The sequence below is a fragment of the Medicago truncatula genome, chromosome 8 (genome assembly GCF_003473485.1).
Source record: "Medicago truncatula cultivar Jemalong A17 chromosome 8, MtrunA17r5.0-ANR, whole genome shotgun sequence".
Lineage (NCBI taxonomy): Eukaryota > Viridiplantae > Streptophyta > Magnoliopsida > Fabales > Fabaceae > Medicago > Medicago truncatula.
Window position 1 is genome coordinate 14,868,221 of NC_053049.1, and position 72,089 is coordinate 14,940,309.

General features: G+C 34.6%; 5 protein-coding genes across 6 annotated transcripts; 3 read left to right on the forward strand and 2 right to left on the reverse strand.

The window, feature by feature from the left end:
* Positions 1–1,621: 1,621 nt before the first annotated feature.
* Positions 1,622–6,202, forward strand: LOC120577469 (uncharacterized). The gene is made up of 3 exons (XM_039829013.1): positions 1,622–3,118; positions 3,494–5,655; positions 6,196–6,202. Exons 1-3 carry the CDS (start codon positions 1,622–1,624, stop codon positions 6,200–6,202), a joined length of 3,666 nt encoding a protein of 1,221 aa, XP_039684947.1.
* Positions 6,203–12,062: 5,860 nt separating this feature from the next.
* Positions 12,063–14,184, forward strand: LOC11445184 (protein LATERAL ROOT PRIMORDIUM 1). Of its 2 annotated transcripts, none has more exons than XM_024772461.2 (3): positions 12,063–12,923; positions 13,493–13,755; positions 14,091–14,184. In XM_024772461.2, the coding sequence occupies exons 1-3, from the start codon at positions 12,239–12,241 to the stop codon at positions 14,166–14,168; spliced, it is 1,026 nt and encodes a 341-aa protein (XP_024628229.1). In that variant the 5' UTR covers positions 12,063–12,238; the 3' UTR covers positions 14,169–14,184. The 2 variants fall into 2 exon arrangements, with proteins under 2 accessions (XP_024628229.1, XP_024628230.1); XM_024772462.2 differs by having other exon boundaries at positions 12,066–12,923; positions 13,493–13,803.
* A 2,710-nt stretch (positions 14,185–16,894) lies between these two features.
* On the reverse strand, positions 16,895–21,676 carry LOC11444132 (phosphatidylinositol 4-phosphate 5-kinase 6). Its single transcript, XM_003627796.4, has 8 exons — positions 20,238–21,676; positions 19,463–19,630; positions 18,856–19,021; positions 18,425–18,541; positions 18,151–18,344; positions 17,700–17,842; positions 17,549–17,618; positions 16,895–17,429 (listed from the first exon to the last, which is right to left on the reverse strand). The coding sequence occupies exons 1-8, from the start codon at positions 21,350–21,352 to the stop codon at positions 17,144–17,146; spliced, it is 2,259 nt and encodes a 752-aa protein (XP_003627844.2). The 5' UTR covers positions 21,353–21,676; the 3' UTR covers positions 16,895–17,143.
* A 13,197-nt stretch (positions 21,677–34,873) lies between these two features.
* Positions 34,874–36,966, reverse strand: LOC11443984 (NADPH:quinone oxidoreductase). The gene is made up of 3 exons (XM_003627795.4): positions 36,802–36,966; positions 36,512–36,703; positions 34,874–35,443 (listed from the first exon to the last, which is right to left on the reverse strand). The coding sequence occupies exons 1-3, from the start codon at positions 36,881–36,883 to the stop codon at positions 35,139–35,141; spliced, it is 579 nt and encodes a 192-aa protein (XP_003627843.1). The 5' UTR covers positions 36,884–36,966; the 3' UTR covers positions 34,874–35,138.
* Positions 36,967–42,478: 5,512 nt separating this feature from the next.
* Positions 42,479–44,331, forward strand: LOC11446978 (organic cation/carnitine transporter 3). The gene has a single exon (XM_039828388.1). It carries the CDS (start codon positions 42,606–42,608, stop codon positions 44,184–44,186), a length of 1,581 nt encoding a protein of 526 aa, XP_039684322.1. The 5' UTR covers positions 42,479–42,605; the 3' UTR covers positions 44,187–44,331.
* Positions 44,332–72,089: the final 27,758 nt, after the last annotated feature.

A 72,089-nucleotide genomic window follows, 5' to 3' on the forward strand; every position in this document is an offset into this window, starting at 1 on the left:
AACTCATGAAGGTTAGAGAGCAAAAAAAATGTGGGTTCGAATTATAGTTACAATTTAAAAGTTTTGTCTTTTAAATTAAGTTATGAAAGATCTTGTGTGAAAATATTTCTTAACAGATTTTTTTAAAATATTTATCGAATCATTTAACTATGTTGAAAACTTAGTGTTAGAGTTAAGTCAGAAAGAACATTGTGCATCTAAATAAAATAGATCAAAAGGGAAATAAAATTGCACAATATGTTTATACTAGTTCACAATCCACCTGACTACTACCTCTAGTACCCTCTAAAGAGAGAGTTTGTCTCGATACTTTTCAAGGATTTAACTAGTGCAAATCAGGGATACAAGATCTTTTTTTTTTTTAAGATTTCAGACCTATTTTTATGTAAAAACGATCTTAAATCTCCAAAATACAGGTCTTGTATCCCTGATTTGCACTAGTACTCCATTATAATAACCCAACTACAATTACCAGAGTATGTCCTGCTTGACTTCTATACACTGGATTTTCTACAAGGTATCTAATTCTTATGTTTTTTGCATTAAACAACTTGGCTTCAACTACTTCGTTGAGTTTTTTGTTTTTTTGTTGTAAAGTTGTCAACTTAATCTGAATCGACCCTACCTTCTTAAAGATATTGCCTCAACTGATTAATTAAAGTGTTAAGTGTTTAACGCTTCTCTTATCGACTTTTTAAACTAAGATGGTTTATCACTTTTGGGTCGGTTATATCAAGATTGAGTTTGTATCTTAGTGATACAAAATCAAAAAGACATTAGTTTACTCTCATTTGAGAGGAAATTATAATGGTTCATTTATCAAAGTAAGTTGTGATAAAGACAACTTGAATGATGTACAATATGATCTAAATGCTCTTTAAAAAAGGATATTACAATTGTCTTCAAGATCTATGATCAAAGCTTTTTCATATTGATTTATTATGAACAATCTTTTGCAATCTCATTTTGAAGATGACAATTACCTTAGTAATCTTTACAATCTATTTTTTCTTGAATTTGTTTGTCCTCCAAATATTTTTCACCACTTCTTTTGATCTCTGCTTTTAATTCAACTCGTGTGTATTGTTCAAATTTTTGTTTATTATTCCTCAAGTTTTTTAATATTTCCAAGTCTTAGGGCTAAGCCGCCGTGCTTCCACCGTATCCCTTGTTTTGTTCGGCGATTTGGACTCCAAGATCAATTTGTCTTATCATTCAACCTACTCATTATTCATGTGGCGTTGCTTCATATGTTAATATGGGTTAGATCTCTCCATCGATTGTTTTCCCCTTCACATATAGTATTCTTTGTGCATCTTCTCCATCTTGCCATAGTAATTCCAATTGAATTAGGAATTTAGTACTTTTATATCAAAACGTAGGATACATCCTTTGAATTCAAGAATTTGATCTTTTTGGTAGAACGTGTATTTTTATGATTGCCTTCTCTCCTAGGGTTAGTAGCATCGCCGTTGTTCATCCCTCGTGAGTGTGTTGTTGTGGTTCGGTAGGTCATGCCTTACCTGAACATTTGCTCTGCTTTATGCCATTCCTGTGATAATGTTCCTTATATGAGTCCTTCATCATCAATTTGTTTCTTCTATAAGGCCTGCCAAAGAATATGAGTCTAGTGGCGTGGAATTGTCGGGGTGTAGGTAGCCCGAGTGCAATTCCCGACCTTAAGTACCTAGTTCGGCATTTCAATCTGAACCTTTTATTTTTAAGTGAGACTCTAGCTCACCGAAATAAAATTGATGAACTTCGTTTTCTGCTTGGTTACGATTGTTGTTTTCCTGTAGACCGCACCGGTAGAGGCGGGGGTCTTGCATTATTTTGGCGTAATTCTTTACATTGTCAACTTGTTGATTTTTCGAGTAATCATATTACTGTTGAGATAAATGATATTGTTCTTGGTACTTGGAGACTTACCGGCTATTATGGCTATCCTAATGGAGGTCGTAGAACTGCCGCTTGGAATTTTCTTCGACAACTTTCTCATCAATTTACAGGTCCTTGGTGTATCTTTGGCGATTTTAATGATATCCTTGATGCAAGTGAGAAAAGGGGGCGCACCACTAGACCTCCGTGGCTTATAAACGGGTTTCGTCAAGCTGTTATTGATTCAGGTTTGTCCGATGTTCCAATTGAAGGTTATCCATTTACTTGGTTCAAAAGTCTAGGCACTCCGCGTGCCGTGGAAGAAAGATTAGATCGTGCGCTTGCTAACAATTTGTGGTTTAATATCTTTCTGAATGCTACTGTTGAAACTTTGGTAGCACCTGCTTCTGATCATTATCCCATATATGTAAATGTTGCTCCTACTCCTCGGCCTCATGTCTCTAAACGTCATTTTCGTTACGAAAATGCATGTCATCTTGAACCGGGTTTTAAGGATCTTGTTACTAACTCTTGGCAGGAATATTCTACCCATACTATTATTCCGAAGCTTTCCTCTTGCGCGGAAGACATGTCTGTTTGGAAAAAATCACATTGTCATAAGTTAAAAACTGATATTGAAGATTGTCGTAAACAATTGCAGGAAACTCGGTTAGGATCTGTTGGCGAGGACCAAGTTCGCATGTTCGAGCTAAGGAAAAGAATGCAACGGCTGCTGTCCCAAGATGATGCTTATTGGCGTCAACGCGCAAAAACCCATTGGTATAAGGATGGCGACCGTAATACCAAGTTTTTTCACGCTTCGGCTACGGCTCGAAAGAAGGTAAATCGTATAACTTCTCTTGATGATGATGCGGGTAATAAAATTACTAATGAGCAGGATATGCAAGAAGTGGCAAGACAATATTTTGTAAATATTTTTCAACAACATAATAGTGATTCTTCTTCCGTTATTGATGTTATTAATCCGTCTGTTTCTGATAATGACAATGAAATGCTCACGACCCCTTTCTCTAAGGCAGAGTTTAAGGATGCTATTTTCTCTATGCATCCAGATAAGTGTTCAGGCCCAGATGGCTTCAATCCGGGTTTTTACCAGCACTTTTGGAATTTATGTAGTGATGATATTTTTAAAGAATGCTGTGGTTGGTTAGATACGGGACAATTTCCCCCTGATTTGAATATTACTAACATTGCCCTTATCCCAAAAGGTTCTAAGCAGGTTAGCATGAAGGACTAGCGCCCTATAGCACTTTGTAATGTGTTGTACAAAATCATTTCGAAAGTGTTAGCAAATCGGTTGAAGAAAGTGCTGCCTAAATGCATTTCCGACAATCAATCCGCCTTCGTCCCAGAACGCTCGATTTTAGATAATGCTATGGTAGCAATTGAGGTTTTACATTTTATGAAAGCCAAGACGCGAGGGGAAGACAGGTATGTTTCTCTAAAACTTGATATTAGCAAAGCCTATGATCGTATGGACTGGAATTATTTGAGGGCTGTTTTGAATAAGATGGGTTTTCATAACCGTTGGATTCATTGGATGTGTATGTGATTCGAATCAGTGGATTATTCTGTGCTTGTAAATGGTACATAGGTCGATCCTATTATTCCAGGGCGGGGTCTTCGTCAAGGGGATCCTTTCTCTCCGTACTTGTTTATTATTTGTGCAGAAGGTTTATCTTCGCTTATCAGAGATGCCGAGACAAGAGGTGTCCTCACTGGTACAAAGGTTTGTCGTCAAGCACCGTCAGTTTTTCATCTTTTATTCGCTGATGATTGTTTTCTCTTTTTCAAAGCTAACGAGGATCAAACACATGTTATGAAGCATATTCTATCCACTTATGAATTAGCTTCTGGTCAAGCGATTAGTTTACCAAAGTCTGAAATATATTGCAGTCGTAATGTTCCTGATGACCTCAAAGCTAACATTACAGATATTCTAGGCGTCCAACTTGTGTTGGGCACAGGTAAATATTTGGGCTTACCTTCTATGATAGGTCGAGATCGAAATGCTACTTTTGCTTACATCAAGGATCGTGTTTGGCAGAAAATCAATTCCTGGAGTGGTAAGTGTCTCTCTAAAGCAGGTCGAGAGGTCATGATAAAATCTGTTTTGCAGGCTATTCCTTCTTATGTGATGAGTATCTTTCAGCTTCCCACTACCTTACTAGACTCCATTGAAAAGATGATGAACTCCTTCTGGTGGGGCAACGGTAAAACAACACAAAGAGGGATTCATTGGATGAATTGGGAGAAGCTTTCAGCACCAAAGATTCACGGAGGTATGGGTTTCAAGGACCTATCTGCTTTTAATTTGGCTATGTTAGGTAAACAGGGATGGAAATTTATTACAGAACCAGATTCTCTGGTGTCTCGAATTTTTAAAGCTCATTACTTCCCCTCTGGCTCCTATCTCACGGCCACTGTTGGGCACAACCCCAGCTATGTTTGGCGCAGCATCCTGCGTGCTAGATTTATTGTGCGTGGGGGCGCTAGATGGAGTGTAGGCTCAGGCGCGACTATTCCTATTCTTAATGAACCATGGCTGCCAAATGGGGAGTTTATTAGTAGTGATATTCCAGGTGCTCACTTTGTTCATAATTTTACTGTTAACAGCTTGATGAATTTATATGATAAAACCTGGAATGAACAGGTGGTTAGACAAGTTTTTAGTGATGATATAGCCCACAAAATACTACATACGCCATTGATTTCTCAGGTTGACGAGGATAGAATTATATGGAAAGCGGAAAGGCACGGACGTTACTCTGTTCGTAGTGCTTACAAGTTATGTGTATCAGAACTGATTGATTTATCTTATAACTGGCGACCAGGGTATTGGTTTGGTATTTGGAATCTAAAAGTCCCACCGAAAGTCAAGAATTTAATTTGGCGAATGTGTCGGGGTTGTTTACCGACTCGTGTCCGTTTGTTGGATAAAGGTGTTAATTGCCCAACTAATTGCGCTAGTTGTGCCTCCAATCATGAAGATCTTATGCATGTTTTCTTTGCTTGTCCTTTTGCTATACAGGTTTGGAATAGAACAGGTCTTTGGGGTTCGGTGCAACACGCCCTTTCTACCACTGCCTCAGCTTCAGAAGCTATATTTTCTCTGTTAGAGACTTTGTCGGTTGAATTAAAACAACGTATGTCATCTGTATTATGGAGTATATGGAAGCACCGTAATCTCAGAGTGTGGGATGATGTAACAGAAACAAGTGCCGCGGTTGTCGAGCGTGCTAGAAACATGCTTGCAGACTGGCAACTGGCTAATGCTCCGGATGTTCTTGTATCTAGATCGAATCATCAACCAACAACGACCTCCACCTCTCAACAACACCGAATCACGTGGCAGCCTCCTGTGGCCGGAAGATACAAATGTAACATCGATGCGGCCTTCTCTTCTCACATCAACCGTACAGGTATTGGTATTTGTGTTCGCGATGCAGAAGGTACGTTTGTTCTGGCTAAGACTATGACATACCCTTGTACTGTTCCGGTGGAAGTGGGTGAAGCTTTAGGGTTGCACTCTGCTTTGCAATGGTTGAGTGATATGCAGTTTGACAATGTGGATTTCGAAACAGACTCTAAGTTGACAGCTGAAGCCTTCCTTTCTACTAGAAACGACTTGTTCGAATTTGGATGCATTATTTCCTCCTGTCGTTCTTTGTTCAGTACTTTCTTTTCTAACTCTAGGGTGGAGTTTGTTAGGCGACAAGCCAACGTGGTTGCTCATGCTCTTGCAAGGGAGGCCACGTCTTTAGCTAGTCCCGCCGTTTATTTTAATATACCCAATTGTATTGAAACTCTTATTATAAATGAAATGCTATAAGCATGTTTTCCTTCAAAAAAAAAAAAAAAGAATTCTCTCTTGCAAAATTTTATAAATTGTTAACAAGATGAATTAAATATATTTATGTTTTCGACACTTAAAATTTTATATTCAACTAATATTTTATTAAAAAATTATAATTTGTTTCTGATAGATTCTTATAATATTCTAAATATTTCTGGAAGAAAAAAAACTCATTCAAAAATACGAAGATAGACATGACCTGACTTAAAAAAATCGGTGATGGAAAGTACTTGGAGGACCAAAATTCAAAGAATTTTTTTAGAGGAAATAAAAGAGAATTTCGAAAAATTTATAGGGATCAAAAACTTATTTAAGCTTAATTTTATATTTCAAACTATGCTGGTTTCTGACCTCTAATTCATTCTCACCCATTTACCCTTCTCCATTTTAGTGTTTCCTTTTTCACTTTGGCTCTTTCTCTGGTTCTCAATTTTTTTTAGTTCTTGATTTTATTTTTATTTTTTTTAAATTTTGGAATGAAAAAAAATGGAAAATAGCAACTTTACCTTTTTCTCCTTGGTAAGATAAACAACACAGAGCTTCACGTTTGTAGAACTACTAAGGTAAGATAGGGTATGCTGATGTACTGATGAGATTCTTAGATTAAGGAGAGCATTTAGATGATACTTTATGAATTCTTCTTCTAATTTTTTTTTCAATTACCTTTGAGAGAGTAAGACCACACACTACTATAGGGTCGTCATACTACGATTGACGACCCTATGACCATATATCATCTTAACCCACATGTGAACCCGGTGCAACTCAACAGCTGGAGGGGCGTAATCACCCTACGAACTCATCACCTAAATGGGTACCATTTAATCAATCCCTGAATAACTGGATGTCACTTTAATCCAACATATAAATATAGGGATTGAAAGAATTCTAACCGCCGCTAACATTATGCAATCAAAATTAGGTTAATACTTCACTACCGCATTGGCCAATCAGACTTAACTTGCAAAAACTCCCCACATTTACCGTTTTATTTATTTTTTTGTTTTTTGTTTTATATAAGTAATGCTAGTTGTCTAGTTGGAACGACAATCCCTGCATAGTCAACACTCACTTATCACTTTATTACTTGGTAATGAAATATTACATTGTGCGAAGTTTTCTATCACTTACCAATCAATTTTAAGAAAATACAATGATCATTGGTTATGTAACATAAGAAATCAATCTCAATAAAGTTATTGATTATGAAATCAACTAAATATATTTAGTTGCCAACATAAATACTCACTTGTTGATATTAGACATGGCAACAAAATCCGTGCCCATGGGTGCCCGCCCAAACCAACCCTAATTTGACGGGTTTTTTCCGATTTGACTGAGTTTGGGTTTTCCTCAATTATAAAATATGGGTATGGGACGGGTAAAGGTGATATATGTATCCACCCCGAACCCACCCAAACCTACCCGAATGTAGAAAAGTCATATTTTTGTTTTTGTTGATGATATAAGAACTTTCAATGATGGTTAAAGGGAGAAAGTCTTGGTTGGGCACAAACCTAACACCTCAATTTTGGGCACACACACAAAAGCAAGAAAAAGTTAATAGAAAATAAAATTATAATATATCAATTGATTTGACTAAATACTTTTTATTTAATTTTGTTAGTTTTATGTGAGTATGTGCCCAACATTGAGGTGTTGAGTATATGCCCAAACAAGACTTTCTCGGTTAAAGGAGCAACCAAATTATTCGACAAGGAAATGTTAAAATGAGCGTAAATTGTTGGATAATACATTACAACATTACCATTGAAACTTAAAAAAAAACACATTTTTTACGAAAAAAAATACTATTTTTTTAATTATTAAAAAAGTAAAAAAATACTTTTTTAGTTAAAAAAATAAAAAAATATTTTTTTTATTTTTTAATTAAAAAAATAGTTTTAGTTAAAAAATAAAAAATAATTTTTTTTAAATTTTTTAATTAAAAAAATATAAAAAATTACACATGTGGCGCCACGTCAACATTGACTTGGTCAAAATTGGCCTAAGGGGCCAAAAGTGCAAAGGGGGCAAAACATAAGGGACCAAAATCGAATTATTTTAGTTAGGAGGCTAAAATCGCAACAACTGTAATTATAGGGGGCCAAAACTGATATTAAGCCTAAAGTTAAATAGGTTTTTGGTCTTTATAAATATTATATCAAATTATGTCGTTGGTCATCATAAAAATGTTGCATATTTACGTTTCTATAAAACATTTAAGCATTAAGTTTTAGAATATGTTAAACTTAAATTTATTTAATTATCTTTTAACTTTAAATTTTTCAATGAATTTTTCCATGCATGATAGAACCTTATTAAAAATTCTTTTCCAAAAATTTAATATGAATTGAATTAAATATAAATTTTTTAATTTAAAAATTTCAAGATAAAAATAACGAATATCGGAATTTAGAAATAACATTTTTAGCTCATATTTCACAAAAAGAATTTTCCATAATGTTTTAAACATTTATGAAAAAATCATTCAAAAATTTAAAGATAATTAAACAAATTTAAATTTAGTAAAGATTAAAACTTAATGCTTAAATTTTTTGTAGGATCCAACATTCTACATTTTTTATGAGGATTGAAATTATTTTTTATATACTTGTAAGGATCCATAACTTATTTAATCAATTACACTAAATATAATTTTTTTGAAGAAACTAAACCAACTAATTCAATTAAATTGACATTAGAGATAATTGAATAAAAAATCTTGAGTAAGAATACCTTAAAATATTAATTAATATTAATAATATTTTCTCCTCTAAATATGAATATATTTTCTTTGTTAAATTTGAGCTTTGAGTGGTTTGAGATACGCCTGATCCAGTTGTGTGAAGTGTGTGAAACATGAAAGTAGGGGCCATTGGCCAACTTTCATTCATCTTCAGCCGTAGTTTTGTCATAGGGTTATAGGTCTTAGGGGCTAAAGGCTATCCCTATTCATTTCCAATAAGGCAAATCTAAGAGGCTATAATAGGGTTAGGTTAGGTTAGAATGTCATCATTACCTACGTATAGAGTCTAGTAAACTCTACGGTATAGGATCTAATCTAGATTAGAGTATGGTCCCCCATTTGCTCTACTTCAGTATGCAGAAATTATTTGATGATGTGCTTGCCAAACTCGATAAAAGAACTACCCAATCTTTGATTTTTTAGATATCTTAGATGTGTTTTTTAAATGTAAAAAATAATAATTTTAATTCAACACACTTCTATTTGAATGTATCAAGTGTAATTTTGTTTGCAATTTACTTTTAATCGAAATCAATATTATATAATTAATTTTTTTAAATTTAATTATTGACAAAACATAATTAAAATGAGTTGCAGATAAAAGTGAGTTGTATAAGATACTATAAATGATACTTCCTCCATCGATATATATACATACGCTATTTAGAATACAAATGTGTATAATTTAAGATGTTATTCAATTTATTTTGATGAATATTTTTTTAAACATCAATTTTTTTTTTTTTATAATTTTTACTAATAGATAATTAAATATCTCAAACATCAAAATTGTTTATTTACATATGTAAAACAATAGTTAACTAAATCCACGCTTTCGCGCAATCAAGAATGTTAGTGGTTGGTAGATCGAAACTGTATGATTTAAATTTGAAGTTCAAAATTATAGTGTTTTAAAAAAAAATATTTAAAGCATTTGATCTTAATTTAACGATCGTGGATGTTTTTAACTACATATACAAAGAGCAAATTATATGGACAATAAAAAATTGACAACCTTTTCGACACCATATCTTTTCATAAAGAAATTCTAGGTTGGTATGCATTCCAAAACAATTAGAAAATATTAAAAAGTATAACTTATACTCTTAACCGTATTGAAATATGGTAGTCGACAATCTTTGATGTTCATTTATCATTCCTCGTATTCGAAATAGGTTGTGGGTTAATAATTTGTCATTTGTATACACAATACTAATGCACTACTTTTCCGTATGTACACATTTGTATATTTAATAGTCAGGATCGTTCCTACGAATTTGGAGATTCGGTTCTGCAAGTGAAAATAGGCCCGTAATAAAATAAAAATGTATTTTTTTTTTTTAAAGAACAATGTTCAATTTAAATTTTTTAAAAGACAAATATAAGGTGTCGTATATACGGTACACCCAAATGTGAAAAATCACTACCGTATACATGAGTAACCTCAAACCACCATCTCAAAAAAACACCCACGTAACACTAAAAGCAAGATAACCCAATTTAAATAGGCCTATTTTTTTTAGACCCATACTTTGAAGAGATCAAACTCCATTGAACTCCTTACACACCCCAAGATCCGACCGTGATAATAGCCCGTATGTATACATTTGTATACTAAATTGCAGTAGCTTATACATTTGTATACATTTTCCTTATTCAGTTTCAGACTAAAACAAACATACGACGATGGTGAATCTTCTTCCACAGTTCAAAGACAAAACCAAAACGTGCAAGAAACTGTCAAACATTAATTCCACTATCAGACTCCACTTATTTTGTTAAGAAGTAGTATTTATAAGTAGAATAACTTTTTGAGAAAATTTCAGGGATTTTAAATACATTAATAAAATTAAATAAGGTTTTTTTTTTTCTTTCTAAAACTGTTTTTCTTGACAAAAGTTACTCCGCATTAGAATAATCATGGATCCTCTCCGATCATTGAAGGGTCTGTAGAACGTTAGCCACTTAATTGATTGTATTAAATCGAGTCAAAATCATAAGAAATAGTTGAATGATAGAGATTTACATTGCTTCCACTAAAAATCCACAAGAGAGAATCCCAATCCGTGTTAGATTATCCTCCTTGATGAATTCAGCATAACATTATTTAAAACAACCTATTCAATATTTACTCCAAAACACATGTTGAGACCTAAGATATTTTTTTTTACAAGTCCATAATAGTTTTATACTAAGATTATTATTATTATTTTTTTAAAACAAATGCTGACATGTGTTATAAAGATACACATTAAAGAACCACGTATCATCACCTTGTTATCAAATTCTTAAAAATATGATCATTCCCTTTTTCAATTTAAAATTTCTACTTTTGAATTCTTATCACGTGTGTTAATTTTTTTTTTTTTTTTAAATCAAATATACAAAATCATTAATTAAATTCACCTTTTTCATTGAAGGAAGTGACCAAAATACCCATATTTTAAAACAATCGGTAGTATTGATAAGAGGTATATTTGGAAAAAAATAATAAATGTATCTAAAAATTTGTAGATGATCTTATATTTAAGGACAAACATTTTTTTATAAATAGTTTTTTAATTAGGAACGAATGAAGTATACAACTGTTTCAAAATTACTTTTCATATTTGAAAACAAAATAATAGCATTAGAAATGAACGTATTTAAAAAAAAAATGCATTTAAAAATTTGTATATTCAAAAACAAACAATTTTTTTATAAATAACCTTATAATTAAAAAACAGATAAAGTATATTATGCCTGGTATATTATTCCTTAACATAATAGTTTACTATCTCCGTTCCTTTTTTAATTGTCACTTTTTGAAATTTTACACAAACCAAGACAATTAATAAATGTTACTATTTTTGATACAATTGTTTTTACTTTTACTATAATGACCTTATTAATTTAATATTTCATTTTATATGCTTCTCTCTCCGCAATAAATATCTAAGGGTAATATTAGTAAAACAACATTTAATATTACATTGAAGTATTGAACTTTGAAAATGACAGTTAAATAAGAACAAAATTTTTCTCTAAAAGTGACAATTAAAAAGGAGAAAGTATAAAGTAATTAACTGTGTCACTTAATATTACATGAAAGAGTAATATTCATACAAATATTTGTGTCTACAATTACCACAACTTTAATTTTTTTAGGGAAAATAACACAACTTTATTAAAATCACAAAAGCAAATCCCAATAATAAATATTCCCTCCGTCCCTTACTATTTGATTCATTTGAAATTTTTTTAATTTTGACCTAACTAATTTTGACCGTATTTTTCAACTAATATACAAAGATAAATAACATCATATAAGATGTCGTTAGATTCGTCTCGATGAGTATTTTCAAAATATCAAATTTTTATAATTTTTTCTAATATATTATTCAAGATATTTAAGCTCAAAGTTATGCATTGACATGCATAATAAGATCAATTGTGTCAAGTATTAAAGGACGGAAAGGGACGGAGGGAGTAGCTCTTCTTTGAAAAACCAAAGAAAGAATATGTAAGTGGAGATTGAGTGTCAGAATTCAAACCTGTAGCAGTCAGTGGTGCCTTCCTTCCTGTTCCAAAATCTCCCTATTCTCAATGCTACTCCCCTAAACAAAACAATCCATAACCAAATCAAAATCACATTTTTCATCATATAAAAATTCTTAATCTCATCCTCTCTTTTCATTACATTCTCCCAATAAATAACTAAAACCAAAACCAAAATCTCAAACCTTGTTGCAAAAATGAACATGTTAGGCCTAAGAGACTTAGTTCTCATAGCTCAAACTCCTTCATCACTTCACAACCAACAAAACCAAACCATTTCATCAGATCACAATCCAAATCTTCCCTTACCTTCATCATCAGCCTTAAGTGTTGGTCTTGGAATTTTCCCACTCCTTACCACAACTCACCCTCATCATCAAAACCCTAACAATAACAATAACAATGATAATATTCATCAAGACTCAAATTTTTGGAACCTCAAGATGTGTCAACCACAACAAGTAATGATGATGAATTCATCAAGAAAAAGAGTTGAAGAAGAAGATGATGATGTAAGAAACAAAAACTTGATGATGGGGTGTGAGGAAAATGGTGAGTTTAGGGTTTGTCAAGATTGTGGAAATAGAGCTAAGAAAGATTGTAGCTATAAAAGATGTAGGACTTGTTGTAAAGGTCGTGGATTTGATTGTAGTACTCACGTGAAGAGCACGTGGATACCGGCTTCGATGCGGCGTGACCGGAGTATGGTGGTGGCTGAAGGTGGTGACAGTGATGGTGGTGCTTCTTCTGGTACTAAGAGGCAGAAAATTTTGATGACTTCATCACAGAATAATGTTGCCGCTAACTCTCATAGTTCTAGTTCTAATGCTGCCACTAGAACAAGAAGTTTAAGCTTAGATATAACTAGCTCTTGTCACCAAGGTACTTTCACTTTTTGTTCCATGATTAAATAAACATATTAATTGAATGCTATGAATCACAGACAATTCTTGGATTAGGTGTGTTCCGGTGTCGGACATGCGTCGGTGTCTGACACCGACACCAAATCTATGATTACGCTGAATTATGTAATTTTCTCAAATTATTATTTTTGTTGGCGTGTCGGTCTCCATATCGTGTTCGGTGTCCGTGTCTGATTCCATGCTTCATAAATTGAATGTTTACAATTTTTTTTTTTTTTTTTTATGGTTGAGACTAAATTTATTGATATTCTTTAACTTAATGGACTAATTTGTTATTTCAAAAATTTAAGGGATTAAATTTATGATTTTTACAGTACAATTTAAGAACTAAAATACCTATTTACCCACTTTTTTAATGACTTATTGTTACTTTATAAACTAGACTGTAGTATTTAAATGCAAATTGTCTATACCCAAAGTTTGGTTAATAGAAAAATGCCCCAGTGGCACGATAGTCAGAGAGGTAGACACAATTGGTTGAACTCTGATTAAACATCGTGTGTTCTCATGTTTGTTTCTGAATTGCAGATCCTGGTTTCAAGCAGACTTTGCCGCGCTATGTTCGCGCGCCTGCTGTTTTCAAGTGCCATAGAGTTTCTGCTATTGGCAATGGTGAAGATGAACTTGCTTACTTGGCCACTGTGAATATTAGTGGCCATGTATTTAAAGGGTTTCTCTATGATCAAGGAGTTGATGACAAAAATGAAACAATGCCTTGTGTTTCAGAATTGCAACTTGGAAGTAATGGAAGTGGAAAGAGTAATAGAGAATGTTCTTCTTCTGCTATTGAGGTTCCAACTAGTGCTTACCCTGCTTCTGCTTGTTGAGATTGTTTTATGGTAACATTCTGATGTATTGTCATAATGATAAGTTGGTTTTAGAAAATAAAATTGTATTTTTATAGAATTTTTTGTGTTGATTATTGGCTCTACTTGGATTTTGCTTATTTGGTTTGGAGACTGCTACCTTTGTATTAGAAATTAAGTTTCAGAACCAAATTGATACCTTTGTATTAGAATATTTTAAAAATGTACCTGACTCGTTCCAATTTTACTCATGTTAGCCCTTCAAAGAATATTTGTTCTAAAGACAATTAATAAAGTTTTTTTTCTTCTTCTGATGACAGGTAGTTCTTTCTCTGGCTATGCATGGAAATCCGATAGTACTTGTGTTATTATGTAAATTCTCTACTATAATAAATTGAAGTTCAATTTCTTCAATGTTGCATCAGATTAAGAACTTTTTTTTGAAAGATGCATCAGATTAAGAACTTAGATATCGATGTTACGGGATTTTATATTTAATGTTAAATTGTGAAGTTTGATTTCGTCTCATTATATATTTTTTGGCTTTAGACGGAATTGGATTCAAACATAATGAATACTTATATAAATTAGTTATCAAATGTTTGGAAACATTTTTTAAACATTCTAAAATAAGTCAAATATTTCGATTTCAACGTGAATACACACATTTTTTGTAAATATCCCATAAATTATTGTTAGCAAAACAAGCTTGAGTTTGTACTTGCACAATTACTTGCAAAGATTTGTAATTTTAGATGTGAGAATGAACATATAATTTTCGACAAGCAATCTAAGGCATTAGTTCATGAAGATTTTAAAGTCGAGATTGAAGAAATCTTTTGAATGCAAAAAACTAACGACATCCTATGCCCAAATTTAATGCACCTCTATGTGTGAAAATTAGCATTTCTTTTTCCCATTCTACACAATTCTAAAAATCCGTTAGTTTTTATGTTTTCTTTTGGAACGGGAAGTGTTCTTCTCGAAAGTTAAAGACGTCTCACATATTATCCTTACATGAGAAATGTTAACGAGTGCCCCTGATGCACTCTTTAAGCAACTTTAATAGTAAATTTTATAAAAATATGCACAATACCGTTCATCCAACTTCATCTTACTTCACCTCTAATTGTTTGACGACCTCTTATATTGGACAAAAGATACAAAGCTTCAAAACTCTTTTCAGAACTTGAAGCCTCCAAATAATGTTCAATGTATCATCATGTCAACTTAACAACGTAAATGCACTTGCAGCTGTAAATGTATCAACTCTATAACTAGGCCACAAATTCAAATCATCTCCCAACTCATGATGAGGTGGCATAATATAGAGTGAATATTCTTTTTGATATCCCTTGGTAAACAATCCAAAAACTGCCAATCTCAATCACCGGTAATATATATTAACTACTACTGTCAAATGCACCAGATTCGCAGGAATTTCTTCGACAAAATTTTCAATTTTTAACAAATCAAATGCATCCTTAGAGAAATTCAACCCGACTTTGACTAACGTCTTTCAAAGATCGGAACCCTGAGCTATTTTAAAATATATTTTTGGGTTACCTAGGTATCAAGTTTCCATCGTTGTTTAATACTCTGTCTGTCTCAAATTATATAACGTTGGACATTTCATGCCTATTAAGAAATATAATTAATTTTATATGGAAAAGAGATAAAATGAGTTATTTTACAAAATTGTCTTTAAAAAATGGTATGAGAAATATAAATTTATGAAATGAAAGAAGATATAGTAATTGAAGGGTATAATAAAAGAAGTAAGATTAATGTTTCTTTGGTATTGTAAAACGATCTAGAATTTTAGATGAATTTTTTTCCCAAAATAACTTATAATTTGAAACGGAGGGAGTAATGATTAATTTTCGTCAGAAAATCTCACACATAAGATAGATTCTTCACCCCGAACTCAATTTTCTTGATTTACAAAAGAGATCGAACCTTAAACACTTTGCTTGAGATGCTCTCAAGACTTTTACCACTCTGACATATTAATTTATTATTGATAAAAATCACAAGAAAATAGGACATTACATCTAAAACTCAAAATCTTAAGACCAAAAAGTTAAAATAATGAAAACATGATTGACATTTTCAAAATTCTGAAAAATGTTGTATCTATTTTTGTAAAAGAAAATTATAAGGGACATATTGGTTCTAAACCTTTCTTAAAACAAATGTAGAGATCATACTTTCAAGATCTTATCTCAAAATCATGGGTGTGTCCCTACTATCTCATTTAAAATTCATTAATGGCTCATGGTCCTTTTATCGACCACCTCTCAAATTATTAGTTTCAATTATTAGTGGGATAACAAGTCTAGAAAATCATTGGTGGTCTATCTTTGGTGATTTTTGTTCCTACAATGCAAGGTTCATGCTTAAGCATAGCGAAACATGTTGTGCTTGATGAATACGCCTAGCGACGGTTTCAGAAATTTCAATGGATAAGAGCGGAATCTTCAAATCTTGCATATATTATGTATTGTTCTTACCAATTAAGATAAACTCACAAAGATAGAGCAGAATCATTTCCTAAAAATAAATATTTACATAGAAAATTTATTCTCTTTTTCTAAGAGGTATATAACAAATTTATCAACAGATAAGTGATAAAACAATTATATAATTATAACTAAACAAAAAATTGGAGACTACAAAAACTTACTATTTTATACAAATATAAAATAGTTTTGAGGTCAAATATATCAGTAATTGTGCTCTCAAATGAGGTGTTAGTTAGCCAACAATTTTGTTTTGAGGTCAAATGGTGGAAACAAAATTTTCAATAGAAGTTTGTCAAACATGATTTTAGATCAAATTGACTAAAACTGTTTGAAGTAAGTTATTTATGATTTAATATTTTACTTAAAGCAAGTTTAGCTAAAACTTTAGTATAATTTTTTCCCCCTATTTTAACACAATTTTTTACCACTTCATGTCAAACCTTGACTTAAAAGATTAAGTTTTTGATTCAAAGTGAGAAATTGAGACTATCTTTACGGTGAATTCAAACATGCATTTAAAATCTTATACCATGAGAATGTGGTAAGGACGAGTAATACTTTTTGAAAATAATAAAAAAATACCAATAATCTCAACCTCATGTACAAAAATGTATAATTTCCAATGTTTTTTTTTTTTTACCCTTTTGATGATTTCATGTACAATTGGAAAAGGCTTTAGTAACTCTCAAAATCTACACTACAACATACATTAGCTGTGACTAAAATTAAATGAAAAACTGACAAACTATAGGGAGGGAAAATGAACAAACTTCAGAAATGTGTAACATATCAATCACAAAATACCCTCCAACTAATGTGCATTGGTCAGATTTCAAAAACTAAAGCCCTCAAGAAGTGTCTTCAACAAAAACTCTGTAGATGAAATCGCGAAACCGTTTCGAGTATAGTCTTGGATCAACGGCAGAGATTGTAGTTGCATCGTATTGAAATGCTTTGTAAGCATGCTCAAGCTTTTTACTAATATCATAGTCTTGTAATATATCTATTATACCAAAAAAGATTATGATTTCGTATATCTCGCCTGTTGGTTCTCCAACCAACTGTGGTGTGTCGCAACTTTTTCGTGTAGTCATTTCAGCTCGCGCTGGCATGTTTATACCTAATTGAATCCACCTGAAATATTGAAACAAAATGCAAATACTTTCAGAAAATGCAACCATTTAGTTACAACTTAGCTATCAAAACTATATAGTTATTGAAAATTTTGCTATTATGTGTGTGAAAGACTATACCGGCTAGGATCTACTACGATACGGTCCACATCGACTCCAGAAAGACGAGGAGCCCCATCGTCGAAGTTACCTGCAATATATGTAATGGATTCAGAAAATATTCAAGTAAAAAATAAAAACCTAAGAAAACCCATCTAAGATAAGACATAACCTGTTGGAGTTTGAGCGCCAGAACTGCGAGAAGGTGTACCAGCTTCACTACATGATGATACTCCTCGAAAATGAAGACCAACCAACATACTGTAATCCATAATTCTTTCTTGTTCAAGAAATTCACAGTCCTTATCCACTTGCCTGTATGAAAAAATGTTACAAAATGTAACCATGTTTTATTCACATAGCACAAGCAAAAATTTAAATTGTGCTCAATTTAACAAAAACTAGCATAGTTCAATATCCTACTTGGTACATGAAAATGGATTTGATGCAGTTGAAAATTCCTGCAGTCATTGCATCTCGACCGTTGGATATAGATCAGACAGTTCATATTACGAGTTTGTAAATGAACTATCTGATCTTCATCCAATGACTAAGATAGTGACTGCACACAATTTGGATTTCTGTACACATGTTGAGTGAGACAAGAAGTGATTAATAAGTACCTGCAGAATTCTTGAAACCAAGACTTTCGCAACCGAAATATATAATTTAGGTCGAGGTCTTTAAGTGTTGTTGTAGGCTCTATTTCTTCCTCAGATTTATCCGTTGTACGACCAAACGTTGAACCTTTCAAGTCAAAGCGCCTATGAATTGCGTATTGTGAACAAAATAGATTTCCCATGATGACAAACCGAACCTGAAATTTATCGAGTGTAGTCAATTATTATTATAAGTGCTTCTGTCAAAGTAGAAGTTTATACAAAAACACAACATTACCTTCTTCTGTGAAGCTCCTGGTAGTTTAACACAATGTAGGCCAAAGAACTTGGTGACTAGAGTGTTCTCGAATGCACGAACGTGTTTGTAGTAACCAGGAAGCATTCTCAAGAAAACCTGCAATCATTTTAAACAGTTCCAACTGAAATATAATTCAGTAGTACATAAATAAAATGATATCTATAATGAAGCTACAGCTGAAAACTATCATGTCAAAGAAGCCTTGTAAACTTGAAAAATAGTTGAAACTAATTCAAAAACATATAATGTGACAAGTATACAATACATGCCTAAAATATATAGTGTTGTTCTTTAGTAATGTATAGTATTATTCCATCAAGTTTCAAAAACTCGGAACAAGAGGAGCATTACAAAACCTTAAGGCTTAATGGCTTATCTTATATCTGGCCAACTAAGAGGGAACTACTCACTTTTACTTCTGATTTCTTCATGGTCTTTATCATGTATCGGTCATCGTTCGTCAAATAAAAAAAGCTTCCACTTTTTCCAGGGGAGGAGAGCTCTCGAAGGGCGTCATTCCCACATAATGATATCATGTAATCAGCTGGATCTACTTTGAACAATTTTCTTAGAGCCCTACAAATAGAAACCAAATGAACCATTAGGATTGGTGAATTCGGAGAAGCAGATAAGTTCTATTGTCAGAATCGTTGTATATAAAGAGATGATCTTATTAATGTTATCGCAACCATATTCTAGAGAAAACAGAAAAACCATTCCTAAAAGCAGTGTTGTCAATTGCAGATCATAGAACAAACTTTGCGGTCTATATTCTCTATTTGATAACATTTTTTACTAAATAGTGCATCACGGAACAAAAGTGTTTTGTTCCAATTCTGCTACACTGTAGCACTATAGCCGCTATTTAGCAACACTGCCTAAAAGCATATATTATCAACCTCTTTGTGACTTAAAAGAGAGGTTACAACTTCATAAGAGTATACTCAACAAGTGCAGGTTCTGATACAAAACACAACACACCTAATTGACAATAACAATTTTGCATCGAAAGATTACCTGAACACTACTGGACAGTAGTCTTTCCATCTAAACTCGCAAGACGGGTGAGGTGGTGTGTGCTTGGATCCTTCTGGTGGAAATTTAGTCCATACTTTTTCTTTTGGATCAAATGCAGAAGACTTCAAATCAAGAGATGTACTTGGAGCAGGTCTTCCAACAGCATGTCTGTGCTATGGCACAACAAATTAATAAAGGTGCAATTAAAATTAGAATCAAGGAAAGGAAAATTATTTTTTCTTGAGTGCCTTATTCATCATTGCACCAATAGCATGGTAAAATAAGCCAAGTCAAAATCATTTTTCGGCACCGCAAAACCAAGCAAGCTATCAATATATCACTTAGAATGATAGGGAAAAACAAAAAAAGAAAGCTAAATCTATGTTCGAACCTCCGAGAATCTCGTTTGAGTAAGCCAGACGTAATTTGACCATGAATTGTCATGTCTGGCTTTGAACTTCAAAATTGTCTCAAAATCAATTCTACTTAAAAGCTAATATTTCTATTAGAATAGAATCAATTCTCAAACATATTAACTGACATGTAGATTGTAGACACACAAGAAATTCTGATCCAAACATGAAGCGATAAAAATCACTTTTTCATGAATGCATCCAAACATAAACGACTTTACGTTCGACCAATTTTATAAAATTAATTCAGTCAAAATCAATTTTCGGCACCGCAAAACCAAACACACAGTTAAGCTAGAAAGCTTCCTAAACATGAAAAAATGAGAATTAATCACATCAAAAGTAAAAACTATGATAAGTACCTGATACCTAGCTGCAAATTAAGCATGAGGTCATAATTCTTATGCCCTTTGGAAATAGTCTCTCCTTGTCTCTTAGGAGCTTTTAATCTCAAATTTGGCACTCTTGGAACAGAATGATCAATCATAGGACTCCTTGATCCATCATAACTGCTATAAGAACCATCTTCAGAACTATAATTACTAACCCTTTCATCCCCTGACATCCACCTAGCCCTACCATTAACATCGGTACTTTTCTTCGACAATAACTGTTTATCTTCCTCTAAACCAAACATGTTCAAATTCTTTTGTGAAGGAAAAATTGAAACTTTCTCAAGATCACAAACATAAGAATCAATCAAATCAACAGAAAAAAGGTCCATAGGATCCCAATCCACACGAGCATCATCATCGGAATCACCAGAAGAAGGATAATAAGTACCACTTTGTTCCTTTGAATCTTTACTCCAAATACCAACATAAAAACTACCATCACTCCACCTAAATGTACCATTCCCTTTAGGAAAACCTTCTTCCCAACAACCATCATATCTATTCCCATTTTGCCACATCAAAGTACCATTTCCATCAAACAAACCATTCCTCCATTGACCAATATAATGATTCCCATTCTTCCATTGATACCTCCCATGTCCATTTTGCAACCCTTTTTTCCATTCTCCATCATAAAAATCACCATTACAATAACTTTGTGTCCCTTTACCATTTTTCATATCCATAACCCAAAAACCTTTATAAGTATCACCATTAGAACCTATATAAGTCCCTTTACCATCCATAAAACAATTCTTGAAATCACCTTCATAGGTAGCACCGCTAGGCCAACTAAACCTACCTTTACCTGTGATATTACCCTTTAACCATTCACCTACATACATACAACCATCTGTCCATAGATATTTACCTTGACCATTAGGAAAATTATTCAACCATTGACCTGTATAAAAATCACCATTGTTGAGAATCTTCTCAACCTGGTAAACATCATTATCATCATCAACATGGGAAACAGACATTGGTGTTGTGAATATTCTGTTTACCCTTTTCTTTGGTCCAGCTGATTTTCTAACTGCTGCTTCCCAAACCTTAACAATGCTGTTAAACTCTTTGTTCATTGATTCTTTTCTCTATAATCTTTCAACTTTCCACATACCATTCACCCTTTTTGTTCCATTAATGCATCATTTTCATCAAGGGTTAAAAAGTTGCAGAAAAAAACATTTTCTGCAGGAAAAAAACAAGGTGAAAAACAAGATGAAAAAAACCAAACCCAAAAGCCAAGTTTGAAACTTTTCCTCAGATTTTGGTTCCTTAATTGGTTTTGAAAAATGGGTTGTGTTTAGATTTTGATGATACAAACTTGTTGTGTTGTGCTGTTAGATTGACAAGGAAACAGAAAAGGTTGGTTGGAACCAGTAACTGGCTTTTGTTGTTTTTTCTTTTTTCTTTTAATTTTTCTCTGTCTTTTTTAAAAAAAAAAAAAAATTAATTTTCTCTTTATTTTTATTCTTTGTGCTTTTTGTTTGTTTTCTTTGTTTAGTTAGTTTAGACCAAAGAGATTCAACTCATCATTCTATTGATTCCGAATTTGGCTCCTAAAAGTAATAGGAAACATGACTTTGGTAGATTGAAATTGTGGTGAAGAGGTTGTCAATGCCATTTTTAGCAAATTATTACATGTATATTCTAATTTTAGTTTTATCTTTCGAAAAAATAAATAATTTTGATCATTATATATAAGAAAAATAAATAATTTTGATCCTATCAAATGTTTTTTTTTATTTTTTATCATTACCTTAATCTTGAGATTATTTATGAAAAAATGATTTTCTTCGTATATTAAATATTATCTCCCTATATCTAAGCACCCATTTGATTTTATTTTTGTTCCCCTTTTCAAATTACTAGATGCATTTATTATTTTTTTCCTAAACATACCCTTAATTAATACTACTAACTTATCTTGAAATTTGAATAGTCAAAATTTAATACACATGCAAACAAATACTCCCTTCATCCCTCAATAGATGATCTAGTTGATTTTAACACACGTATCAATGCATATGTTTTATCTTTGATATCTTCAATTCTCTACTAAAAAAATTTATAAAAATTTAATATTTTAAAAATATTCATCAAGACGAATCCAACAACATCTTACATGATATTTTTTATCTTTGTAATTAGTAGAAAAGTATGGTCAAAGTATATCAAGTCAATAATGTATATTGTCAACTAGGTCATCTATTAAGGGACGGAGGGAGTAACAATTTGGTAATATTAACACACAAAACATACACATTAATTACACTAACAATTTTTCTTAAGAAATGTGAAAAATGTAAAGGAAACTTACATATAAGGACGGAGGGAGTAACTCATAAACCCACGTAAGATGATCTAGTAAGGTAGGATTGAGAGAGATCTTTAAAGTGTTCTCTTGAAATTTTATGTTTAAATCAATCTAATATCATTTTTTTAGATTGATTCATACGGAGTTTTATTCCGACTTTAAATTAATTCTTTATTAATAGAAGGTGAAATTGATCTACAAATTGTTGGGTTTAGATTAAATACCGAATTTTAAAAAATAAATGACTCTCTATCTTTTTGTCTCAAGCTACTAACAAAATCATTTTATATTACTAGATAGTATCAACGGGCTATGACATTTTCATAGAGGCAAAACACGAGCATCCATAATGGTAATTCCTTAATAAGGACTTCTTAATAGACCACATGTGACACATCATTTATTTATAATTTTTTAATAAAAGTAGTTATTAAGAACTCAATGACTTCAATGACAATACACTAATAAGGACTCCACTGAAAAGTACTTAAATATGTTCCACTATCTTTACATCATTAAACAAAAATAATTTACATATTACTCCTTTTTACAAGTGGGACCAAGTAGTGCATATTTTATTATTCTTTTATGCAAGTGGGACAAAGTAGTACATATTTTATTATTTTTTTAAACGTGAAACCCGATAGTTACTCAGGAGAGAGAAAGTCCTTATATAGTTGCTCGTTCCTTAACATAAACTCATTTTTTCTTCATCCAATAAAGAGTTCTTAACGGAGAGTGGTCCTTATTAAGTAATGATCCTATTGAAGATGCTCTTATTAAAAGGTGTTTCTATATGTGTCATGCAAGTCATAACTCATAACCCAATGACACAATATTTCTGCGACCTAAAATTTTCTAAGATTGAATGAAATTTGTCGAGGAAACTGTCCAATCTATGATGAATCAGAAAGTTACTGTCAAAAAAATTAAGGTTAGCTAGATTAGAAGAATGAGTACTAGTGATTTTGGTTCTTCAATTTGTAAGAACCAGTTATAATAATCTTTTAATATATCAAAATTTTAAAATGATATTTAATTGTACACTATGTTATTTAAAATGTTCTCTTACGTTAAAATGTTTTATTAGTATTGTTATATTAGTCCCTCAATATGCTTATTCATTATCGTATTAGACTTTATAAATACTTACTTATTGATCCTTATATGAAAAGAGTTAACATCAGTATTGAAGGATTATTTTGACGCCAGAGACTATTATGACTAACGAAGTGAACAATCAAGAACTATTTTGAAATTTCGACACATTAAGGGACTATTATGACTACTTGTTACACATTCAGAGATCAAAATGTCTATCACCTCATTATAGAACAATTACATATTTTTTTTATTTATGTTTTTATTTTAGGAATTTGAACTCCATCATTTTAACTCATTAATCCTCGAGTCCCCTGTGAAACCTCTATGATGAATTAGAAAGTTATTGTCAAAAAATAAGGTTGGCTAGGTTAATAGAATAATTAGATGTATTTTTGATTTATATTGTTTTTTAGAAATTTGAATTCGGTCTTTTTAACTCATTAACTTTCGAGTCTTGTGAGACCTAAACAAGCAACTAACTTTTTTTAAGAGTTTTAACGCTACTATTCTTAAAGATTGAATTTGAATTCATGACCTTTGTTAACGTAAAAGATACATGTGTCATCTCATCTAAGCGCTATTGAATAACTTATTAACCTTTAATATTTAGTTCAAATCAGTTGAGCCGTCAAACTCCCATAAAATTCAAAATATGTGCGCAATTTTTTTATGCCTATAAAATTATTTTAATCCCTATTAAATTTTAATTGATATTTGAGTGTATCTATGATAAATTGAATGTTAGCTAACATGAACCTAATGTTAAAATGGAGTATATATGATGAAACGTCGTCATATATTCTATTGATTCCTTACTGTGACTCGTTTATGAGAATTTTTTCCTTCAATATGAGATTTTTTTTCAAAACTTTACATTTATTAATGATTTTTACAAAAATACCCCTTCTCTCTCTTTTTTTTGGTACAAAAGAGAGATACCCCTTCTCTTTTTATCATTGAAAAATGTCTAATAACTCTAGATAACAATTAAATGTTTTCATGTACATTAATACTAACTTTTTTCTGCATGTAGTTAATGGAGGTAGCTCAAATGCATGATTTTGATTTTGATTTTTTTTTTTAAATTGATCAAGTGCATGATTGCATGTAGAGAGGAGGGGCCGGATTAAATATTATACGGGAATTTGTTTGAGCTTGTCGAATAATTATTGTTCTTTTTTATCATAGAAAAAAAAATAAGTTTATAAAAAAATTGGGCACCTCTCAAAAAACAAAATGTAATTGGAGCAAGCAATCATTAATTGATACACCATTGTGTTATTTTTGCAAACTTTTGATTAATAAAAAGGTTCCAATAACATTTTTGTTAAGCAGAGAGACATGTGAGCCACTATGTTGCTGGTATACTGCCTGTGTCAAAAAGAAAATGCACTGGTATAATAGTGCCAAGCACATCATCATAAGAGTACCAAATTATTATTCATTGAAAAAAAAAAAAGTATCAAATTATTGAATTTGGGTGTTTTGGGGGCGGTCGTGTACATAATGATTCAAAATAGAGGTAAATATATACTTTTTTTTAGGGCAGGGGTAAATATATTTTAAGAATAACTCGTTTTGTTGATACCATATTTTAAGTAAGGAGTTTAGTTTACGACGGTTATCACCAAAATCAAATTCTTTGAGTTTGACAAATGACTTGTAAACATGTTATTAAATTAATCATGTTGAAGATCACCTATAATCGATACGAGTGGACATTGGGAAATATTTCATTTCAAACGATGAATGAGTTTGAAGGCTCTAGAAGTTGAATTTTGCATTATTCTTGACCATTGATCATATATGAAAGAAATTTATTTGGTAATTATGACCAAGGTTTTCGTTTGTTAATTTTCAAATGGCTTTTGAAATGTTTCTGTGTATCATTAGGGTGTTTCTCACATGTTTAATTACTAGTATTAATCTCAAAAATATATGAATGGAGAATGTCCTAAGACATGATCATTTTCATTGTACTATATTTATTTTATTATTATTTGATTCTTTCATATCCATTGATCATAAAGAGTAAAGACTCAATCATCGGCTAGGTGTGGGACACTATATTTGTTGGTAAATTCACTGTTATAGTATAACTTATGTTTACATGCATATTACAAATTTAAGCAAGAATTCCATATCCTAATATGTGCATGCACCTTGTCTTTTTCATAATCAAGTCTTGAACATGTTCCAATAAGGCAAATTAAATCCCACAATGAACTTTGATATGCAAGTTAGCCAGCTCAACTTTGAGTTTCATGACGAGGTCAAACCCATTATATTCGTGGCCCCACAAAAGCTTCACTTTGCTGCAACAAAGGTGACTTGTCACTTGCTTTCATCCAGGTCATATTGATTACTACGTTATGAAAAAGTGAGCAAGATACATATATATCATGGAGCAACTCTATGATGCATAAGTGAGGTAAATTTTACATCATGCATAAGTTAATTTTTATAAGAGTAGTGCTATTCATAGCAAAGCATTGCTTCGTAAAATCCAACGAAGGTCGCATGTTAAATTTTCAAAGGAAGATGAGGTTTAATGTTCCACTATTCTAGGAAAACATGGAGAGTGTGGGTGGTGGTTAAAGTTTGACCAACTAATAGAAACAATTTGCTAGGCATTCGCGAGGATTTCTCTCACGAGAATAAGCATTTCCGTTTCTCTCACCATTAGATTAAATGAGATACGATTATTCAAAAAAAATTAAATGAGATATGATGTGACTTATTAATCTAATTATGCATTAGCAATGCCTTTATGGATGAATGTAGTTCTTATAGGATGGAAACCCCTGCCATTTGGTTGGGTTAAATTGAAACATATGGCTCGTATAAGGAGGGTGAGATAGATGGCTGTCAGGGCTAGTCTAAGGGTAAGGCGACCCAAGCCCTCGCATATATATATATATATATATATATAAACGAATAAAGACCACACAACAAATGAATTATACAACTTGGTCATGAAGCAAATATGGGTTCAACACTTCCCCATACAACTTTACAATGCGCAAATTTTTTCGTTGCACTTACAACACTTCTTCCACTTATATAATGCAATAATTTATTTTTCTTTTTAATTGTAATGTTTTTTTTATAAACCTATGAATTTATATTACATTAATCTATATCTTGTGAGACGAAAATTCTGAATACGAGTATGAATACGAGATACAAATTTTCGATGTAACACTATTTACCTTTCTTCTTTCTTCATGGCCGGCATTTCAAGTTTATATATTTCTCGACACAAATTTCCATTTTGTCTCGGAAACACAGTGATGATCGTGAGAGGATGGTCGTGTGGTAACTTACTACGTGTCAACATGGAAATCATAAACTTATAAATCAATGCAATATTAAATTGAATGACCCCATTATTAAAAATGTACTCTATCAATGTCCCCTTCTGTTTTGTTAGGTCTCTCTAAACAAATGTTGCCCCAAAGATAGTGTGGTTTATGTAATTTGGAGAGACACAAAGTACATAATGTCAACGAAAATGCAGGCAACTTGTTGTTGAATGGGATCGCAAAGAGCCCACCAATGCTCTAAATTTATGTTGCTCTTTTATTTTGATTTCAACAATGTTAGGGTCTTGTCTCCCATTCAGGTATCTTATGTCAGTCACAAAAGCTTTGTTTCATAGGAAATGGTCCCCCCACTTAAGTTCTTGTCATTATCTACCATGGTGGCAATAGCCAATTTATTAGTAGCAACATAATTTGGATAAGTAGTGTTAGCGGGGAGAACATGCTAGGTCGTCTGAGAGAAGCCTACGATTTAACATATCTAAAATTTAACTTAGTTTAACTCGTTTAATAGGAATGATAGGTTCAAACTTTTTGTAAAGCCTATTCAATTAAATAAGCTAAACTCAGACTTATAAAGCCCATTAAGTCTATCAGGTCGGTTTATTAAACCTTTTAAATATAATTTCTATTCTATTATTAATATTGTTGAATATTTTTTATAAACTCACGCCTTCATATGCTTTGGTTATATACTAGCAGATATATTGGTGTGATTAGACCTTCATAAAATTTTGTTATTTAGTAGCAGACTTATTCATATGTTTTAGGCCTTCATAAGATTTGGTCTATTTAATAGTTGGCTTATAGGAGTGGTTAAGCTTTTGTATAAAATAGGCTTTTAATTAAATAGGCTTTCAGACTTCATCGAACCTTTAAAAATGCTAGGCCAAGCCTTAAAAATGAAGGTAATAGGTCAGGCTCAAGCCTATGCTTTTTGAAGTATGTCAGACTTAAGTCTTACAAAGCCCGACCCGACTGATAGTCGGATTAGGCAAGTGTGCCAAATCGTTTACCAAGTAATAAAGTGATACGTAGAGTATCGTATCCACATAGATTGTCGTTTCGTCCAAACAACTCACGTTACTTATTTTAAACTGACGATATAAAATAAAATAGTTAAGGGTTAGAGATTGCAATTTTTAGCTGTTTGCAACAAAGCAAGTTACCTGGTTTGGTTGCAGAAAAGTAAGCAGCGGTTTGAATCCTCCCTATTTATTTTGTTGGATTTAAATAAATTCATGTCGCGTTTAGTTATCTTAAATAGACTATACAAGTGATGAGGCTATTGGGACATTTTAACCTAGTCGGTTGTCAAGCTGCACCTGCTGGTCGCACGGTGAACCTTACGTGAGGGGTCTATACTATCTCGGTTGATCTAGGTCTATCCCTCTGATGGATAACTGCACCTGCTGATCGCACATTGATCCTTAAGTGCGGGGTCTTGCTAATTCAAAGGCAATGAAGACCAATGTTCCCGAAGGTCTTCCCATCTATAAATCTTAGGACACTCATAGCACATTATCCTTCTCCCCTTGGTAATTTTACAAATGGGCAGCCCTATCAGCGTCTATCTTATCAAGAGGTCGAGGATAATGGTCTCACTAGGTTCACTCCCTTGGTGCTTGTTTCCCTAATTAATAACTATTTACATCCTAAGTTCAGCAGATTTTACTCAATATTAATAATGTCATCACCATTGGATATAGATTCATCTTCATATCATCTCTCTTGTAAAGCTATCATGGGTATGAGTGGATAATTTCTTTTTTTATATTGGGATTAAGTGAAGTTAACCCTTTATATGAATGATTGTATATAATTTTATTTTTATTATATCGATGTTTTATGCTCGTGCTTAATCCTTTTTCGACCTGAAGTTTTGTGAAATTGATCTATTGATTTATTAAGTGCTTAAAAAAGACTTTTAAATAATGGATTTAGAATAAATACATCTATGGATGTTTGTTTTTAGAAATATGGCTAGGTTTACCATCATCGTGAATTCGAAAAATAGATTTTTGCTATTATAATGATCAAAAGGTGTACTAAACATAACGGAAAAAAACTTTAATATTTGAATGATATACATGAATTGATTTAAAAATAAAGATCAAAAGTTGTGATGTAAAACTTTTATGGAAGGGATTAAAAATCGAAGAAAATTTTAAAAAGAATAAAACAAAAAGTTAAAATATATATAAAGAAAAAAACATATTTAATCTAGTTAAAAAACATATAAACAAATAAAAAAATTCTAAACAATGGACAATTGAAAAGGAACCAAGTTGGTTAGCAACATTAAGTTCATGGATGAGTTCCAAAGTTTTATTCCACAAAACGCATTTTAGCGTACTCCATAAGGGTGTTTTTAGTTTACACCACTAAATAAATTGCCTCAACTTACACCACTATAATAATCCTTCGTAGCAGTTTTTATCATGAGATCCGATCCGTTAAAATAAATTTAAAATAAGGTTAATATGTCTTTACCCCATGTAATTTGGGCGAGTTCCGATTTACCCTCGTAAAAAAAAATTTAGATTCCAACCCTGTAATTTGAAGATTCTTTCGTTTTAGACCCTGAGGCCATCTGAATGTGCAAACACGATGAAGTGGCATGTTGAGTCAGCATTTTTGGATGATGTGGCGCGCTAACTGTATAATTAATTTTGTTTTTAATTTTTTTATTTTCATTTATATTAATTTATAAAAAAATGAAAATTAATTTGAAAATAGAAAAAAATTAAGATTATTTTTTTTTCAAAATTGAAAAAATAAGTTTTTAAAAAAAAAATTAAAAAATTCGAAAAATCAGAAACAAATTCAGATTTTAAAAATTAAAATAAAATCAATTTTTTTCAAATTATATAATTTTCAAAATTTTAATCTGAATTATAAAAAAATTATATTCAGATTTTAAAAAATAAAAAAAATCCAGAATTTTTATTTTTTGTAGAATTTTTTTAAAAAAACTTTTTTATTTCGAAAAAAATCTGAACTTTTTTTTAATTTCAATTTTTTTTCTTTCTAAATTTAAAAAAAAATAAATTAAATTCCAGCATTTTGTCCAGTCATATGGCTTCAGGGTCTAAAACGAAAGAATATTAAATTATAGAGTTGGAATGTAAACTTTTATTTTTACAGAGGTGTAAACCGAAACTCGCCCAAATTACAGACGGTAAAGATATATTAACCCTTTAAAATATATCAATGACTTATATTAAAGTGGTGTAAGTTGAAGTAGTGTATTTTGTGGTCCAAATTAAACTTTACCACTACATAAAGCTTTAAACCACAACATGAAGAACCACACGTAGTTTCATTTTTTTTTGGCAAACCAAGCAGATGTTAGTTTCATAATCTGTCCAAAAATCTAATGTAGTAAGAAAATGCTGTGGAGCAACCACATAATCTTTTTTTTGACACAGAACAAAGGACATTCATTCATTCAAATTGATAGAGTACATCGATGCAATACAGATTCATTAAAAACAAAAATGATGAATCTGTGAGCAAACTCACAACATCCATGTTAATAGCATAAAACGGCAAAGTACACAAGCCTATAAATATGACTATATTAAAATCTCCGGAATAGTCATGCCTCCGGATCTGCAACGTTGATGCCGCCAAAGTCATTGGTTGGATCTAACTGAAGCTGATCTGACAATCAGAATCAAACAAACACCTGAACAAGGGAAAAGACAAACAACGTTGCACAAAGACGACAAACAAAACATGGTTGCACTAAGACGATGAATTCACAAAAGGAAAACCTAATTCGATGTGAAAATCACTTATTTAAATAGAAGAGAAGGAGAAAAACGATTTAGAAGGGTGATTTGGAGTCAAAAATTGACCCTAAACCACCCCTCTTTGATCGATAATGGAGAAGAAAAGTCAGAAAAAATTAGGGTTTCAGCCGACGGCTCACAAAAGAGAGGGCATATTTAATATTTGATTTTCATATCTTATAGAAAAAAATGTACTTAGTAATTTGAATGAACAGCAACCACAGAATCTAAGTATGACGTGTTTTATGTAATCATAAACTAGTAACAAGCATAAATGGAATTGAGTGATTTGCACGTAAGATGACAAGCATTTAGGCCAAAAAAAGTTCTAATGTATTATTGTGTGTTGGACTTTTGAGAAGCAGTACCTCGAATAGTGGTAGCTAGTACTAATGTTACGCTTAACATTTTGCTTAAAGGTTAAAATTTCTTGATGATTTTCATTTTAAATAATTTTTTTGTTTAAGAATGTCTCAAAAGTATTGATTAACAAATCTATAAAAATAATTTTTTTTTATTGGAAATATAAGTTATAATTTTTGTAAATGTAACAAGTACATAATTTTTTTTATACACATTTTATTTCTTTTAGTTTTTTAAACAATGTCCTGAAACATATTATTTTATTTTACTTATTTTAAATCTTAGTGACCAAATAAAATGAGGATGAGAAATGATATTTGTACAACTATTTTATGATAACTTTTGTACAACTTTCTCTTTCATACTAAGATGATGTTCTTATCTTCTCTATTCATTTTTCTCTCTCCATTGTTTTAGATCAATAAGAAGAGAGAAAAATAAGGTTGTCATTAATGTTGTCATGAGATAGATGTACAAATATTATTGCTCAATGAGGATATAGACATATTCTACCCAATTCAAAATAATATTTAGTATGTAAAAAAAGAACATAATATTGAAAAATTAAATAAATAAAAAATGAAATGAAAATAAAAACTGAACACTCACGAGGATCAACTTCACCAGCACGATAATATTAATATCTGACAAAAAGAGAATGAAAAACAGATGATAAATTTAATGAAAATGCAGAGACAAAGACAGGAAATTTTTAATAATTTTTGGGGATAATAAGGAATGAAAGCTAAGTGTCAAGACAAAGTTTGTTTGATTTGCTGAAAAAGTTTCCAACAAATATGGAAACCTGTCTCACTTCTTTCCTCCAGTAATTTACCCTTCTGTTTAAATTTTGAGTATTAATCATTTTGATCGTTGAATATGTAATAAATAGTTACAACAATATATTAATACATTAAAATTTTAAAATAGTGTCTCATTATGTAATTCATTAATCAAAATAGTCTTTGATGTTAAAATAGTTCTCTTTTTTATATAAGACTCATATGATAGTAAATAAGTATTTGTAAAAGCTAATATAACGATAAGTAAGTATATTGGAAGTCTAATATAGCAATATTAATGACATATTTTAACGTAAAAGACTATTTTGGTTAATATAACGTATAATTAAGGATTATTTTAAAATTTTGATATATTAAGAGACTATTGTGACTACTCATTACACATTCGGTTATCAAAATATCTATTGCCCTTGAATTTTAGACACTTTTGCCTAAGTTTTTAATGGCATTGAAGAATGAAGCAGAACAATATTTTGGGGGGTGGAAATAAGAAACACCTTGTGATGGGAAAAAGTTACCATATCTCATCTCAACTACCCTTAATCACCGCCGTTGACAGCCGTATATGGCAGAGGTATAGGGTGGCTAGGTGCAGTGTCTGGCAAGGTAGGCACAGACAGTATCCTAAATAATGTCACATGAATTAAATCAATCAATTCTTTGAAAGAAAAGAGAGGGAATGAATGAATGAAAGAAGAGTTGAGTGGAATCTATCTAAGGTACGGTTGAATAAGGACAATGTAATGTATGATAATTGAGGGATGAAATTAATGGAGTGAAAGGTAATTTTGGTTAGAAATTTAAGGTGTGGGGGTAAATCCACTTGGCATTTGTGTGTAATTTGGTGCTTGTCTTTATTGATAGGTGTGATGGCTATTTATTGTTTTTGGATTTTGGCTTTTGGCCATATCCAATTTTTAACTTGAGACTAGGTAGATTATAAAACTATAGAGTGTGGCGATATTTTTCTTAAAAAGATTCCAAGTTTAGATATTGAGAAATTTGCTAATGGTGGAAGGTAAGAATTTGTAGTACAGTCCGTAAAATGTAACAGTGTATCCATTTCAATTGATTAGAGTTCAGACCAAAGACCTCACAATGTGTGTGAGTTGCAATGATGTTTATTAATAATTTTAGGTATTTCATATATTTAAGTTAGGGTTAACTATATTTTTATTCCAAACTAAATTACACGATTTCAAGTTTAGTTTTACAAAATAATTTATTAATTTTTAGTCTATATTTGCATTTTATATGGACTATTTAAGGACTAAAATTATATATATATATATATATATTTTTTTTTTTTTGTATATTAAGCTTAATAGTATATATATTAACTAATCGTAACTTCCCTCAAAAAAAAAAAAAAAAAAATTAATCGTAACTATCAAATAGTGTATAATTGTTTTAAAAGACTTGCCAACTTGTGTCTTTAAGGATCTTGTTAAGTGTTTATTTTTTGTTTTTAAAAAATAGTTTTAAATATTGAGCCTATTATCATGATCAAATATTGTAACTCTTATTAGGCCTTTTGCTAATAGCAAGGCCTGAGCCCATTATCATTATCAAAGAGAAATGCCATACGAAGCATAGAATATAAACTGAACTGTATAAGCAAGCACCACAATATGAGTGATTTAAGATGTAATTTCATGGAAAGAAAACGTGTCAGGAGATAGGTGCAATACTATGACCGTGTCATGGCTCAACAATTGAGTTGAACCAGAAATTTATCAAAGCATCTTATGGATGAATACTTCTTCTGAATCTGGAAAGTACTCAAAGACAAATTTTATCAAGGTGAGGTGATATCTTTAGAATTTCTGATTTACAAGATGTGATATGGGAGAGAGATCATAGTATGAACCAAAATTCAAGCACATTACCTTCTCATAGTATGAACCATCTTACCACAAATTCATTAGATACATGTATCATTTGTATCATTTGTTATTCCAGAATTTTTTTCACTGCATGAAGAGAGTAAAATGTAAGTTTTTTTTCCCACTGTACCACTATAAAAATAATAGGCTTAAATGCGATTTTGATCCCCCTATTTACATATTTTTAAACTTTTAGTCCTCCTATTTTTAATAAAACTGGTTTTTTGGTCCATCTATTAAAAAAGTCAATGCACTTTTTTGGTCCCCCACCAATTTAAGTGATGTGGCGTTGAGTTGGCATAGTTAATTGATCAAAATAATTTCCATGTCATCAACGCTATCTTATCTAAATCTCAGTCAATGAATCAAATTCAGATTACGGGTTGCGCTTACATTAAAATTATCTTATCTAAATTTCACTCAGCCAATCAGATTCAGATTACAGATTACGCTGACGTAAGCGCTTACGTCAACATCATTTTATCCAAATTTTAGTCAGCCAATTAGAGCACACTTATATACTATGCTGACGTCAGCGTTATCTTATTCAAATCCAATATAATTAGATATCATCCTCCCCAATTCACTACCGAACAAAACTCATCACCCATCCTCTACACTCAAAACTATCTTAAGAAATTCCACCCATAGTCATGTATCCAGTAGAGTTTTTTGTCCAAGTATATTACAAAAGACATGTTGAAAGTACATACACAGAAGGTGTTGTATTTTCATGCAATAACTTATTGTTGTTTGAAGTGAAGAAAACATCAAATTGGATGGATTTATTCAATGTATCTAGACAAAGATTCAACCAGAAAACTCCATAAAGGTGACCGATCTTGTTTATCGATACTGTACAACTCTTGTGCAAGGACTTGTTTGGTATGGGTCCTTAAATCTTGTAGGAGATGACGACGTTCGGATGATGTTTGAAATGTTTATGACACGTAAACTTCTTGATATTTCAACAAAGTAGATAAACCAGACCAATGTGAATAATTTGCTGAAATCATCTAAATATGGAATTTAATTTCAACAACTTTGTAGAGAAACTTTATATTATTGCACTCTTGACTCTTAACATAATCACTTTATCTTGAAACCAAAAAAGATAGTATATATCAAGCACATGATTTAGGCTTGACCAATGTGAATAATTTGGTCTCATTAATCATCATTCACATTATTATTCAAAATGTATGTGAGGAAATAATACATTTTCAAGGCTCACATATCTAAATCCAAAATCATATACTGATAATTTAAGACTCAGTTTTTGCCTTGAAGCCTTAGAGTAAATGCCTGCAAAGATAAAAGAACTTGTTTCAACTTATTCTTAGCCTCTTCATCAATCAAATCGCCATCAGTATTGAACTTTGCAGGTGGCTCAAATGCTCTTATAAAGAACTCAGGTTTATTGATGAAATGAAGATCGATATAAATTCCAACTTGGCGTAGATGATAGTGTGATCTTCCACCGCCAAAGTCTCCTCCAGTGCTTATGATTGCAGCTGCTTTGCCAGCCCAAACATTTGGTGGTCTAGATGCCCAATCAATTGCATTCTTCAATGGAGCTAAACACAAAACAAAGGTGAAGATGGAAATAAGCTTTATATGTTTCATGATTCATTCACAGTCTTACAAAATTGATAGGTAGAAATGGCACACTAAGTCTGTGTTTTCTTCTGTTAGAATAGCAATCCTGGTTCAGAAGAATAAATTATACAAAAAATGCAAAAAATTAACGTAATGTTTGATAAGGAAGTTCGATCATTTGTGACTATATCTCCGAATTTAGAAGGGCTGCATTTCCTTTATATCAGTTTAAGTTTACAGTGTATAACTTGTATTTAAATACTACAGTTTATATTATGATATTATCCGTGAGCCATCTGCAACCGTTTTTGCAATGGGATTGTCAACCGTTAAGTTCCTTCACTTTGACAATCTGCAGCCTTGAAATGATCAGGGTGTCCTTGGGACGCGAGAAAAATATTCCTAAATCATTAGTAAACAAGCGCTAAAGCTATCGGGTAGGGCACCATTGAAATGTTGACACTATCAACAGAGATTCAACCGAAAAAATTACAATTATGGCCTAGACCAAACTAGAGTCATCCAATTGCAATCAAATATCCCATTGGTGCCGAGGGATGTTTCAACGCGGGGAGGGTTTCCTACCAAGAGGAATTTAGTGGATTTGAACCTTCACACGCGAGGTTAAAGTCGTAAGTTCTAATCAAATCACCATTTGTATGAGCTGCAATTTGTCCTAATGCTAAAAATGTCAATGATATTAGAGATAAAGTAAGCAATTCTTGTTATCTTCTTTATTTTCATATGAATAAAAAATTGTGTCTCATTATCTTGCAATTTTTTATTCAAATAGTGGATTCGGCTCATATATAGACATACAATTCAGGACAAGGGGCGATACGGTTCAAGGGTATTGTACTATTGTTGTAATCTGAACCGGAGTATTATATATATTGCAGAGGTAGGCACCATTGGCCGAACTACGTGAACAAAAATTGTGTCTCATAATCTTGCAATTTTCGGTTTCTTTATTCTTCTATTACTTGTAGCTGTTATATAAAAAAAAAAAACAATCTAAATCAAGATAGAAGCACAAGAAAATGTACCTGTGACAGAGTAGTTATACTCAGGAGAAGCAAAAAGAACACTATCAGCTTGAAGAATCTTGTGGCGAAAAGCTTCAACAAGAGGTGGATAAGTTCCTTCATTCTCAAGATCAGTGTTATACATAGGTAGAGTTGAAATATCAATGAACTCAATCTCAATGCCTTCAGTTGCTCCTTTACTCAACTCAATTGCTGCAATCATCATCAACCATGCAAATTCAAAACTACAACAATTTGTAAATATAAAAGAAGAAACACTTGAACAAAACAAAAAAAGACGAAGATCGAACCAGCACGGATAAGGCCTGAATGGTATGAAACTTTTCTGATGGAACCAGAAAGAGCTGCCACTTTGATCACTGCTGTTGCCATGACTTAGGAGATTATGTTCTTTTCTTTTCTTGTCTGTTCTTTATAGAAGATTATGTTGTGACTTTTGTGACTCAAACAAAGTCAGAAACGTAATTTGTTGCATTTTGACTAATATATGGTTCATTATTAATACATGTGTTTTGGGACACCAAAAAAATCTACATTACTTCATAATATATGTGGTTCTTAGTTTATAAAGCAATATTCTCACTTTTCAATCAAACCATGTGCCTTAAAGGAACAACATATATTCCAATTTATTTCTAAGAATGTTCAAACAAAGAATTGAAAGTGAGAACTATCACCTAAGGTGTGTTTTGATCGTATTACCGTATTACTCAATGCTTAAAATTTCAAGCAAATAAATATATCTGGTGATGAATGACTAAATTTTATGAGTTCTATTTAATTGAAGTCATATTTCTGACCAAGGAAAAATGAATTTTATATATTGAATAAATAAATAAATATTATTAAATATTTTAAAAAATAAATAATATTATTAATGTTTAGCCATACCCTCATTTGAAGGTCAATTGCTCTTCTCCCAACTAATTCTACTCATTTCCAACTGAACTACCAAAAATAATCCCAACCTGAGTTATGGTGGCTCGGTCCATTTTGTCCTTTACATGATGCAGATTCATAAAAATACTTTTCCTACCTTTTTCAGATAGAACATGCAAAGAAACTCTATATATATATATATATAAAGAAAATACACGAATTTAAGCTGACATTTTCCTTTTCCAATTGAATCTTTCATTTATAGTATTTTATTTACTATTTTATCATTTTTATAATATTATCTAATTATTAATTAAAAAAATCTTTAAATACCAAAAGTGAAGATTGGAAATTTTATAGGGACTAAAAGTTGAAGGAAAATTTTAGAGGAACTAAAACGAAAATTTAACATATTTATTGGGACTAAAAACATATTTAACCCTATTATCTATAGCAATATATAAGCAAAATGAGAGATTTTGGGCTATATTTTTTATTATTTCAATTATACCTTTAAACATTTTTTTTACTAATAACGATGTATTGTTGGTGTCATTTAAAAGGTTAAGAGCTTACGTCACAAACATCTATACATATAATTTTAATCAAAATCTAACTATTTTTTATTAAAATTTAAATTTTATAAAAAATAATAATAATAATTTACATGTGTTAGCGCAATAAAAGGAATGGGCAAACCGTACTTGTCTAACTCTAGTACTTAATAATTAAAATATTAGTAGAATAATTATTAGATTGTGTTCGCTTCTATATCCTTGTAATTGCTTTTAATTTGTTGTATTTTGACTAATATAAGAATTATAATTAAATTTACACCAAAATTTGGAGAATTATAATTAAATATATGTTTTTCTAGGCAACAAAGCTAGTATGTGGATTATATAGATGATGCAATGATGAATTTACACTACACTTCAATACTATATTGATATCAGCAGAGAAAATGGAGAGTGACAATTGTCGTTACTATGGAAAAATGAATTTTATTTATTGAATAAACAAACAAATATTAATAATGTTTTTATTTATTTGAAGGTGGAGAGTATGCATATTACAAAGGGAAAGTTATCTAGCAAAGTATATTTGGGCCTAGGTAAAGATACTCTCGAAATGTCATGGACAGTCCAGTTACAATTACAGCTAGCAAAATTAATCTGAAAATTGCTATTTAGACGTTCTAGGTTTGCTACCACGCATCTTAAATTGACGTTTTTACTTCAAAAGCAGTTAATTACCATTCACGTCAACGGTAGTTAAGTGACGTTCTCTCAAGTCAACAACAATTAATTGCCGTTGTGTTCATGTTATATTCTAGAACAGAAACAACAACTCCCACATTTGATTAAAACACAAAAACACCAACCAACTCCCTCAAAACTCTCACAAACCAACGTCCACCCAATTTCTTCAAAGGCAATCGACTCATCAATCATATAACAAGTAAGTGTTCATAATCTCATAGCATTCACATGAACCGTCGACTCAACTACATAGACAAAAGGTGGGTAGACAGTGTCGAGTATCATTGTCCATCAACCAACTCAAATGAAAGCGTCTGATTCACCCAGATGAAGCATAATAATGAAGACGACGTAAGAACCATGCAAGTTCTCAATATTTGGTCAGTACAGTTCTAAAGGGCTAGTCGAATGGGACGCTTCATTGGTCTCGAAGATATTCCGGAAAGTTTAGTTCAGCCTAGAACCTGTGAAAAGCTATTATCTTTTATTAGCATTTTCATTAAATTAAATTTTTTCACTTGGAATCAGGGACAAATGCATGTTGCTTTATGTGTGGGCTTGTGCCTACACAAAATTTTTAGAAACTTTTTTTTAGTAGTATAATGTACCCATAATTGACATTTTAATTACATGGTCCACACTTAACACAAATCATTTCTCTCTTGGCCCACACCTATAATCATATATCTCAAATCCTTTCTTGATAGTATGAATATTATCAAAAATCAGATGCGAAATCGAGTGGGAGATGACCGGTTAAATGATTGTTTAGTTATTTATATAGAAAAAAATATTTTTAATAATATCAAAATCGCAAATAAAAAATCCCCGGCCTCCAAAGAATAATTATTACTATTGCAAATTTTTATATATATCATTATTCAAAAATCCCGAATCTGTCACCACGGTTTGAAATCAATTTTAAAAGCATTGGAATCAATTTTAAAAGTATAACCATCTTTCTGCAATCCGAACATCACTTTAAAAGAGGCAAAGCCACGTTTGTTGTACACGTGACTGAGTTCAAAAGCAGCTCCAAGCATAACCATCTTCCTTGGTACGATCATTCAAAGACATTCTGGAAAGTTTGATTCAGCCCAGAAACTATGAAATTATATTTTATTTACCGCACCTTTTTTATGTTTTGGACACGACTACACTTATGTGGAACAATGCGATGCAAGTACATGCTCTAGAAGTCAATCAAGAGCATCTCAAAGGCATATTCTTCTCGAGTGTCCTAATATTGTGTAGGTTTGGCATGATATGAATCTACGGGAAAAAAATTGATAGAATTCTTCGTCAAAATTATAATATGGACGTGGTGGTCTTTACCCTTCTACACCAGCTTAGTCTGAGCAAAAGTGAACAACTCTTTGCCATAGTTTTATGGAGTTTATGGAAGGGAAATAACTGGAAACTTTGGCAGCAAAAGAACAAAACAAATACGCAGGTGGGTGAACGAGCAACACACCTTCTTGAGGATTGGAGATCGGCTCAAATTATTTTCGGTGGTCGCGGAACGTCCGTCATCAGGAACCAACCAGATCTAAACAGTCAGGTAACAGTTGGGTGGGAAAAGCCAGCACTCAGGCATTACAAATGCAATATCGATGCCTCATTTTCTTCATATATGAACAAGATAGGACTTTGTTCTTGCAAAATATCCTGCTTCTCTCATCTTTGTGATGTTGACATAGGAGAAGCAGTAGGGTTGGGAATAGGCCAGACCGACCTACAGGGGCCTACGGTCTGGCCTAGCCTGTTTATGAAAAATGTTAGGTTTAGGCTTTTAAAAAAAGCCTATTTAAGTAAATCGGTCAGGCTTAGGCTGTCAAAAAAGCGTACGAGGCCTGATAGGCCGACCTATTTATGCATATTATTAAAACTTATTTTTTAATTATATTAAAATATAATTTATATTAAACAAAAAAATCAAGAAAAAAACTCAACTAATTGACATTTTCATTAGGCTTTAAAGCCTTATAGTGAAATATGCTTTTAAGGCCTTATAGTGATAGACATGCCATATATTGAAATAGGCTTTTAGGCAAATTTGGTGTATTTTTGGAAGTAGATAAAATTGACTATGTAATCACTTTAATTTGAAGTAGACCTGTAACTAGGTTTTTAGGCTAAACTAGACCAAAAAAATAGGCTACAAAAGGCCATAGGTCAAACTCAGGTTTGCAAAAAATTCAGTTGGTCAGGCTCAGACCTATCAAAGTATGGTCTGGCCTGGCCTATTTCCATCCATGAAGCAGATGATTTGCATACGGCTTTGGAGTGGACATCATACCTTCAATTTGATAATGTATATTTTTCTCTAGACTCTTAGAAGATTGTGGATGCTTTTAGAACATATGTAGAAGATAATAGTAAATTTAGATGTATTATAGATGTTTGTAGACAAGTGTTTCAAAGTAATTTTAAAAACTCTCGTATTGAGTTTAATATGAGGCAAACTAATGTGGTCGTTCACAAGTTTGCATTCCTTTCTTATTTAAAATGCATTGAATTACTTTTCTTGAATATAAAAAAAGATATTTGTTAGCATTTTCATTAAATTAGATTTTATTAACTTGGAATCAGTTTTGAACAGGATAACTGCTTCATCTTTATGCAATCCGAACATCACTTTAAAAGAGGCAATGCCATGTTAGTTGCACACGTGAGTGAGTTTAAAAGCAGATCAAAACTTGCAATTAGTTCAATGTAGCAGTCGGGGTCGGGGACAATAACAGTACCTTGACCAATACTCGAAGAAGATGGAAGCAAATATTTTCTGACACAATATGTGATATAATATACGTATAACACCAAATTTGTTGAGCAGGTGCATTTTGTAGCATTCACAATATATATTACTTCATCCATTTTAAAATGAGTATCATTTTAGCCAATTGCATACAGATTAAATAATGGAATAAAGTAGTCAAATGTCATAACAATTTTACTAAAATAACCTTACTTTATAAGAACAAGACAAACTTAAAGTTGCATTGAAAATTGTGAGAGAGAAAAGTTGAAGTATTTATTAAGGATAAAGTTGGAAGAAAAAAATTAAAGTTGTATTAGAAATGTAAAGTGACATTCATTTTGAAACAATTTTTTTTTTGCTAAAGCGACACTCATTTTAAAACGGAAGGAGTATAATGTTCGCGTCAAAAAATATATACAAGAGTGAAAAATAAGATATAATTTAAAGGACTGAAAAATAACTAGAGTGAATCATAAATTAAACACGGAAATTATACAAAATCAATTTATTTTCAATGAAATTTAAATTTTATTTTTTATTTTTTTTATCATATTAATCATTTTGAAATTGATTTTAAAAATTATAATGGAGAAGCTAATCTAATAGAAAATTGTCAATTTCAATGACTACATTTCATTGATTTATAAGTAAGATGCTCCCAAAAATATGACAGTCACAAATTAAAAAATAAAGGAGTACGAAATAGTTAGAAAGAAAATCAGGACATAAATACTTAAAAAAAAAAAAAAAAACACTAAAAAATGTGATGCATAGAAAAGTGAAAGGAAACATTTTATTTTTCAGGAAAGAGAGAAAGGAAACATAGAACTGATAATAATAAAAAACAAAAAAAATATACTTATGTACCACCAATAATAATAAAAAACCTCAACCTTCGAAAAAATAAAATAAATAATAAACCTCATAAATCTCAGTGCATGTTCATATAATATTTCTGGTCCACAATGGTGGTACGTAACCAGCCACTTGCAAATGGACAAATATCTTATAGCCACCAAAATAACACCATAAACATTTTTACTAATAGATTTCAGAAATTGAGTCCAAAAAAATAGTAGATTTTAAATTGTCTTTGTGCACTATAAAGCCACACACTCATCCCTCACATTCCTCAACCTCAAACATCATCATAACAAAACAAAAAAAATACCAAAAAACATTTTCAATAGCAATGGAAGGTTCAGTACAAATTAATGTACCTGAATCTCATTCCAATATTGAGCAAGAAAAGAAACCAATTTTGTCATGGGATGTAATTATAGAAAAAAGTTTATCAAATTTTGGGTGGATGGATTTCTTACAAGCTGTTCTTGTTGCAGTTGCAATGTTCTTTGATGCACAACAATCATTCATAAGCATTTACACTGATAATTACCCAAAATGGCACTGCACAAATTCAATATGCACTTCATCCTCTGATATATGCAAACTCCCAAGATCTTCTTGGTCTTGGGACACACATCCTTCAAACACAATCATTTCTCATTGGAATCTTGAATGTGCTAGCACATTCATCACTGGTTTACCACAATCTTCTTTCTTTATAGGTTGTCTTCTTGGTTCTTTTTTTCTTGCAGCATTAGCTGATTCATCTATTGGCAGAAAAAACATGCTAATCTTTTCTTGTGTCTCAATGTCAATAACTTCCATGCTCATAATCTTTTCAACCAATGTTTGGATTTACTCTGCCTTGAAATTCTTGATTGGTTTCTGGCGTTCGTCTATCGGTACATGTGTTCTTGTTTTGCTTACCGAGAAAGTTAGTGCTGAATGGCGATTTAGAGTTGGAATTGTTGAGTATTTTACTTTCACAATGGGGTACATGTCTTTACCTGGTTTTGCTTATATTAACCGAAACTCTTCTTGGAAAAGTCTTTACATTTGGTCGTCAGTTCCTGCTATATGTTATTCTGTCATTGCTTATCTCTTTGTTACCGAGTCGCCTAGGTGGCTTGTTATGCAAGGTCGAGAGAAAGAAATTTTGAAAATGCTCAAAAGGGTTTCTTCTGAAGAAAGTGCCGATGATGATAGCGTTAACTTAGCTTCGAATTTACCAATACTTCCCCCAAAAGAAAAAGTTTCATTTTTTCAACTTTACTCATCAATAGGAGAATTATTTCATAAAAGATGGGCTGTTATAAGAATGATAGCTGTTATGATTCTTGGAATTGGACTTGGAATGGTTTATTTCGGTATGCCACTAGCTGTTGGAAATTTAGGATTCAACATTTATTTGGCAGTGGTTTTTAGTGCTTCAATGGAATTACCTTCTTGTGTAGCAACATATTTCTTGGAAAACCTTAGAAGAAAACCTTCAATTCTTGTGTTTTCTATCTTAGGTGGAATTTGTTGTGTGACGTGTGCTGTTTTGGAGAATAGAGTACCAGCTGCTAAAGTGGTTTTAGCAATGGTTGCGTTTTTCGGAGCTTGTACGGCTTATAATGTGTTTCTCATATACATTATAGAGTTGTTTCCGACATGTGTGAGGAACACAACAACGTCGTTGGTGAGACAAGCTATTGTGTTCGGTTGCATATTTTGTCCCTTTTTGATATCCGCGGGGAGGAAAAACAATATTTACTCATATGGTGTGTTTGGAGTTGTTATAATGTTGTCCAATTTTACATTGTTCTTTTTGCCAGAGACTATAGGGATTGTTCTTTGTGATACAATGGATCAACAAGAGAAGAAAGAAATAGCTTTGTGTGATGCCATGAACCAACAAGTGAGAACAGAAAATGTTTCTGTGTAAGAGGGCAATTCAGTTTCATCCAAACCAATTGGTCAAAATTTGTAGGTTTTTTAACTTTTTTTTCTTCTAAATTTAGGAGTGCTCAATTAATGTACTTTTTCTTGTTAATAATAATGATAAATTCTACTAGTACATGTTCATTCCATATTTCCATTTATAACCATATTTTATTATGAACATGAGTTTTTATGCTTTCTTTGTTGGAGTATCTGCTTGCTAAGAAATTTGAAAATGTGTGGTAGTACACAATTATTTCAATTCACAACCAAATAAACAAATTATATTGGTATGGTTCACTTTCTAGAAAGTTTTTTTTTTTTTTTTTTTTTTTTTTTTTTTTTACAAAACCAATGATATTCATTCATTCAAATTGATAGAGTATATCACATCAGATAGAACATCAGATAGAAACATCGCTAAAAACGTAATGGATGAATCTGCAAACAAACTCACACCATCCAAGTTAATAGCAAACAACGGCAAAATGCCTACAAGACTACAAATAATATGATAAAATTTAAGTCACCGAAATTCCCATGCTTCCGGATCTGCAACGTTGACGCCCAAATAATTGATTTAACTTGTAATTGATTGATGTCGATCTTTCAATAGGAACTAAATGAACACCGCGACAAGACGTGAAATCAAACGCCACACAAGACGACTAACAAAACAACGCCGCAATTAGACGACGAAATCACAAAAATACAAAAGGAAAATTTTGATATATGTGAAAACCACTTATTTAGATTGAAAGAAAAGAGAAAAAAAGATGTAGAGAGGGTGATTTTAGGTCAAAAAATGACCTAAAACCACTCATCCTTAACGAATGAAGGAGAAATTTTTTTTAGAGAGAAGTTGGAGTTTCTCGAACTTAAAAAATTAGGGCAAGCTAAATTGCCACTTTATAGAAAAACGCCAACCATAGTTATATCGTAATGGTCACTAATTTGGAGTTTCCTTGGGTAAGAAACAAGTATATTTGAAATCAGCAATTTTTGTTGGTTCAGCTTGAAACTAGTTGTGTAGTGGCGCTTAGTGATAATTGGAGATGTGAAAGTTATAGTGAATACCATGTTTGTCTTTAACTAAGATAGGTCAATTCATGTGATTATGATGCATGTAAATGTATATGGAAGGTGTAGGAATTAGGAAAGTGGTCCATGCTAATTAAAATAAAGTTGATGTTGAAAATATTTTTAGCATGACATGTGAATTACAGTTGCGTTCCGTCTCCTTCTTATGTATCTGATAGGATAGGATATTCACATTCAAGCTCCATTCAAAAGTAGGTGTGTCTCTTACAAATTTGTTTTCGGATACATAAACTTTTGTTTGCCAAATTTCTTTTATAGCTTTTGTTTTCGACACTTTTGACTTCCTAAAATTAAGGGTTATTGATCTTCTATATAAAGTTCAAAAAGTCATGCACGACAATGTCATAACTCCTTAATTAGTGAATGTTGTGTCAACGAAGATTGATTTTACAATTCAAAAAAATTTAACGGAGCATTTTATACCCTCTTACCTTTTATTCATGTGTAATTAATTCTTAATATATAATATGTGACTTTTATATTTAGGATTGAAGGTAGTAACATATAAGGGAGATATAATGTCTTAAACTTTTGGACTAAGACGTAGTTTTCGACACATTACAAACTTGACAATAAAATTAGATTTAGATCGAATGATAGGTCTACAATCCCCAACTAGGTAAGGGAATAATTAAAAAACAAAAATTAATGGAAGCGAACCATAATAAAATATCCTTGATGGATGTCTAAAACACAATTCAATCCCAATTTTATTTTGAGGTTAATTAAATGACACATGTCAATGTCTGACATTGACACAACACCTGCACATATAATTACTAATTTTCTCAAATTTATTACCCATCTCTGCGTTGGTGCAAAAGGTTATACTATCGAATCTCCTTATGATATTTTTGAATCCGTGACATGACTTGCACATTCACACCAAACTATCGATCAATGGTACTTTACATACTAAAGTTATGTCAATTTCTCTGATTCATTAGAGAAAAGAAAGAATGATTTAGTATTATTTTTGGTAGAGTTTTGACACAGAAGAATATGATTTTCTATCTCTCTTTTCCGAAAATGTTTTTTTTTGCCTACAAAATGTCTCTATTTATAAATAAATTTATGTTCTTTTGGTGAAGAGAACCTACTCTACTCTTTGAAAGAGTTTCTTTATTAATAGACTCAATAATTATATTGTTTCAATAGCCAAACATTACATCCGTTCACTAAAAGGTTTAACAACTTTCGAATTGTCCTTAAAAAAACTTGAATTGTCAAAGAAAAAAAATACTCCAACGTAGTGCCTTTGTCATAAATTATTGCACTCTTACATTTTTTTTTTTGGTACAGTTGCACTCTTACAATTTATTACTCTATTTTTTTTTTAATTATACGTAATAAAAAAATATATTTGAATATTGATATGATCTGTATATATGTGACGTAACCTAATACGTTTCTGAGAACGGATGCAAAATAGGAATCTGCTAACACGAGGGAGTTAAATTAATTATGATTACATTATTCCCAGTTTGTTCCAACAAAATCACACTTAAATCTTGACTTGTCTAGTACAACTGTATTTTATTCAAAAAGGTTTTATTCGGTGTCAAATTTATATGCAGAAACTAGTAGTGTGTAAACAATTTGTCAAACAGTTTCAGCTATTTGGAGAACATTTTTCGTCCTTTTCTATAGCGACTCATGTGCAACTATAACTATCTAATATTGTAGTTCTTATACATGCATGCTTGTGCAAGTTATATTTACGAGGAATTGATCACAATCCTAAATGCAAATTATTTGGGCACAGTATTCAATCAAATTGAAAATATAAAATAGAAAAGATTTCTTTTTCATATAAAAAAGAGGGGATATCAAAGTGCTATCACCACCAAAGGGCATCAAACAGCAAGAGAGAACAAAGAGGGAGAGACCAGGCCAGAACCTTCTCAAAAAGAGACAAAGCTTGGAGTGCCAAGTTTATCTCTAATATACAAAATCAATAAAAAACGAAAAGGTAAAGACAATCATATAGTAAAATCCTGCACATTAAGACCCACGTTTGCTAATTTGTCAGCACATTGATTTCTCCAAAGATATTGGAGATCACCAAATTTTAAAAGTGAGAAAAACACAAGAAGTGAAAGTTGAATTGTGTTGGTTTTTTCAAAAACTTCAGTGTTTATCAAAAACCGTTCAGACCCTAATGAGAAACAGAGTTCTATCAGGTTCTAAAACGAGTATGCATCGAAAATAACTTAAACACGGAAAGGAGAGGAAAAGAGACGAAACAAGCAAATTATATTGGTTCCTCTCACAAATTGAGAGTAGTCAAGCCCTCTTACACTTTCAAGAGATTTTTACTATAATCACACAAGATTACAATTCGCTCAACACATAAGAAATGATTCTTTTTTTAGGTTCATTGAGTAGTTAATCTATCTGGTCTACATTGTAAAGCAGATACATTAATTATTTAATGAACCTAAAAAGAGAATATTTTCTTGTATTTGAGATTGGAGGGAGTAAGAGTTTTGATAAGAGTAAAGATACATAGACACCCTTAGGTGGCAATACACCATTTGACACCCACACAAAAATCTGACACGTAGTCACGTGGACCCCGCACAAGCACACTTTCTCTTTTCTCTCCTCTTCTCTCTTCCTAATGCATGGGGTGTACAAGGATGTATGGGAATAAAGGGTGTCTATGTATCATTACTCTTTTGATAATGAGTGTCATCAAATCACTCTTTAAGAATTGGGTCTTGTTAACAAGTGTCATTTTCAAAATAGAAATAATTGCTAACTTTTATGTGTAAAAAGTTGCTTTTTGATATTATTTCAACGTGTTGAATACACAAATTCCAAGATAAAGTTTCTACTTTGAATTTCTTAACAAGTGCCTTGGGGCACTTGTTAAGATTTTCCTTAAGAATTATACATATATATATATATATATATATATATATATATATATATATATATATTAACAAAGTCAAATATTTCAATCAATACATTGAATATACAAATTTTCATAAAACTTACCACCTCCGTTCCTATATATAAGACCATTTTGTTAAAATCACGGGAATTAAGAAAGTGCATATTTGTATTAAAGTTGTTTTTAATCACTATTGTGTTTACAATTTTATCCTTAAAAGAGATAGTTTATTTATGGTTTCCATATGCTATTTATTGCTGATTGAAGACCAATATGTATAATAAATAGAGGCATGTATGTACATAAATAATTAATATAGTTGAAAATAGCAAAGAGATCTTATAAAAAAGGACAAAAAAATTCTGAAAGGGTTCTATAATTAAGAAGAGCAATGATATTTTAACAACTATTTGCTAACAACTTCAATGACAACCTCATTTTTCTCTCTTCTCATTGGTAAAAAACAATGGAGAGAGAAAAAGGAAGAGAGAGTAAGAATATAATGTGAGTATGAGAGAGAAAGTTGTCTAAAAATTATTAAAAAATGGTTGTACAAATATCATTTCTCAATTAAGAATGGAGGTAGTATCATTTAATATCTTTAAAGAATGCCTTTAAAATACTTGTTAGCATTTTCATAAAATGAAATAAAAATCCTGCGGATTGCCAATGTCTTAGTACTTGTGATTTGAGAGTGATTCCATCTTATTTGGTGGTCAATTTGTTGAATTCAAGGCATTTAGACTACATCATACTATTAATATGGCGTCTTAGACATTCAATATACTTGAAACTCTGGCGCTATAACACTTTCAAACCAAATTTACAGGTATTAAGAATAAGGGTGTTCGCGGTGTGGTTTGATTCGGTTTTGAGCATAAAAGTCATCCAAACCGTGAGATAAAAAAATATGCGGTTTGGTTTGATTCGGTTGATTTTTAAAAAGTCATCCAAACCAAACCAAACCAAACCAATGCGGTTTGGATTGGTTCGGTTTGTGCGGTTTATCGCGAGATAAAAAATATTACATTAACTCTAATATTGCCAACTTGTTACAAAATAAACATAGGACATTTTATTTTGTTGTTTATATGATAAAATATTATGTAAAACTTATATTAAAATAGGTAAAATTAAGAAGAAACATAAGAATGAAACAAATTATTGGGAAGTAAAGGAAACAAATTCATCACTGAAAATTAATTGAAAGAGATGGAAAGGAAATAGAATCGAACCTGATGGTACAACAATGGAAAATTCGAATCAAAAGAGATTATTCTTGAGCTATGTAATTGGGCTAGTACATGTTTAAGTAATATTCATTATTCTTACGGTTTGGTTTGGTTCGGATGCTGAGATGCAAACCGCAAACCGAACCGAACCGCGCGGTTCAGTGCAAAAGTCATCCGAATTCATCCGAACCAAGTGCGATTTTTTGCGGTTTCGGTTTGGATTGGTTTGGTTTACAGTTTTTCTATTGGGTTGGTTCGGTTTTAAACACCTCTAATTAAGAACAACAACTCTCTTAATAGGTTCCACCATTTTGGAAATATGATCCACCATTTTGGAACGAAACATACATAAAATTGGTAGAACTTACATATATTTAATCCAGTAGATTACACTAAGGTCCTCTAAGTTTGAGGTTTGTAATATATTGGTTCTTTATGTTATTTTGGTCACACATAAGTTCTTTACCTTCGAGGTTTTAAGTAATTTTGGTCACACATAAGTTCTTTACATTTGAGGTTTGTAACATATTGATCTTTGAAGTTTTGGTTACACATAAGTCCTTTAAGTTTGTAAACGTTTTCAATTTATTCCTTCTGTTAACCAAACATTGCAAAAATGATGATGTGACATACGGAATAAATAAAAAATGTTTACAAACTTAAATGACTTATGTGTGACCAAAAAATAATTTAAAGAACTAATCCATTACAAACCTCAAACTTAAAAGACTTATGTATGACCAAAATAACTTAAAGGACTAATTTGATACTGTTATACCCTGATTTTGGACCTAAAAATACTCATTCAAATTTCTTTTCTAACACTGATACTTGTCAGTTCGCTGTTATTTTACTCTGAATCTTTACTCTCTTTTTAAAACATATTTTACTGCCTCTGTCTGTCTTTTCTTGCATTACAAGTCATTTGAAAATTCTCTGAATCATTGCATTACTTTTCTTGCATTTTATTTCAAAAAATCATACAAAAGGGTATTTTGGTCATTTCCTGCAGTGGAACCCATTTTAGTCCTTGTGTTTGCCTCTGAGTCTTTTCAATTTGTCTGTACAAATCACTGTTGAGTCTTTGTTTAAAAAATCATTTCAAAAATTGCATCTGAGTCAGTCTGAGTCAGTTTAGTCCCTAGGGGCATTTTGGTCTTTTCCTGTCAAAATTTCGGCAGGGAGGTATTTTAAAATACCTCATGTCAGTATTTGGTTCGTTTTAGTCCTTTTGTTGATTTTATTTTTTTGTTTCACTTTACGTTTTGTCCAATTTACCAATTTTAGTTCAATTTTATTTTTTATTGCATTTTAGTCCCTGAGATAGTTTCTAAAATTGCATTTTAGTCCAAAACATTTAAAAATTTCATTTCAGTCCATTTTTTATTATTGCAGTTTAGTCCTTCAATTTTTCTTTTTTGCAGATAGGTCCTTAAAGTCAAAAGTCCAAGGCAGAGCCAAGCAAAGTCCAAAAACAGGTGTCCCTTTCTCATTGGGTCTCAAGTACACATGTCAGCTATAAATACAACACAGTGTCAGATTTTCAGAAGATCCATTAATCACACGCCACATCACAAATAAAAGAAAGATTTCTCTCTCCTTTCTGTTAGGATCAAAACTCAGAAATCACCAAGAACACTCAAACCCTAGATTTTTCCAGAATCACAATTCAACACAAAATTCAGTGAATCTTTCGCAATTCTCAGAGATTCATCACTGAATCTTCATCATCGAATCGGTTTCCTTCGCAATTCAAGGCGCGAATTCGCCATTGGCAAACTCCAGCACCGATCACGAAGGAATCAGTGAGAGGAAGAGGAAAAGAAGCAAGGTTTAAACCGGCGAAGAAGATGAAGAAGCAGAACCAGTGAAATCACCGGTTTATTTCCGGTCCAGCAACCAAATCAACAACACAGAAAACGAAGAATCAAGCGTTTCCGAAGAAATTCAACAAAATCTCCATCAAAACTCAGGTAAACACTTAAACTTCTTTTTTCTTCCTCAAAAGCGACAACGAAGCCAAGACAGTGTAGATCTTTGAAAAAAAACGTTCTGGTTCAAAAAGATTGAAAACCTAAAAACGTCATCAAAACCGAAATAAACTCCAAGATCTACGTCGTTCAAAGCCTCGTTTCCTTTATTTTCTTTCAAAAAAACATCAACCAGAAACGAATAAACGTAGATCTGCGAAGATTTAGAGGTTTCTCTTTCAAAAAGTGTGAAACCCTAACTTTTAAAACCGGAGCAAAAACCTCAGATCTACGTCGATTCAGTTGTTATTTGCGAAAATCAGCGGTGAAATCACGTTTAGATTGAAGAGAGGTTTTGATTGATGTAAAAAATTTTGAATTCTGGAAATTAGGTCACCGGAAAGTGCATAATCTCGCCGGAGAAGATGAAGTTTCCGGCGGACCTTCAAGGTCTCCGTCGTTGCTTCATCCTCACCGGCGGTGAGTTCTAGAGAGAGGCGAGAGGTCTGAGAGAAGAGAGAAGTTTAGAGAGAGAAAGAGCAGGGAGCAAATGAATAAACCGGTCTTGAGACATATATATAGGCCACTGAACCGGTCTGGCTCAAGACCGGTTTATCTTGTTTGATCTTGAGCGTTGGATTAATCCAACGCTCCCTGTGTCATCAGGCTGCTGAGTGTTGGGCTTTGGGTTTGGGCCTAGGGTTCTTTGCGTTTTTGCTTTTTTTATGCTATCTGCACCTTGTTTCTTGCTACTTGAACCTCTGTTTGCTCATTTTTTTCTCTAAAAAATTTCCTAAAAAATTGTTATATGTTTCTTAATACATTTTAACACTTTTGTGATATTTTCCAGCGGTTTGAAAAATGATAAAAATGTGTGTGTTATTTCTTCTTGATTAATTTTGTGTTTGATCTAAGTTTGTGTATTTTTGTGGTATATTTTCTCATAAAATGTTGGTATGTGATGTGGATGATTGGTGTGTAATTTCATGGTGAATATGTTGCTGATCACATGTATGTTTTGCTGATTGTGGATATGGATTTTCATTTCTTTCTTGTTTTGTAAGTAATGTGTGTTTTGATCAAGAAATAAAGTGCAAAATATCTTTGAAAATGTGTCATGATTCTTGGCTTGAATGTGTCCTATTTGTTCCCACATTATAGCTCAAAATTAAACCCCTTTAACATTGCTATAATGAGGGGATTATAGGTCATGTGCATGTCTAAGTGTCATAACCAATTTTAGGTATATTTTGCCATTTTATTTCATTTCATTACTTTTTTTTCTCTCTTGCTATTCTATTCAATTTTGTTTACCTTTCTACTATTTTTATGCCTTATGATACTAACCATTTCATCTCACATTTCATTCATCCCATAGTTTTAGCATCATTTTTTTATTTTTATTCATTTCTATATCAATTGGGTTTGTAATAATTTTAGATAGATTGGTTCTTTTTTAATTCCTTGCAAGACCATAGCATGTATTTAGGACTCAATGTAAAGGACTATGGACACTATAAGTGATGTACACCGACACGAGCACCGACACATGCACACACCCCACATGGATGTTCTAGATGCATGATTAGGGAATGTATGTTTAGATGTATGCTTAGGTTTTACAACGCTTAGACAAAAAAATCATTTTTTCAAAAAATGTGAATAACCTCACTTGAAAACCTTTTTTTAAAAAAAATAGGAGTCAAAACTCCTCATTTTCCTTTTGTTTTCTTAAGAAAAATCCCAATGAATTTTAATCATACTTAGACTTTATTTTGCAAAATAACTACTTCCACCTCACATTTTCCAAATCTCATGCCCTTGAGGCCTCTCATCTCCATTCTTCAAAATTCCTTTTTCAAACTTAAAATCAACCAACAAAAACAAAAAACAATTTTCGAGAACGAACTACGTTTGGTTTTGATCCCTTAAAAGGGTACGTAGGCAATGAGTTAAAACTCCTCCAAGCCAAGTAAAATAAAACCTCAAATACTTTCTCCCCCCATTCTTCACTCAAATAAAACTTCCTTTTAATAAGTAGGCAATAAAAATAAAGCGTAGAAATAAACTTAGGAGAACGGTTCTTATGGAATACCATAATCGTTCCGGGTGCCTAACACCTTCCCGTAGCGAAAACGACCCCCGAACTTAGAATCTAAGGGTTTTTTCTCAATTTTGCCCTTCCCAAGAAAAAATAGAGAATATCAAAGATTGAAAGGTTCAAGCCTAATTTATGACTTGACACCCGAAAATCGCGATAACAGAAATGGCGACTTCACTGGGGAAATTTTTAGCGGGTCACGCCTAGTTTTCCTTAGTTTATATTTACGCTTTGTTTTATTGCTTACATATGTGAATACTTGTTTATTTTCATTTGACGTGTGGGGTGAGAATATCAAAAGTCCTATACCCGGGCTGAGTGAACTTATGAATAGGTAGAGATATAATCGACAATTCGATCCGAGGGTTGCCTCGTGTATTGGATTATGCGATCAATCTCACATAGCTGAGGCATTTTGGAAGTAATATTGTCGGCGTGTGTTGTCATGCTTAGGCACTTTGCTTTCAATTGTTCGACGATGCTATGGACCGTAGTTACCAAACACATCCCTGTCCTTTTTTAGGACGTAGTGCGGTGGCTAAACCGAGTGTTGTCTCGAGTTTTAGTCGTCACGCGATACTACACTCAAACTAGACCTTCTTGCGAATAAACATGGAACGGACGTTGTCCCGTGCTACCATGATATACGTAAGAGAGGTTGTAGTTTGGGAACTTGATTAGAACCTTGGTTACTATTATCCTAAGCCTTAGTTTACCGGGCACCGTGTCCGCCTGTGGCTCCTCGATTTTAATCTCAACCCTCCATGTTTTCTCTGTAATTGAAAAAAAACAATCATGCATACATGCATTCATGCATAAATTTTTTCTCATGCATTCATCGAAGGATTGGACAAATTAAAAAGCTTTGTAAACATTACAGGTATGAAGAAGACTAAATCCTACAAGTTCAAGGAGGTTGACTTGGTTAGTTTGAGAGAGTTGGCACTCAAGGTGAAGAATCAAACAGGTTTCCGACTCCGGTATGGTGGTTTGCTTACTATTCTCCGGACTAATGTCGAAGAGAAGCTCGTGCACACTCTAGTGCAATTCTATGACCCGAGTTTCCGCTGCTTCACTTTCCCGGATTTCCAGTTAGTCCCTACTCTTGAGGCTTATTCCCACTTATTGGGTTCACCTATAGCCGAGAAGACGCCTTTCACCGGTCCCGGGACTTCTCTTACTCCTCTGGTTATTGCTAAGGATCTCTATCTCAAGACTTCCGATGTCTCCAAGCATCTTACTACTAAGTCTCACATCCGAGGGTTCACTTCAAAGTATCTACTTGAGCAAGCTAATCTCGAAACTACTTGTCAGGACGCACTCGAGGCTATTCTTGCATTGCTTATCTATGGGCTCATTCTCTTCCCAAATCTCGACAACTTTGTGGACATGAATGCTATTGAGATCTTCCATTCTAGGAATCCGGTTCCTACCTTGCTAGCTGACATGTACCATGCTATCCATGACCGGACTCTCAAAGGTCGTGGGTATATCCTTTGCTGCGTGCCTCTCCTATATAGGTGGTTTATTTCTCACCTTCCGAGCTCCTTCCATGACAACTCGGAGGATTGGTCCTACTCACAGCGGATGATGGCTCTCTCTCCTAACGAGGTGGTCTGGATCACTCCCGCCGCTCAGGTTAAGGAGATTATTACTGGTTGTGGAGACTTTCTCAATGTACCTCTTCTTGGTACCCGTGGGGGAATCAACTACAATCCGGAGCTTGCTGTGAGACAGTTTGGGTTCCCTATGAAGACAAAGCCCATCAATCTTGCTACATCTCCGGAGTTCTTCTATTATTCGAACGCCCCCACCGGACAAAGGGAGGCTTTCACAAGGGCTTGGTCTAAGGTCCGTAGGAAGAGTGTGAAGCATCTGGGTGTGAGATCTGGTATTGCTCATGAGGCCTATACTCAGTGGGTAATAAACCGAGCCGAAGAGATTGGTATGCCATACCCTGCTATGAGACATGTGGCTGCATCTGCTCCATCTATACCTTTACCTCTACCTCCCACTACTCAGGAGATGTATCAGGAGCATCTGGCCATGGAAAGTCGTGAGAAACAAATGTGGAAGGCCCGATACAATGAGGCTGAGAATCTAATCATGACTTTGGATGGTAAGGATGAGCAGAAGACTCATGAGAACCTGATGTTGAAGAAGGAATTGGTTAAGGTCCGAAGGGAACTTGAAGAAAAGGATGAGCTACTTATGCGGGATTCCAAGAGAGCTAGAGGACGACGCAACTTCTATGCTAGATATTGCGGTTCGGATTCGGAGTCTGAGTCTGAGGATCATCCCACCACTTCCTATGCTTGAGAGTTTTATTTGTTTATATTTCAAAAGTCTTCCCTTGGCTTAGTATTTCAAAGGGATTCATCTTGTAAACGCTTCGTTTTGCTTTGTTTGTTTAGTTATTGTTTACAAAACTCCTAATTTGTTTAAAAATCCTTCGATGTCCAAAAACAACTTTTGCATTTGCATTTGTACATATCATGCATCATGTGCATCATTCATCAAGTCACAAAGGGTTTCCAAGTGCTCACTGCCTCCTGGTTCTTCTGCCACAGAGATTGAAAGGTGGCTCGTGCTCGGAAAGTTTACGAATCAGACAGAATACACCGGACAAGACTCTACAGAAAGAAGAATTCGGCAGCCATGGAAGAAGAGAATGCTCAGCTCCGTACCGAGTTAGCCACTCTAAGGGAAGAATTGGCTAAGGCTAATGATGTCATGACCGCTCTGCTAGCCGCTCAAGAACAATCAGCCACAGCTATCCCTATAGCCACAGCTATACCGGTGACTACAAGCGCGCTCCCAACTGCATCTACAGACGCTCGCTTCGCTATGCCAGCTGGGTTTCCGTATGGGCTTCCACCGTTCTTCACTCCCAGTACTGCAGCGGGCACTTCGGGCACTGCTAACAATGTTCTGATCCCTACAACAAATGCTGTCTCCATCAATGCTACTTTGCCACAAACAACGGCAACTGTCACCGAGCCTCTTGTGCATGCCTTACCTCAAGGTGTTAACATCAACACACCATACGGAAGCATCCCCGTAACCAAAACCATGGAAGAGATGATGGAGGAACTTGCTAAAGAACTCCGTCATGAGATCAAAGCCAATCGAGGGAATGCGGACTCTTTCAAAACTCAAGATCTCTGCTTGGTGTCAAAGGTGGATGTCCCTAAGAAGTTCAAAATCCCGGATTTCGACCGATATAACGGGCTGACTTGTCCCCAGAACCACATCATCAAGTACGTCCGAAAGATGGGTAATTACAAAGACAATGATTCCCTTATGATCCACTGCTTTCAAGATAGTTTGATGGAAGATGCTGCAGAGTGGTATACTAGTTTGAGCAAAAATGACATTCATACCTTTGATGAATTAGCCGCTGCTTTCAAGAGCCACTATGGGTTTAACACCCGATTGAAGCCGAACAGGGAATTCCTCAGATCTCTCTCCCAGAAGAAAGAGGAAAGCTTCCGTGAATACGCACAGAGATGGAGGGGGGCAGCTGCCCGTATTACTCCCGCTCTTGATGAAGAAGAAATGACCCAGACATTCTTAAAGACCTTGAAAAAGGATTATGTTGAGAGAATGATCATTGCTGCCCCGAATAACTTTTCGGAGATGGTCACCATGGGAACTCGTCTGGAAGAAGCCGTCAGGGATGGAATCATTGTGTTCGAGAAAGCTGAATCCTCTGTGAATGCATCAAAGAGGTATGGTAATGGACACCACAAGAAGAAAGAAACGGAAGTAGGGATGGTGTCAGCTGGAGCCGGTCAATCCATGGCTACTGTCGCTCCTATCAATGCAGCCCAAATGCCTCCGTCATACCCATATGTGCCGTATTCTCAGCATCCCTTCTTTCCGCCATTTTATCATCAGTACCCTCTGCCACCGGGTCAACCTCAAGTACCTGTTAATGCAATCGCTCAACAGATGAAACAACAGTTGCCAGTTCAACAACAACAAAATCAGCAAGCTAGACCTACTTTCCCTCCGATACCAATGTTATATGCTGAGTTGCTTCCAACTTTACTCCATAGAGGGCATTGTACAACCAGACAGGGCAAGCCCTCGCCTGATCCGTTGCCTCCAAGGTTCAGGTCCGATCTCAAATGTGATTTTCATCAAGGCGCCCTGGGTCATGATGTCGAGGGGTGCTATGCTTTGAAGTATATCGTGAAGAAGCTCATTGATCAAGGAAAGCTGACTTTTGAGAATAATGTCCCGCACGTCCTCGACAATCCTCTTCCAAATCATGCCGCTGTAAATGTGATCGAAGTATGTGAGGAAGCTCCTAGACTTGATGTCCGTAACGTCGCAACTCCTCTGGTGCCTCTACACATCAAGCTGTGCAAAGCTTCTCTGTTCAGTCATGATCATGCCAAGTGCCTAGGATGCCTTCGTAATCCTTTGGGTTGCTATACTGTTCAAGACGACATCCAAAGCTTGATGAATGATAATTTTTTGACTGTTAGTGATGTCTGCGTGATTGTGCCAGTTTTTAACGATCCGCCTGTCAAGAGTATGCCTTTGAAGGAGAATGCTGAGCCACTGGTGATAAGGTTACCCGGACCGGTGCCGTATACTTCAGATAGGGCTATCCCGTACAAATATAATGCTACCATAATTGAAAACGGAGTAGAAGTGCCTCTGGTATCCTTGGCTGTGATGAACAATACCGCCGAAGGAACTTCAGCAGCCCTAAGAAGCGGAAGAGTCCGTCCACCGTTGTTTCAAAAGAAGGCCGCTACGCCTACCGTGCCACCCATTGACAAGCCAACCCCGACTGATGTTTCTCCCGTTAACAGAGACGCGAGCCAACCAGGCTGGTCTATAGAGGATTCTAATCTGGATGAGATTTTGAGGTTGATCAAAAGAAGTGATTATAAGATTGTAGATCAGCTGCTGCAAACTCCGTCGAAGATATCCATTTTGTCTCTACTCCTGAGTTCCGCTGCTCACAGAGATACCCTTTTGAAAGTATTGGAGCAGGCTTATGTGGATCATGAAGTCACTGTGGATCACTTTGGTAGCATAGTGGGGAACATTACCGCCTGCAGCAATCTGTGGTTCAGTGAAGATGAATTGCCCGAAGCAGGAAAGCATCATAATCTGGCCTTGCATATCTCCGTAAATTGCAATTCCGACATGATCTCAAATGTGTTAGTAGACACTGGCTCATCTTTGAACGTGATGCCCAAGTCAACGCTGGATCAGCTGAGCTACCGGGGAACTCCTTTGAGGAGGAGCACTTTTTTGGTCAAAGCCTTTGATGGAACCCGCAAGAGCGTTCTCGGGGAGATAGACTTGCCAATAACTATTGGCCCCGAAACCTTTCTAATCACCTTTCAGGTCATGGATATTAATGCCTCTTACAGCTGTCTCTTGGGGAGACCATGGATACATGACGCGGGAGCGGTGACCTCTACCTTGCATCAGAAGTTGAAATTTGCCAAAAGCGGAAAGCTTGTTACAATTCATGGAGAGGAAGCATACCTGGTTAGCCAGCTATCATCTTTCTCTTGCATAGAAGCAGGGTCTGCAGAGGGGACCGCTTTTCAAGGATTAACTGTCGAAGGTACGGAGCCCAAGAGGGAGGGAACTGCAATGGCTTCTTTGAAGGATGCACAGAGAGCCGTCCAAGAGGGTCAAGCTGCCGGCTGGGGCAGGTTAATACAGCTTCGTGAGAACAAGTATAAGGAAGGTCTTAGCTTCTCCCCAACTTCAGGAGTTTCCACCGGGGCATTCTATAGTGCTGGGTTTCTCAACGCAATCGCAGAAGAAGCAACTGGATTTGGCCCGAGGCCTGTATTTGTTACACCAGGAGGCATTGCGAGAGATTGGGATGCCATTGACATTCCCTCAATCATGCATGTTTCTGAGTAATATACCTTGTTGCTTAAGTATCTTGCTTTTTCAAAATAACAATCATCTCGCTCTGCCCAAAGCGAGAGTGATATTTTCTGTAAGGGCATGTTTGTTTCGGCATTGCCGTTGATTAATAAAAAATTGTCGTTTCTTTCACGACTGCTTTTTTTTAGTGCCTTTTTTCCTTGGAAATAATGGTAATGCCAGAAAAAACCAAAACATCTGTATTTTTCTTATTAATTTCAAAAATCTGCATAAAAACCCTCTTTCTAAAATCATCCAACCATTTTACGCAGATTGAACTATAATAAACCCGTTGGGCACAGTAACCCTGCATTCCCTCCGAATTTTGAATTCCCAGTGTATGAAGCCGAAGATGAGGGAGGTGATGACATACCGTATGAGATCACTCGGTTACTTGAGCAAGAAAAGAAAGCCATTCAGCCTCACCAGGAAGAGATTGAGCTTATCAACATAGGTACCGAGGAGAACAAGCGTGAAATCAAGATCGGTGCTGCTCTAGAGGAAGGGGTTAAAAAGAAGATCATCCAGCTCCTCCGGGAATATCCGGATATTTTTGCATGGTCGTATGAAGATATGCCAGGTCTAGATCCTATGATTGTGGAGCATCGGATCCCCACCAAGCCTGAATGTCCTCCCGTCAGGTAGAAATTGAGAAGGACTCATCCAGATATGGCTCTCAAGATTAAGAGCGAGGTTCAAAAACAGATTGATGCGGGTTTCCTCATGACAGTTGAGTACCCTGAATGGGTTGCCAATATTGTACCTGTGCCAAAGAAGGATGGTAAAGTCCGGATGTGTGTTGATTTCAGAGACCTGAACAAAGCCAGTCCAAAAGACAACTTTCCATTACCTCATATTGATGTGCTTGTTGATAATACTGCTCAGTCTAAGGTGTTCTCCTTCATGGATGGTTTCTCCGGTTACAATCAGATCAAAATGTCTCCTGAGGATAGAGAAAAGACGTCTTTTATCACTCCATGGGGTACTTTCTGCTACAAAGTGATGCCGTTCGGCCTAATAAATGCTGGTGCTACCTACCAAAGAGGAATGACTACTCTGTTTCATGACATGATTCACAAAGAAGTCGAAGTATATGTGGATGATATGATTGTGAAGTCAACAGATGAGGAGCAACATGTTGAATATTTGACAAAGATGTTTGAAAGGTTGAGAAAATACAAGCTTCGATTGAATCCCAACAAATGTACATTCGGCGTCAGATCCGGGAAGTTATTAGGCTTCATTGTCAGCCAAAAGGGCATTGAAGTCGATCCTGATAAAGTCCGGGCCATCCGAGAAATGCCAGCTCCACAGACCGAGAAGCAAGTCAGAGGTTTCCTCGGACGTTTGAATTACATCTCCCGATTCATATCTCACATGACCGCAACCTGCGGGCCGATCTTCAAGCTACTCAGAAAGAATCAACCTATTGTATGGAATGATGAATGTCAAGAAGCTTTTGATAGCATCAAGAATTACCTGCTGGAACCACCTATCCTTGTCCCACCCGTGGAAGGAAGGCCTTTGATTATGTATTTGGCAGTATTTGATGAATCCATGGGATGCGTACTTGGTCAACAAGATGAGACTGGAAAGAAAGAACATGCTATCTACTATCTAAGCAAGAAATTCACCGATTGTGAAACTCGGTATACAATGCTTGAGAAGACTTGTTGTGCTTTGGCCTGGGCCGCTAAACGCCTGCGTCATTATTTGGTGAATCATACAACTTGGTTGATATCCAGAATGGATCCGATAAAGTATATCTTTGAGAAAGCTGCTGTTACTGGGAAGATTGCACGCTGGCAGATGCTTTTGTCTGAATACGATATTGTGTTCAAAACTCAAAAGGCAATCAAAGGTAGCATTCTTGCCGATCATCTTGCTTACCAACCTCTTGATGATTATCAACCAATTGAGTTCGATTTCCCCAATGAAGAGATCATGTATTTGAAATCCAAAGACTGCGAAGAACCGTTGATTGATGAAGGTCCAGATCCCAATAGCAAGTGGGGTTTAGTCTTTGATGGTGCTGTCAATGCTTATGGTAAAGGAATTGGGGCAGTCATTGTATCCCCACAGGGGCATCACATTCCTTTTACCGCCCGGATTCTGTTCGAATGTACAAACAATATGGCTGAGTATGAAGCATGTATCTTTGGGATCGAGGAAGCAATTGACATGAGAATCAAACACCTCGACATCTATGGAGATTCCGCGCTCGTCATCAATCAGATAAAGGATGAATGGGAGACCCACCATGCTAAGTTGATTCCTTATCGGGATTATGCGAGACGTTTGCTGACATATTTTACAAAGGTTGAGCTGCACCATATTCCTCGTGATGAGAACCAAATGGCTGATGCTCTTGCTACTCTATCCTCCATGTTTCGAGTAAACCATTGGAATGATGTGCCAATAATCAAAGTGCAACGCCTTGAAAGACCTTCACATGTGTTTGCTATTGGGGATGTGATCGATCAGGCTGGTGAAAGTGTGGTTGGCTATAAACCTTGGTACTACGACATCAAACAGTTCTTGCTGAGCCGTGAGTATCCGCCAGGTGCCTCCAACCAAGACAAGAAGACCCTGAGAAGATTGGCCAGTAGATTCATGTTAGATGGAGATATTCTGTACAAGAGAAACTATGACATGGTATTGTTAAGATGTGTTGATGAACATGAAGCGGAGCAGTTAATGCATGATGTACATGACAGTACCTTCGGGACCCATGCTACAGGACATACTATGTCAAGGAAGCTGTTACGAGCAGGTTACTACTGGATGACCATGGAGCATGATTGCTACCAGCACGCCAGAAAGTGCCACAAATGTCAAATCTATGCTGATAAGATTCATGTGCCTCCGCACGCTCTCAATGTTATTTCATCCCCATGGCCGTTCTCAATGTGGGGCATCGACATGATTGGAAGAATTGAACCGAAGGCTTCAAATGGTCATCGTTTCATCTTGGTGGCAATTGACTACTTCACCAAGTGGGTTGAAGCAGCATCTTATACCAATGTGACCAAGCAAGTGGTAGCTAAGTTCATCAAGAACAACATCATCTGTCGATATGGTGTTCCCAGCAAGATTATTACCGACAATGGTACCAACCTGAATAACAATGTGGTGCAAGCTCTTTGTGAAGAATTCAAAATTGAGCATCATAACTCTTCTCCTTATAGACCTCAGATGAATGGTGCAGTTGAGGCCGCCAACAAGAATATCAAGAGAATTGTCCAGAAGATGGTAACCACTTACAAGGACTGGCATGAGATGTTACCCTATGCTCTGCATGGCTACCGTACTACTGTGCGCAGTTCAACCGGGGCAACCCCTTTCTCTCTTGTATATGGTATGGAAGTGTAACACCCCGTTACCCAAAAGCAATAAAATAGCATATAAACATCAGAGTGTTTCACCAAACGGGCATGCTACATTGCAAATTCAAAATTCTTAAATAGAAAATAAAACTATTTAATTCAACATCAGTCATAACTTCAAAATAATGCAGCGGAAAGTTTTGCATTTCAATAACAACCACAACGACGTAAATCTCCAACAATATCCTGGCATTAGCCTAAACAACAAAAGTCAACCAACAAAGGGCCACATCATCAAGTTCCAAAATTTGATACATAGGAGGAAAGCAACAATAAAATAATATAAATATTCCCATCCCACGTATCAGAGCCCTAGACACGACAATGAGCCACCACCAACTACTCAGGATCACCTGCAAGTTACCCATAGGAAGGGCAACGTTTTCAAGCAGAAGGGTGAGATTCACAACAATAACTATAGATATTAAAATCATCAATTGAATCTAACACCCTAAACAACAACACATTGTCTTGTAAACATATATATGTATAAGTCACAAGCAACCACAACATCAACAATACACCAGATAAAACTGAAACACAACCGAGACTCATGCAATGACATGACCACTGCTAAGACACCATCTTAGACTTCTTAATGAAATGCATTATGCATGTGGTACCAATCAGGACCGAAGCCCTCACCGCTTTTGAATGGTTAAAGCATTCATCAGGACCGAAGCCCTCACCGCTGTTGAGCAACTAGTACTCCAGGACCGAAGCCCTCACCGCTGTTTTATGCATATGCAATGGACCTACTTGTGTATATCTACATACAACTGACCATGCAATGCAACTCCATGTGACTCCGGAATAAAACGACATGTATGGTTTAGCAAATGCAACATACATCAGAACATCACCAACAATTTGTATAATTTATTTAAGTGTAAATATACATAAATCATCACTCAACATTTAATCATATTCTTGATAAATCATATAGTCATATATAACCATTAGCACAATCAAAAGAATCAACCAAACAATGCGTACCACTGAGTATACAAAACTCAAAATTATGGTTCAGTTCTGGGTATTTTCGCCAGGCGGACTACTAACCTCGCCAGGCGAAATTCACTAAAAAGGCTACTCGCCATGGCGATCCAAAGGCGAGCGTAAGGCGAAAAGCTCCTGGGCACTTTCGCCAGGGCGAACAAAAGGCGGTGAAATGGCGAACTAAGGCAGTGTTCTCGGGAAACTTTCTGGACGCTTTCGCTAGGGCGAACCAATGGCGAGGGAATGGCGAAATTTCGCCAGGCGAAAATGACTTTGCCAGGGCGAATCGTGACAGTTCCAGAATCGTGAATTTTGTAGTTTTTCATCAAAAATCCCATTTTTTCCCAATCTAAACCCCAAAACAGGCTACAGTAATGTTATGCAATCCTAAAATCGCCCAGAACACAACTAAGTCCAAAAACAACATGATTCCTATACACTTCTAATTTTAGGAATCAAAATCAAAAACCCATTTTTTCCATTCTCACCAAAACCTGATAAATTCAAAATCAGAGATTAATGTCTATACTACTGAAGCAAACCTCACCCTTACCTTAGTTCAGAATGAAAAATGCACAGCAAAAGGGGTTCCTCTGGTTCCTCTCTCTTGCTCCTGGTTTTCTATTCCTTGGCTTGGTTTCACGTAAAACTGTTTTTCTCACGTACAATAATTCTAACTTTTATTTTCTTAACTTCCCACTTAAGAGTAACTCCCTCCTAATTACACTTAACTCCCCCAAATTCCTAATAACTCCAATTAATTCCCCAAACACCAAAATAATTAATATTTCATACTTATTCTAATTATTATTAAATAAATCATATAATAAAATATTACACCACATAAATCACCCAAAAAAATCACATATACACAATTATATGCATATATATACTCCGCATAAATCACCAAACATCATATATAATAATATATATATATACTCCACATAATAAAATAATTAAATAAATAACTAGGGCGTTACAACTCTCCCCAAATTACAGAATTTCGTCCTCGAAATCTTACCTCAAGCAAACAACTCCGGATACGACTCCCGCATCTTACTCTCCAGCTCCCAAGTCAAACTTTCACCAGTCGCTCCACCCCAAACGACTCTCACAAGAGGTATCTCTTTACCTCTCAAGGACTTCACCTTTCTGTCATCAATCCTCAATGGCATAGTCTCAACTGTTAGGTTGTCCCTAACCTGCACATCATCATCCCTCGGAATCACATGAGAAGGATCCGCAACATACTTCCGAAGCTGAGAAACATGAAACAAATCGTGCAAGTTCGAAAGATGTGGTGGCAAACCAACTCTATATGCCACTGTACCAACTCTCTCTGAAATCTGATATGGACCAATGAACTTAGGAGTCAACTTCCTCGACTTCAAAGCACGTCCAACACCCGTCAAAGGAGTGACCCTCAGAAAAACATGATCACCCTCCTGAAACTCCAGATCCTTTCTTCGCTTGTCATGGTAACTTTTCTGTCGACTCTGCGAAGCTTTCATCTTTTCCCTTATCAACCTGACTTTCTCAGTAGTCTCGTGAACCAAATCCGGTCCCAACACAATACTTTCACCCGACTCAAACCAGCATAAAGGAGTCCTACACCTCCGACCATACAAGGCTTCGAACGGTGCCATACCAATACTCGAGTGATAGCTGTTGTTATAAGTAAACTCAATCAAAGGCAAGTGACTATCCCAAGCTCCACCTTGCTCAAGCACACACACTCTCAACAAATCTTCCAATGATTGAATTGTCCTTTCCGACTGACCATCTGTTTGAGGATGATAAGCCGAACTCAACCTCAACTTCGAACCCAAAGCGTCCTGTAAACTCTTCCAGAACCTAGAAGTGAACCTCGGATCTCTATCCGACACAATGCTAGACGGAACACCATGAAGCTTCACCACACTGTGAATGTAAATCTCTGCTAACTGTGCTACCGGATAACTGATATTAATAGGAATGAAATGTGCCGACTTCGTCAACCGATCGACAACTACCCAAATAGCGTCATGCCCTCTCGGAGTGTTCGGTAAACTCGTCACAAAATCCATAGAGATACTGTCCCACTTCCACTCCGGTACATCTAACGGTGTCAACAACCCTGCAGGCTTCTGATGCTCAACCTTGGACTTCTGACAAATTAAACAGGCATAAACAAACTGAGCAACATCCCTTTTCAAACCGGACCACCAAAACAGTTTCTTCAAATCATGATACATTTTTGTAGCCCCTGGGTGAATACTCAACCTACTTTTGTGACTCTCCTCAAGAATCAACTTCTTCAACTCTTCATTGTCAGGAATACAAACTCTACCTCTGAACCTCAGCACACCCTGATCATCAACTTTAAAATCACTATCCTCAGTGTCGTTACCAGAAGTCATCAAATCAACAAACTTCAAATCTTCTTTCTGAGCTTCTCGGATACTGTTCAAGAAATCACTATCAATTTTCAACATTCCCAACTGTATACTCTGGGGTGACAATTCACAGACAAGACTCATGTCTCTGAACTGTTCTAACAATTCAAACTCCTTCACCATCAAAGCAGACATGTGCAAAGTTTTCCTACTCAAAGCATCAGCAACCACATTGGCCTTACCAGGATGGTAATTCAAGCCAAAATCAAAATCCTTCAGTAACTCTAACCACCTCCTCTGCCTCATGTTCAGTTCTTTCTGTTCAAATAAATACTTCAAACTTTTATGATCACTGAACACCTCAAATCTGGAATCGTACAAATAATGCCTCCAAATTTTCAAAACAAAAACCACCGCAGCTAACTCCAGGTCATGTGTAGGATAATTCTTCTCATGAACACGCAACTGCCTAGAAGCATACGCTACCACCTTACCATCTTGCATCAGGACACCACCTAAGCCCAGCTTAGATGCATCACAATACACAATAAACGGTTCTTCCGGCTTAGGCAAAATCAAAACAGGAGCAGTTGTCAATCTTCGCTTCAACTCATTGAAACTACTCTCACACTGAGCATCCCACACAAAAGACTTACCCTTACAGGTCAACTGTGTCAACGGAAGAGCCAACTTCGAAAACCCTTCTATGAACCTGCGGTAATAACCAGCCAAACCCAGAAAACTTCTGATCTCAGTTACCGACTTCGGAGTTTCCCATTGTGATACCGCATCAACCTTTGAGGGATCCACTGCAATACCACTACCAGAAATAATGTGACCCAGAAAGCTCACTTCACTTAACCAGAACTCACATTTCGACAACTTTGCATACAATCTCTTTTCCTTCAACACTTGCAACACTATTCTCAGATGCTCTGCATGCTCCTCCTCATTCTTGGAATAAATTAAGATATCATCAATAAACACCACAACAAACTTATCCAGAAAAGCATGGAAAATTCGGTTCATGTACTCCATAAAAACACCAGGCGCATTAGTAACACCGAAAGGCATCACTTTGTACTCGTAATGACCATAACGTGTCCTAAAGGCCGTCTTCTGCATATCCTCATCCTTCACCTTTATCTGATGGTAACCAGACCTCAAATCAATCTTACTAAATATCTTAGCACCAACCAACTGATCCATCAAGTCGTCAATTCTAGGAAGCGGATATCTGTTCTTGATCGTAACTTTGTTCAACTGACGGTAATCTATACACAGTCTCATACTACCATCCTTCTTCTTTACCAACAACACCGGTGCTCCCCAAGGTGAAACACTGGGTCTTACAAACTTCTTATCTAACAGGTCCTCCAACTGTTTCTTCAACTCAGCTAACTCAGAAGCTGACATACGGTACGGTGCCATCGACACCGGCTTAGTTCCTGGAACAAGATCAATTGAAAATTCAACCTCCCTCTCTAGTGGCACATCAGGAATCTCATCAGGGAATACTTCTGGAAATTCATTCACTACAGGTAAACCATCAATCACAGCTTGATTTTCTAACGACAATTGTGCCATTAGAGAATACATCAGGATACCATCACGTTCAAACTGCTTCATCTGTTTCGTAGACAGAAGCTCAACCTCACCTTCTTCTTCAGCAGAAGAGAAATGTACCGTCTTACTAAAGCAGTTGATATGAACCCGATTATACTCTAACCAATTCATACCAAAAATCACATCCATACCCGTCAACGGCAGACAAACTAAATCAATCACAAAATCTCTACCAAACATAGATATAGGACACCGCAGACAAACAAGAGAAGTGGTTACTGAACCCTTAGCTGGAGTTTCAACAACCATTTCCCCTTTCATATCAGATATATCCAAACCCAACTTATAAGCACATTCAATAGCAATAAAACAATGAGTAGCACCAGTATCAATAATAGCAATTAAAGGAGTACTATTAAAGAAACAAGTACCTCTGATAAGTCGGTCCTCATTAGGAGTCTGCGTACCAGTCAAAGCAAACACCTTTCCCCCAATTCTAGTCTTCTTCGGCTCAGGACACTGTGAACTAATATGACCTTCTCCATTGCAATTGTAACAGACAATGTCCCCACGCTTGCATTCAGCTAAACTGTGACCCTTCTGACCACACCTGAAGCACTTCCTATCATCTCTACCACAAACATTGCTCTTGTGGCCTTTCTCACCACACTTATAACAAACAATCTCAGTAGGAGCATCTCTCCTCTTGGGTCTCCTATCATCATTCATCCTCTGCTTTCCTTTGTCAGCAGGAGCACTATAAGGCTTAGGACGATTCTGCTGTCCCTTACCCCTCCTCTCACTCATTATCTTGTAATGAGCTTTGGTGTCTTCTTCATAAATTCTACATCTGTTTACCAACTCAGAGAAGACTCTGATCTGCTGATACCCAATAGCTCTTTTGATGTCAGCTCTCAACCCATTCTCAAATTTGATACACTTGGAGAACTCAGCTGTCTCCACACTATAGTGAGGGTAGAACTTAGCAAGTTCCACAAACCTAGCAGCATACTCCGTAACGGACATATCACCCTGTTTCAGCTCCAGAAACTCAATTTCTTTCTTACCTCTGACATCCTCCGGAAAGTACCTACTCAGAAACTCCTTCCTGAACATAGCCCAAGTCACCACAGTATCACCCTGTTCCAGCACAGGCAACAAACTCACCCACCAGTCGTCAGCCTCTTCCGCTAACATGTGCGTCCCAAACCGCACCTTCTGTGTCTCAGAACACTGCATGACCCTGAAAATCCTTTCAACTTCCTTCAGCCATTTCTGAGCACCATCAGGATCATACCTACCCTTGAAAGTTGGTGGATGATTCCTCAGGAAAGTCTCTAGTATCCTGGTTCCATCACCACCAGTCTCAACCTTAGGTTGCTGTTGAACAGCTTGAGCTACAGCCTCAAGCGCAGCAACAAGAGCAGCATCACTACTTCCAGTCATCTCGAGATTCTACACGACAAACAACAACTCAGAACAACAACAAAAAGCAACATTAAAGTTGACACTCTATCCTAGGTGGCTCAACACGACTCTACTACTTGGCCGGACGGACCAACCTGCTCTGATACCAAATTGTAACACCCCGTTACCCAAAAGCAATAAAATAACATATAAACATCAGAGTATTTCACCAAACGGGCATGCTACATTGCAAATTCAAAATTCTTAAATAGAAAATAAAACTATTTAATTCAACATCAGTCATAACTTCAAAATAATGCAGCGGAAAGTTTTGCATTTCAATAACAACCACAACGACGTAAATCTCCAACAATATCCTGGCATTAGCCTAAACAACAAAAGTCAACCAACAAAGGGCCACATCATCAAGTTCCAAAATTTGATACATAGGAGGAAAGCAACAATAAAATAATATAAATATTCCCATCCCACGTATCAGAGCCCTAGACACGACAATGAGCCACCACCAACTACTCAGGATCACCTGCAAGTTACCCATAGGAAGGGCAACGTTTTCAAGCAGAAGGGTGAGATTCACAACAATAACTATAGATATTAAAATCATCAATTGAATCTAACACCCTAAACAACAACACATTGTCTTGTAAACATATATATGTATAAGTCACAAGCAACCACAACATCAACAATACACCAGATAAAACTGAAACACAACCGAGACTCATGCAATGACATGACCACTGCTAAGACACCATCTTAGACTTCTTAATGAAATGCATTATGCATGTGGTACCAATCAGGACCGAAGCCCTCACCGCTTTTGAATGGTTAAAGCATTCATCAGGACCGAAGCCCTCACCGCTGTTGAGCAACTAGTACTCCAGGACCGAAGCCCTCACCGCTGTTTTATGCATATGCAATGGACCTACTTGTGTATATCTACATACAACTGACCATGCAATGCAACTCCATGTGACTCCGGAATAAAACGACATGTATGGTTTAGCAAATGCAACATACATCAGAACATCACCAACAATTTGTATAATTTATTTAAGTGTAAATATACATAAATCATCACTCAACATTTAATCATATTCTTGATAAATCATATAGTCATATATAACCATTAGCACAATCAAAAGAATCAACCAAACAATGCGTACCACTGAGTATACAAAACTCAAAATTATGGTTCAGTTCTGGGTATTTTCGCCAGGCGGACTACTAACCTCGCCAGGCGAAATTCACTAAAAAGGCTACTCGCCATGGCGATCCAAAGGCGAGCGTAAGGCGAAAAGCTCCTGGGCACTTTCGCCAGGGCGAACAAAAGGCGGTGAAATGGCGAACTAAGGCAGTGTTCTCGGGAAACTTTCTGGACGCTTTCGCTAGGGCGAACCAATGGCGAGGGAATGGCGAAATTTCGCCAGGCGAAAATGACTTTGCCAGGGCGAATCGTGACAGTTCCAGAATCGTGAATTTTGTAGTTTTTCATCAAAAATCCCATTTTTTCCCAATCTAAACCCCAAAACAGGCTACAGTAATGTTATGCAATCCTAAAATCGCCCAGAACACAACTAAGTCCAAAAACAACATGATTCCTATACACTTCTAATTTTAGGAATCAAAATCAAAAACCCATTTTTTCCATTCTCACCAAAACCTGATAAATTCAAAATCAGAGATTAATGTCTATACTACTGAAGCAAACCTCACCCTTACCTTAGTTCAGAATGAAAAATGCACAGCAAAAGGGGTTCCTCTGGTTCCTCTCTCTTGCTCCTGGTTTTCTCTTCCTTGGCTTGGTTTCACGTAAAACTGTTTTTCTCACGTACAATAATTCTAACTTCTATTTTCTTAACTTCCCACTTAAGAGTAACTCCCTCCTAATTACACTTAACTCCCCCAAATTCCTAATAACTCCAATTAATTCCCCAAACACCAAAATAATTAATATTTCATACTTATTCTAATTATTATTAAATAAATCATATAATAAAATATTACACCACATAAATCACCCAAAAAAATCACATATACACAATTATATGCATATATATACTCCGCATAAATCACCAAACATCATATATAATAATATATATATACTCCACATAATAAAATAATTAAATAAATAACTAGGGCGTTACAGGAAGCAGTTCTCCCTTTGGTAGTGGAGATCCCATCTCTCCGTGTGATCATGGAAGCGAAGTTATCCGAGGCTGAATGGTGCCAAAGCCGGTATGATCAGTTGAATTTGATTGAAGAAAAACGTATGGATGCCATGGCTCGTGGACAGTCATATGAAGCAAGAATGAAGACCGCTTTTGACAAGAAAGTCCATCCTCGAGAATTCAAGGTAGGAGAACTTGTATTGAAAAGGAGGATAAGCCAGCAACCCGACCCAAGGGGCAAGTGGACGCCTAACTATGAAGGTCCTTATGTTGTTAAGAAGGCCTTCTCCGGTGGTGCTTTAATCCTTGCACACATGGATGGTGTAGAACTCCCAAATCCAGTGAATGCCGATATAGTCAAGAAATACTTTGCCTAGAAATATGAAAAGAACAGCGTGGTAGGTCGAAAACCCGAAAGGGCGGCCTAGGCAAAAATGCGCTTCCCGGTGGATCGAAAACCCGAAAGGGCGGTCCAGGCAAAATAAGGGACACAAAAAGATATATGAAAAAGCTCGCTGAGATTGTACACAACTCAGGCAAGAATGAGCGTCTCGATGTACCGAAAACCCGGAAGGGCGGTTCATGCAAAAATGAGATTGAAACAAAAGGCAAGTAACTATATCTGGCCAACCACCGTCTCCCTTGGGGCATCTGCAGCTGTTAACGACTATCTTCATCAAAAGCTCCTATGATGGCGAATTCAAAGTTTTTGGGAATGTAATGATTGTTGTGTTCAATGTACCACCAACCAATAAAATTACCATTT

What these genes read in the sequence shown, in the direction of transcription:
- LOC120577469 (XM_039829013.1), top strand. Translation starts at nt 1,622, where the DNA reads ATGAGTCTAGTGGCGTGGAATTGTCGGGGTGTAGGTAGCCCGAGTGCA. An exon ending in TCCCAAAAGGTTCTAAGCAG is followed by an intron (nt 3,119 to 3,493) that starts GTTAGCATGAAG and finishes AATGGTACATAG; the next exon opens with GTCGATCCTATTATTCCAGG.
- LOC11445184 (XM_024772461.2), top strand. Translation starts at nt 12,239, where the DNA reads ATGAACATGTTAGGCCTAAGAGACTTAGTTCTCATAGCTCAAACTCCT. An exon ending in AACTAGCTCTTGTCACCAAG is followed by an intron (nt 12,924 to 13,492) that starts GTACTTTCACTT and finishes TCTGAATTGCAG; the next exon opens with ATCCTGGTTTCAAGCAGACT. An exon ending in GTTCTTCTTCTGCTATTGAG is followed by an intron (nt 13,756 to 14,090) that starts GTTCCAACTAGT and finishes TTCTGATGACAG; the next exon opens with GTAGTTCTTTCTCTGGCTAT.
- LOC11444132 (XM_003627796.4), bottom strand. Translation starts at nt 21,352, where the DNA reads ATGAACAAAGAGTTTAACAGCATTGTTAAGGTTTGGGAAGCAGCAGTT. An exon ending in AATTTGCAGCTAGGTATCAG is followed by an intron (nt 19,631 to 20,237) that starts GTACTTATCATA and finishes GCCATAGCACAG; the next exon opens with ACATGCTGTTGGAAGACCTG. An exon ending in CAGGAGCTTCACAGAAGAAG is followed by an intron (nt 18,345 to 18,424) that starts GTAATGTTGTGT and finishes GATAAATTTCAG; the next exon opens with GTTCGGTTTGTCATCATGGG.
- LOC11443984 (XM_003627795.4), bottom strand. Translation starts at nt 36,883, where the DNA reads ATGGCAACAGCAGTGATCAAAGTGGCAGCTCTTTCTGGTTCCATCAGA. An exon ending in TTCAGGCCTTATCCGTGCTG is followed by an intron (nt 36,704 to 36,801) that starts GTTCGATCTTCG and finishes TGATGATTGCAG; the next exon opens with CAATTGAGTTGAGTAAAGGA. An exon ending in GTATAACTACTCTGTCACAG is followed by an intron (nt 35,444 to 36,511) that starts GTACATTTTCTT and finishes TTTTGTGTTTAG; the next exon opens with CTCCATTGAAGAATGCAATT.
- LOC11446978 (XM_039828388.1), top strand. Translation starts at nt 42,606, where the DNA reads ATGGAAGGTTCAGTACAAATTAATGTACCTGAATCTCATTCCAATATT.